The following is a 72,089-nucleotide window of genomic DNA, read 5'->3' on the forward strand; positions in this document are numbered from 1 at the left end:
CATACAGGGCATGAATTGTGAAAGCTAAATGAAGACATTGCAATTTGATTTTCTACTGAGCATTTTTAACAATCAAGCATGCATTATCAGTGGACACAAAACACATGTTAGGGCTTCATTGAGACCCTAGTAACTGAAATAAAACATGAACTGAAATTAAAACTGGAATTGAAATTGAACTGGACTCTTGAGCTTGGCTAACCCAAGTCTCAATTGGTGCTCTGGCTAGCCCAGGCATGAGTTCTACAACACCCATAACATCAATTTATAGTTTACAATTTATCTCAAAAAAAATCCCTAATTTCAGAATTAGGGTTTTGGAAATTTAGGTTAAACAATCTCACCACAGCTCTGAATGTTGTCTCCTCTGCCTTTTGTCGACAACCCATGCTCCCAATTGCTCTGCCACTCGTCTCCATCGTGTATGAAAGCCATCTGCTACTCGTACTCAAACCCTAGTTCTCTTAGATTTATCTCATAGGGTGAATGAGATAGAGGTGAGAGAAGTAGAGTGATGAGTGATGTTTATGGGGGAAGGGTAGAGGGGTTGTGTGGTTGGAGAGGCTCGAGATGGTGAAGTGGTACAGGAGTTCGAGAAGGAGAAATTGCAGGGGTCTGCAACTGTCGGGGGAAGAAGGGTTTTTGGGTGAAAACGAATGTTTGGCTCGACTGGTGTAGGTGATGGGATATTTGATGATACGGTGTTGAGCGGAATCATCTGAAGTTGATGCGCAGCGAGTGGATGATGATGGTTCGTCACGACTGGGCTGAATCGAACGACTACGATAGAACGTGCTCTGACTGACCGTTGGATTGTGTAGCACAACAAAACTGATGGATCCAGATGGAGTTAGGTGCTGTAGTATGTGTCGAGATCAGCAAGTTTGATGTCCAACGAATACGAAACCGTAGGATGCGTAGATGATGGATCAGATCGGACGGATGAGAGCTGAGGCGGGCTTTTGGGCTTGGTCTTGGACTTAGGTTTAGAATTTGAGCTTGGGCCTTAATTTTTCTTAGCCCACTTCTTCTCTTAAGAGTAATTTCTTCCTCTTCAAGCCCACCTCTAGTTGATCCGGCTCTTGCGAACATCATTCTTCGATGCCTTTCTGCGGGGAGCCTTTGCCGTTTCTTTGCTCTTTTTGCTCCGTGAGTTAACCAGGCTTTATTTGGTACCTAAAAATGCAAAATTAATTAATAAAAGTATTTATTCTTGAAAACAACGAAAACACAGAATATGGGATAAAATGTAGAATTAATGCGCAAAAGATGAGTTAAATGCCAACAAAAAGGGATAAATATATACAATATTTGGCACTCATCAACAGACAAGTCTATCAAAGGATCAATCTGTCTCCCACGGATAAACCCTAAAGGTTTTGTTCCGTCTTTTGATAATAATCAAGGTGAACATGAACCAATTGATAATCCGGTCTTATATTCTCGAAGAATAGCCTAGAGTTATCAATCACCTCACAACAATCTTAATCGTATGGTAGCGAAACAAGATGTTTTGGAATCACAAACAATGAGACGAAGATGTTTGTGATTACTTTTATATCTTGCCTATCGGAGATATCAATCTCAATCCAGTCAATCTGATTGTACTCGTACGATAGAAGATGCAAGATCAGATCATACAACTACTATAAAAGTAGTATCGGTCTGGCTTCACAATCCCAATGAAGTCTTTAAGTAGTTAACCTGGTTTTAGAAGAAGAATACCAAAGGTTAAAGGAGAATCGACTTTAGTATGAAAACTAGTATCACATGTAAGGTGTGGGGATTAGTTTTGCACAATACTAGATGCCTCCTTTATATAGTCTTTCAAATCAGGGTTTGCAATCAATTATAGCTTAGTAACAAAGCATTCAATATTCACCGTTAGATGAAAACCTTATTTAGATTCAAGCTAATATTTCTCAACCGTTAGATCGAAAACTTAGCTTGTTACACACACTTGACAATGCACGCTTCTAGGTTTGTTAACCGTACCCAAACGTATGCACTTGTTGGTTCAATAATAGTTAACCAAAAGGTTATCCATATGAGCATTTCATATCAACCATGTTCTTCTTCACCATAACTAGTTCAAATGACTTCAAATGAACTAGTTAGAGAGTTGTTCAATTGTAAGGAAATCTTATGTACTACACAAGACACAATTGAAGCAAATATGATTTGATTCACTTGAATCGGTTCATGAACTTTCATAGCCACGGTTTGCAAACTGCATTCCTTAGTATTTTTAAGTTTAAGTTCAGAAATCATCTTCAGATATATAACCTTCTCAAGTTCGCAGACTAGGTTCACGGACTTAAGTTACCGGGCAGAGTTTACAAACTCCAGCAAAAATTCTCGGGTATGAGAACTTCGCCGGTTCGCGGACTGGGTTCGCGGATTGAGTTCGCGAACTTAGCTTCACACAAGTAGTTTGTCAACTCCAGCAGAAATTCTCGGGTTTGAGAACTTCAGCAGTTCGCGGACTGGGTTCGCGGACTTGGCTCATGCCATTCTTCCGGTTCTCTTGATCAACAAAGTTCGAAAACTTTGGTTCAAGGAATAAGACGTATACATAAATGTGTTTCCACAACAATGCATATGTCCACCATTGGTTATGTAATCTAAATTCTCATTCCAATCATTGAAAGATTCTTAGAGGATATTATATAGTTTTTACACCATTTCTCGTCAAAGCAATTTTCAAAGTGATTGAAACATATCATGACTTTCGACACTAGGTAAAGATAAACTTGATGGAATCGAAAAGCTTGCCAACACATATTTCGAGATAAAGATAGGCGAGGTATACTCGGCTCGAAGTACCAAAATGTGTATAATCCAAGTCTATATATATATAGCATACGACTTCTTGTCTCAAAGAGTAGGAGATAGAGTAGATAGACTTTTGAGTGATAGATAAGTTCAAGTCTTCACATACCTTTTTTTCGAGAAGTTACACCGGTTCCTTGAGTAGTTCTTCTGCTTATATGATGAATCGCCATGAAGTCCTTGAGCTCAACTACACTTTCTATCCTAGTCCGATGCTTAGCTATAATAGACTAGAAATCAAGACTTATAGTTTTGATCACTAACATTGACAAACATGCTTGAGATACCAACGCATGCGAGTTCGACCGATCAATTCTCTAACATAGTGTGGTGTTCAAACTGGACTACGTCCTAGGGTTTTTATGCATTTGCGGTTTCCTCGTTAACAAAACTCTGGTGTCTTTGTTATTTCTTTTCCGCATTATATTTTGTTATATAACTGAAATATCACAGGTTGTGCGTTATCAATTAGAATATCCAACCTTGGGTACCGTTCAAGTAATTCCTCTTATATTGATCTTTGGTATCGTTCAAGTAATTCCTCTTATATTCAATCGGGCTCGCAGATTTCTATTTACTGATTACGGATTGAATTAAGAGTTAGAGATATTAAACTCTTTAATACACTTCATTCTAGATTGAGTCTGACTGTCTAGTTGATTCTCTAGGAAGTGTATTGGAATAAGTCCTCTCAGATTGTCAAACAAATTGTTGGGTGTGGTTGTTAGACCCCCGCATTTCAATATGGATTAAAACAAGCACCTCGTGCCTGGTTCGAAAAACTAACCACTTCTCTTCTTAGGAAAGGTTTTTCGAGAGGTGGAGCTGATAAAACATTGTTTACCAAATGGAGTGGGAAAGATGTGGTCATTGCTCAAGTTTATGTAAATTATATCATCTATGGATCAACATCTGAGAAACTTGCAAAAGATTTTCAAGTATCTCTTGGAAGGAAATTTGAAATGAGCAATGTTGGTGAATTAAAATTCTTTTTAGGATTACAAATTCAACAACACAAGGATGGAATTTACTTATCTCAATAAAAATATGCTAAGGATATTGTTACAAGGTTCGGTCTTGATAAGTCAGCTCCAAAGCTGACTCCTATGTCCAACACTGGTAAACAACATCGAGATGAGAAAGGAGTCAATGTAGATCAAAAACCTTATCGATCTATCATTAGAAGTATTTTATATCTCACGGCTACTAGACCTGATATTGATTTTAGTGTTGGTTGTTGTGCTAGATTTCAGGCTAATCCAAAGGAATCTCATCTTGCAGCTGCAAAAAGGATCATGAAATACATTCAACACACTATCGGGTATAGTCTATCTTATACTTTTGATACCAACACTGATCTTACTGCATATTCACATGCTGATCGGGCATGTGGCTTGGCATAGTAAGAAACAAAACTCAGAATCCCTCTCAACATATGAAGCAGAATATTTTGTTGCAGGTTCGTTCTGTACTCAACTTCTATGGATGAACAAATGCTTGCTGATTATGGAATTGACACTGCAATAATGAAGATCTTTTGTGATAACTCTAGTGCGATACACATCACTGAGAATCCTGTTGAGAACTCCAGAACTAAGCACATCGACATTGGGTATCATTTATTATGGAATTTGTGCCTTCCGAACAACAATTAGCTGATATTCTCACCAAACCTCTAGATACTGCTTTGTTTCAACACTTACGGCAGTCTATTGGTGTTGTTTTGGTTCATTATATTACTAGCTTTTTTCTTGCCCCTGGATCTATCAATATCTTTTCGGCAATAAAAGCTTGGAGTTTCAGTGAAGTTTTGTTTCAATTCTACATTTGTTTCTAATAGTAGTAGTTTGTTTCTGTTTAGTATCAATTTTTCCAAATAAATCCTTCTTTTCTCGTAAAAGTAAGGTCACTCTTATTGTTCTTTCGGGAATGATATTTTATGGGGGTGCTTAATTGTCGAATATTTATGGGGAGTGCCGCTTTGGAATATTATAGGAGTGTTTTTGTATCTTTATAAACTCCTTGATGAATACACTAAGTTTCGACTATGTGAAATCATCGAAACAAAGTTGATATGTTCTCTTTTAGTCATGAAGTATCTCTATGAGAATTAATTATGATCCCATTAGTTTTCGTACCTTTGTCAAATTATATTGAAAAAAATGGGGAGAATTATTTTGTAGTTTACACTACATACATATGGTATACGGATCATTATGTAATGGGGAGTGGTTTTTATTGTGATATGAAGTATTGTCTAATGGGGAGTGAAACATATCACCGTAGTATAATTGTCAAAGTTGTGATACAATTGAACTTTGATTTTGTGTAATAATACTATGACACTGTATAACAATGCGAAAACAATCTTGTTGAGTATTGTTATAGCTACGGATCTTCAACAACAATAATGTTGAGTTGAGCATGTTCATAATCACCGGAGTACTTGGAGTGACGAAGAATTCAAGGAATGTTGAAGAACCACGGAAATCAAACATGTTGCATGAGAAGCTACAAAGTTTATTTATTTTGTAATTCATATGTATTGATAGTTTTGTCACTAAAATTGACAAAGAGGGAGATTGTTAGAGCAATGCTCGGTCGAACTCGCAAGCGCTATTACTTCAAGCTTGTTTGTCAAGTTTAGGTGATCAAAACTATAAGTCTTAATTTCTGGTCTACTAATAGTTATGACTCGGACTAGGATAGAAGGTGTAGTTGAGCTTTAGACTTCATGCCATTCATCGATTGAAGACGAAGATCTACTGCGGAGAGCTTGGAGGAACTTCATCAACAAAAGGTATGTGAAAACTAAAACTTATCTATCACTCGGAAGTCTATTCTATTCTATATCCTATTGAGACTAAGTCGTATAGCTATATAGACTTTACATTATACACATATAATATTTCGAGTTGAGTTTAACTCGCTTATATATTTCTCGAAATATGTGTTGGAAGCTTTTTGCTTTAGCTACGCTCATCATTATACTTGACGAGTTTAGTTGGAAATAATTTATTTGTTGGAAACTAAATAATGAGTCAAAAGATGATCACGTGAAAATTGCCTTGAAACATCTTACATGATCTGTGTGAGACAGTCATTTATGTGGACTCAGAATGTTTCGTATTGATCATTCGATCATTTGAAAATTACTTATAACCTAATAGTTTGTGTGAGACACCTATTGTCGTCTTATAACGATGTTTCAATGATTGAAATGAGAGTTTAGAACAATTAACCATTGTATGGATATATCACAGTATGCATACCAATATGCAAACTGTTGTAGTATGATTCAGGTCCGGAAACAAAGTATGCATACCAGTATGCGAACGTTTTCAACTTTTAAAGTCCGCAAACCAAGTATGCATACCAGTATGCAAACGGTTTTACCTGGGTTAGGTTTGGGACGACAGTATGCATACCCATTTGCGAACTGTCCGACAAGACCAATGTCCGGAACTTAAGTTTGCGTACCCGTTTTCAAACTAAGTTGGTTTAAGTTCTAAAATCGGTTACATATGATTTCATACTCATGAACAAATACATATATAAATTAAGGAATGCAATCTTTGCAAACCGTGGCTTAATGTTCATGAATTGATTCTCTTGAATGAATCCGATTTAGTTCCAATTGTGTCTTGAATACTTCTATGAGAATATATACAATTGAACAACTCTATGAGTAACACAATTAGATTCATTTGATTATCATTTGATGTAGAAGTGCTAGATGAATGTGGTTAAAAGAAAAGTGTTCATATGGCTAACTTCGGTTAACTATTTTTGAGCCAACTCAATATACACGTTTAGGTACGGTTACCCATATCTGAACGAAAGTATATTCCATTTGTGTGTAACAAGTTAAGACCATCTAACGGTGGAGAGACATTGCTTTGGTTTTAAGAAAACTTAGTTTAAAGCTTAAATCGGGTTTTCATCTAACATTGAATATTGATTGCTTTGTTTCAAAGCTGTCAACCTTGATTTGAAGACTATATAAGAGATAACTCTAGCAACTGGGAAACATAATCCCCACACCTCCTGTGTGATACTAGTTGCGTACTAGAGTCGATTCTCCTTTAACCTAGTTTTTCCTAAAACCATTATAAGTTAACGACTTAAAGACTTCATTGGATTCTGAAGTCAGACCCAACTATTTTCTCTGTAGTTGCGTGTTCTGATCTTACTTGTTCTATCGTATTGAGTATTATCTTCTATAAGATTAATTGGATAGAGATTTATCTATGATAGGTAAGATATAAAAATTAATCACAAAGCTCTTCGTCTCATTCTTTGCGATTTCACAATAACTTGTGCTACTACCGTATAGTTAAGTTATTGTGAGGTGATTGATATTTTTAGGCTGTTCTTCGGGAATGTAGGACCGTATTACCAATTGGTTCCTGTTCACCTTGATTTATCAGAAGACGGAACAAAAACTACGTAGGTATTTCTGTGGGAGACAGATTTATCTATCAGAATAGACTTTTTTGTGGGAGATAGATTTGTTTATAAAGTCTTCGACTTTGGGTCGTAGCAACTCTTAGTTGTGGGTGAGATCAACTAAGGAAATCAAGTGCCTAGAGTCCTGTTGGGATTCAGAGGCGTAAGGAACGCGACTGTACCTTAATCGGTGTGAGACTTGGTTATGGCTCAATTATATTCCTATCCGAAGTTAACTTGTAGTGGGCTAGTGTCTGTAGCGGCTTAATACAGTGTGGTGTTCAAATCTGGACTAGGTCCCGGGGTTTTTATGCATTTGCGGTTTCCTCATTAACAAAACTTCTGGTGTCTGTGTTATTCCGCATTATATTTGTTTACTAGAACTTGGCCCGTGCCGTAACGGCACGACCACAAAAATAAGTGAAAAAACTTATATCAATTTTGACTGGTGAAATTCATTTTTTGTTACTATTTAAAGTAACGATTGTTCTTCATACGTTTTGATCATTATTTTTTCTTTTGTATTTAACCGAGGTTATTTTAACACTTAAAACATCAAGAACAACTTCCATCATATAATTTTATTTGTGGCATAACGACATCGAATGAACATTCCACATTACTTTATTGATCAGTTGCAGTACCACCACAAGAACCACTTATTACAACTACCTTTTCCACCAGCAGCACTACCAACACCGATTTCATGCACCACCACTCACAAACAGTACCATAACCATCCCTAACATCTATTGATGTAATTATTAACAAAGTTGGTATCTATTTAATGAGAGTATATATTTGTTAATATAGTTAATAAGACATTTATCATGAGAAATTAATAAAATATTTATTTTGAGAAATTAATGGGACAATAATGATGTACACAAATTAATACCGTAGCATATGAATTTATAAATTTCAATCATAGATGTCCTTTATAAACACTTACGTAACAACTATTGATTTATCTTCTCCCTAAACAAATCTTGAGGATGATACCAAAAAACTTTGACAAATTAAGGCACCAAAGATTTTGAGGATGGTACCAATTCATCAAGGAAATAAGATCGAGTGGAAGCATGCTTTTGGATTTAAATTCTTTTGTCTATTTAGTCTATCTCTAATTCCAAAATTCATTTATTTATTTACGTTTGCTCAAAAGTGGAGAACTAAACTTTTTTGGTCCACCCCACCTGGATGCGAGTGAGAGAATCAGTAGTTTAGTTCTACAGGAATGTAAGTTTGTTATTTTTAGTCTATAAAATTTCTCCACTTTGCTTTTGATTTTTGAGATGGGAAAAAGATAATACGTAGTGCATTATTTCCAATCAAAGCGTGTCTTCATGGGACCGACCACAACCGTGGATTTATCAATCTGGAGGGAAAATCAAGATCGCTCTTTATGTTGACTAACTTAGTTAAACTTTATTTTGAAAGAAACAGGGAAAAAATTACCTAGCTATGATATAACCCATGTCATAACAATGCGACTTAATAACAAGTTAATTTATTGTGTACTGATTTTGACTCGTATCGTTCGTTTACAGTTATTATTTTAATCGTCATGTATTTTAATCGAGTTTATGTTATCATTAAGACGATCAACAATATTTTATCTTCTTTATAATGTTAACCGATTTGTGGCTTAACATTATTAATAGAATATATTACTACTCACCAACACCCACCACCACCAAAAAATCACTTGATACTACTTCTTTCCCCCACCATCATCGCTGCCACCGCTAAACGCTGGACGTGATTTTAATTTTTAATCAACAACGTGATGAGTAAAGTTTATATTGAACAAGCTTAAGTCGTAAATTAATTTATTCTATTCTATTATTTTATTTTTATTATATTCTCTTTTATATTATAATCAATTTTATTTTAACACTAAAAATCATGATTTTTTCGATCGGGTACCATAGATAGCAGAGATACTATTTGGATAATCCAGCGATATGATCGTATTGTCTTAATTATATGATCTGACATCATCCACAAAATATTTGGTTTTTGTCCTTACCAATCATGCGAAAAATAGCCAACTGCGTCTTTCACAATATAATGTTGTGCGTTTTGTAAAGACACAAAACGATTGTTGTCCCCTGCTATTCACCAACACCCACCACCATAAAAATCAACCATTGCCACTATTTCTTCCACCACCAGTAATGTTACCGCCTCCACCGCTCACAATCACTCGCCGACATTTCTACCACCCACTACTTCATCCACTACCACCATTAATATTTATTAATATAATTTTTAGTAAAACTATTATTTACTAATAAAAATATGTATTTATTAGATCAATTAAGATGATATTTACAATGAAAAATTAATTAATCATTAATTATGAGCAGCTAATGGGACACTTAATTAATAAAACATTCATAATGGTTTAGTTGAACAAACCACGACCGTAGATTTATTTTTTTCCTAGATAAATCTTGGACACCACTTACATAGGTTAACTTAGCCTAACTTTGCAGTTATTATTTTAATTGTTATGTATTTTAACCGAGTTTATGTTAGCATTAAGATGATCAACCATATTTTATCTGTTTTATAATGTTAACCTATTTGTGGCGACACATTATTAATAGAGTACATACTCACCACCACCAAAAAATCACTTGATACCGCTTCTTTCCCCCACCATCATCGCTGCCACCCCCAAACGTTGGACGTGTTTTAAAATTTTAATCACAAACGTGACGAGTAAAGTTTATATTTAACAAACTTAAATTAATTTATTCTATTCTATTATTTTATTTTTATTATATTCTCTTTTATATTATAATCAATTTTATTTTAACACTAAAAATCATGTTTTTTTCGATCGGGTACCATAGATAGCAGAGATACTATTTAGATAATCCAGCAGTATGATCGTATTGTCTTAATTATATGATCCGACATCATCCACAAAATATTTGGTTTTTAGCCAATCGTGCGAAAAATATCTAATTGCGTCTTTCACAATATGGTGTTGTGCGTTTTGTAAAGACACAAAATTATTGTTGTCCCCTACCATTCACCAATACCCACCACCATAAAAATCAACCATTGACTCTATTTCTTCTACCACCAGTAATGTTACCGCCTCCACCACTCGCAATCACTCGCCGCCATTTCTATCACCCACTACTTCATCCACTACCACCATTAATATTTATTTACTAATTAAAATATGTGTTTATTAAATCAATTAATTATTAATTATGAGAAAATAATGAGACACTTAATTAATAAAACATTCATAATGGTTTAGTTGAACAAACCACAACCGTAGATTTATCTTTTTCCTAGATAAATCTAGGCCACCACTTACATAGGCTAACTTAGCCTAACTGTGTTATGTATTCTTGATATAATCGAAATATCCAGGTTGTGCGTAGTCCAATCAATTGGTAAATCCGACTTTTGGTTGTTGATTGAATTTCATTGACACTTGAACATTGATTTTTGATACCGTTCAAGTTATTTCTCATATCAATCTGGCTCACAGATTTCTATCTGTTCGATTGCAGATTGTATTGAGAAATTGAGATATAACACTTGGATGCTTTTCATTGATTGAGCCTGATTGTTTAGTCCATACAGATTGGCGAACGAAATATTGGGTGTGGTTGTTAGACCCCCGTTTTTTCATCACCAAATCCACATGTATTCCCAAATTTTGTGTCTGCATCTTCTCTAACTTGCCAAGAGCTATATTGTTGAATATTTTCAATCCCTCCTAATAGTCATTTCTCGATCCAAGAGTCCCCATCATGGGCCTTGGTATCCATGTTGAGGATATTCTTGTTTCTTATATACTTGGCTGACATAATGTGAGACAAAAGAGAGTTTCTGTCTTGAGTAAATCTCCAACCCATCTTTGTGATCACGGAACTGCTAAAAGCTTCCATGTTCATGAAGCCCAGACCTCCTAGTTCTTTTGATTCTCATATAGAATCTCCGGCATTTTGATAGTATCCTTTCGATTGTCAGGGTTCTTTTCCCGTCAGAAATCCCTCTAAAGCTTGTTGATGTCTTAGAAAGTTTTCTTGGGAAGTTTGAAGCAGTTCATTTGATATATACATTAGGTTAAAATAACAGATCTGATGAGGGTTGTTTTGTCAGCATGATTGAGATGAGTAGTTTTCCACCCAGCCAATCTGTTCTATATTTTATCCACAAAGGATCTAAATGAGGTGATTTTGTTTCTGGTTGTAAAGAGGGGAAATCCAAGATTTTTTTTCCTCTCCAGAATCAATCATCAGAACTCCCATAATAATGCTTATACTGGTACTCAATTGCTCATCGGTATTTTTTCTAAAGAAAATTATAGAGTTGTTAAAGTTAATGAGTCGACCAGAGGTAGTGATGAAGGCTTTTAAGATATCCACTAGATTATTGCAGTCATACATGTTGGCTTGACAAAAGACCATATTGTCATCAACAAAGAGAAGGTAGGATACTGAGGAAGCATCTTTGCAGATTGTAATACCAGTGATCTTACCCGGTTCTTCAGCATTAAAAAGAGTTCTATCAAGAGCTAACATGCATAACAGAAAAATGTATAAGGAGATAGAGGATCTCCTTGTTTGAGGCCTCTAAAGGGTTTGAAGAACTTTTCAGGTACCCCATTAACAAGAACAGACAGATTGGTTATGGCAATACATTTTTTTAATTTTTTGGCACCATTTATCATCAAATCCCATTTTACTCATAATGGCTAAGAGTAATTCTCAGTCCATTCTATCAAATATTTTTGCCATATCAATCTTTATACTCGCTGTGCTTTTTGCTCCCTTTTTTCCTCTCTTATTGTTCATGTTGTGAATAAGATCATGAGCAATAGCCAGATTAGTTATGGCATGGCAACGCTTGTTTAACGGAGGTTTCATTTATTGGGATAGAAGTTTAGAAATAATCTTATAGATGGTGCTACAAAGGCTGATAAGCCTGAAATGCGCTGGGGAGGTGCGTATGTCAATTATGTGGATAAGGGATATGAAGGTGAAGTTAATTTCTTTAAGCATGTAGTAAGACCTAAAAAAGTATTGGAACATGTAAATAATATCCTCAACAACAATATCCCAGTTATCTTGAATTTTTTTTGTGGGAAGTCATTAAGACCAGGTGCTTTACCACATTCCATACCGAAGAGAATATTCAAAATTTATATGAGCTTTAGGATGGAGTTAAGGTGTTCATATTCTTGTGGTGTGATGGAGGTTGGTATCATACTGAGAATATCAGGGTTGATAGTGTTGGTTTCATCAGTAGCCATCTGCAAAAAATAATTTGTGAAGCAATCACCAACCTCAGCGGATCAGTAAGCCATTTACCATTATTGTCTTGAATGGTAGCCATTTTATTTCTTCTTTTCCAATTCTTAGTAGCTCTGTGAAGAATCTGACATTTTTGTCACCTGATTTTATTGTCTAGTTCCAGCTCTTAGACTTCTAAAACCTTTCTATTAGCCTCCTAGTATCTGACCTAAATTTTAGCGTCGTTAATAACATTTCCTCTATCATCGCAAAAGTAATTCTTGTAGCATCTTTCAAATGTTTCTTGATATTTTCTACATTGGTCTTGATATTATCATACACCTTTTTTGTTTCAAATCTTAACTTTAATTTTGACATCAGGCGTTTTCTAGCAATAGAGAGCTGAGGAGCCTAGAGAGTTTGATTTTCAGCATTTATCAATGATTTTCTTGTAATCCTCATGATCCGATCAAGGACAAAAAAGTTCGAAAGCGATGAAATATTTTTCAAATAAATTGGACATACTTTTGTTAATCAAGATACTCAGTCCCCTGTTAGCAATTTGGTGAATATTCACAAACTAGTAATTCCGCTCAAATTCACCGTCCAAAGGTAACGCCGGTTAGAAAAAAAAATTTTTATCGAATTTCTGAATTCCAATAATTCGTGTACTTTAAGAATTACCGAAGTATTCGCATGTACCTATAATGTGGGCGTCTTCAAAAAATCATTTTGTATCTTATCATTTTACGAATTAGCAAATTATGTGCTTCTACCTATAATTGGCACGTCCTCAATAGCTTGGGAGAGAACCGAACCCTCAACCCGCAGCGCCTCAGACCAACTATAGTACGCACACTGATTGATGTATATGTACTTTATACATTATATATACTCAATCTAAATTGAAACGTGTGCTTCATATTCATTTTCAATCTTATATTGAACATAAAAATAACCAAGTTTTTTCTTTCTTGATGTTTAGAATATTTCATAATTTAATTATGAAAAACGCACTTAACGCGAACTAATGAATCCGCAGATTTTCCTCGTATTCCGTGCAGTTGACCGAGTTCACGTTAGTGAGCTTACTTTTGTGGCGTCCAGCTGTTAATCAGGATTTGGTATACTTGCATTTTCATAAGGATGAAGGTGGTCTTGCTAGATCCCTGCAAGATCTTAATATGGCGATGATAGCGATGCTTGTTTAGATATTCCTCACTGATCCCCACTGTCTATGGGTCCTGTTAGAGCACTGCTCGATCGAATTCGAAACCGTTGCTATCTCAAGCTTGTTTGTCAAGTTTAGGTGATCAAAACTATAAGCCTTGATTTATAGTCTACTTATAGCTATGTCTCGGACTAGGATAGAAGGTGTAGTTGAGCTTTAGACTTCATGGCATTCATAGATGGAAGACGAAGATCTACTGAGGAGATCTTGGAGGAACTTCATCAACAAAAGGTATGTGAAGACTAAAACTTATCTATCACTCAGAAGTCTATTCTATTCTATCTCCTATTGAGACTAAGTCATATAGCTGTATAGACTTTACATTATACACATTTGATATTTCGAGCTGAGTTTAACTCGCTTATATCTTTCTCGAAATATGTGTTGGAAGCTTTTCTCTTTAGCTAAGTTCATCATTTTTCTTGACGAGTTTAGTTAGAAACAATTTATTTGTTGGAAACTAAATAATGAGTCAAAAGATGATCATGTGAAAATTTCCTTGAAACATCTTACATGATTTGTGTGAGACAGTCATTTGATGTAGACTCGGAATGTTTCGTATTGATCATTCAATCACTTGAAAATTACTTATAATCTAATAGTTTGTGTGAGATAGCTATTGTCGTCTTCTAAGGATGGTTCGATGATTGAAATGGGAGTTTAGAACAATCAACCATTGTCTGGATATAACACAGTATGCATATCAGTATGCAAACTGTTGTGGTATGATTCAGGTCCGGAAACCAAGTTTGCGTACCAGTATGCGAATGGTTTTAACTGTTAAAGTCCAGGAACCAAGTACGCATACCATTATGCGAACGGTTTTACCTGAGTTAGGTCCAGGACGACAGTATGCATACCCGTTTGCCGACTGTCGGACAAGACCAATGTCCGGAACTTAAGTTTACGCACCCATTTGCAAGCTAATTTGGTTTAAGTTCTAACATAGGTTAAGTATGATTTCATACTCATGAACAAATAAACATATAAATTAAGGAATGCAATCTTTGCAAACCGTGGCAAGCTAAGACCATCTAAATTAAAGTATATTTCATTTGTGTGTAACAAGCTAAGACCATCTAATGGTGGAGAGATATTGCTTTGGTTTTAAGCAAACTTAGATTGAATCTTAAATCAGGTTTTCAACTAACGGTGAATATTGATTGCTTGTTTCAAAGCTATCATGAAACTTATATAAGGGGAAACTCTAGCAACTGGGAAACCTAATCCCCACACCTCCTGTATGATACTAGTTGCACACTAGAGTCAATTCTCCTTTAACCTAGGTTTTTCCTAAAACCATTATATGTTTAACGACTTAAAGACTTCATTGGGATTCTGAAGCCAAATCCAACTATTTTCTTTGTAGTTGTTGTTCTGATCTTACTTGTTCTATCGTATTGAGTTTTATCTTCTCTATGATTGGCTCGAGATTTATCTCCGATAGGTAAGATATAAAAAGTAATCACAAAGCTCTTCGTCTCATTCTTTGTGATTCCATAATAACTTGTTATACTACCATATAATTAAGTTATTGTGAGGTGAATGATATATTTAGGTTGTTCTTCGGGAATATAAGACTGGATTATCAATTGGTTCCTGTTCACCTTGATTTATCAAAAGACGGAACAAAAACTTCGTAGGTATATCTGTGGGAGATAGATTTATCTATCAGAATAGACTTTTCTGTGGGGGACGAATTTTTTTTATAAAGTCTTCGACTTTGGGTCGTAGCAACTCTTAGATGTGGGTAAGATCAGCTAAGGGAATCAAGTGCATAAGGAACGCGACTGTACCTTAGTCGGTGTGAGACTTGGTTTAGTCTCAACTACATTACAGTCCGAAGTTAACTTGTAATAGGCTAGTGTCTGTAGCGGCTTAATACAGTGTGGTGTTCAGATCTGTACTAGGTCCCGGGGTTTTTCTGCATTTGCGGTTTCCTCGTTAAAAAAACTTCTGGTGTCTGTGTTATTTCTTTTCCGTATTATATTTGTTTATATAATTGAAATATCACAGGTTGTGTGTAGTTCAATCAATTGGTAAATCCGACCTTTGGTTGTTGATTGAAATTGATTGACACTTGAACATTGGTTTTTGATAGCGTCCAAGTTATTTCTCATATCAATCAGGCTCACAGATTTCTACCTGTTCGATTGCATATTGTATTGAGAAATTGAGATATAAATCTTGGAAGTTTTTCCTTGATTGAGTCTGACTGTCTAGTTGATTATCTTGGAATTATATTGGAGTTAGTCCATACAGATTGCCAAACGAAATATTGGGTGTGGTTTTTAAACCCCCGTTTTTTCTGGTCCAACTGATGAAAGCAAAGTATCTCCAAGATAAGTCTTTTTGGAAGGATAAGAAGTACCACATGTGTTCTTCCACTTGGTCAGCTATGCTCAAATGCAAGGAGAAGATGATGAAAGGTTGTTGTTGGGCTGTTGGTAATGGTGAACAAGTTGACATATGGAATGACCCATGGATCCCCAACCTTCAAAGTAAGTCACCTGAATTCACAAGTAATTCTAATACTCTTTTTCGAAAGGTAATGCATGACAATCCTAGAAGATGGAATGGGGAGAAACTAGCTCAACTATTCAACCCAACTGAGATGACTAATATTAAGAGCATATATATCCAAAATAATGAAGAAAACAACATTGATACGCTCCTTTGGACTGATCACCCAAATGGAGTCTTTTCTTCGAAATCTTTTCTTAAATACCTTCAAGTTAGTAGGCCTTCCATGTCAACTGGTGCAGATAATAACCTCCCTTGGAAGAAGTTCTGGAGGATAAAAACCATTCCTCCAAGAGTTCAAATGTTCATTTGGAGACTTGTTAGGAATAGATTACTCGCGCTCATCAATATGGATAAAATTCTTCATAATATCAATGTTGACTGCAGATTTTGCAATCAAGATGTGGATTCAGTTGACCATCTCTTTATTCAATTTCCTTTCTCTCAAGTTGTCTTACTTACTTCCCCACTGTTATGGAGAGTAGAAGCTGGGGGAATTACTATTATCAAAGAGGTTATTGCTGAATGGGTTCTGGAAAAGGACCATGACAAGTTCAAAATGGGAGCTTGTATTTTTTGGGCTATTTGGAAGAGTAGAAATCAAGCAATTTTCAACAAGCTCAAACCTAACATTCATAGTATCATTAGTGAAACTTCTTATCGGTTTGTGCAAGATCAGAATCCTGGTGACATGCTGAACACCCCCATTGAATCTGATATGTTGAATTGTACTAGCTTCTGTTGGTTACCTCTTAATGGGAGTATAATTAAAATAAATTTTGATGGTGCTGCTGGACCTAGGCGGTTTGCTTGTGTTGCTGTGATAAGAGACTATAGCTCTAGCTTTCAGGGTGGTCAAGCGAAGGTTTTGGGGTTCATCTCCCCTCTTAAAGCTGAAACTAATGGTGCTCTCCTTGGTGTGGAGCTTGCTCTGCCTAGAAGGTTCAATCAGCTTGAGGGAGATGCTTTAGTTACCATAAATATGCTGAAGTTCAGTAGATTTGAATTCCAATGACATATCAGACACTTAATTTTGAAGAACAAAGAGCTACTTCTGAAGTTTACTTATGTGGATTTCAACTTTATCAAAAAAGATGCCAACTGTGTGGCTCATCCCCTTGCTGCTTATGTAGTTTCTAACCACATTTATGGGTTGTGGTTATCTTCTCCTCCTTGTATCACTCACCTGATTCAGACGGAGTCTTCTTGTTAGTTTTTTTTTTGTTTTCTTTTTTTCAAAATAAAATAAATAAATATTAGGTGTTAACCGCAAATAAAGGAGTCCCAGATTTTTCTCGTTTTATATATTCGACCGAATTTGCATTTCATTATTAAGTGTAATTTTACCGTTTGACGAATTATTAATTAGAGTTTAATCTACTTAAATTTTGCCTTTGCGGTATTTTTTAAATTTAGATTTCAATATGAGCTGTTTTTTTTTCTTTTTCTTCTTCCTTTTCTTCTTTTGGTTAATAGGGCTTTTAAGTGTTGCAAGCTTCTATTTATTGTGGATGCTTCATGCTTCATTTACCATGGTTCACTTTTGTCATTTTTCTATTCAGCTTCACTGTCCTTTTGTTGATATCAAAACAGAAAACAAGCATGCTTTCAAACCATACACACTTATCTGACCCCGTGAGTAAATTTCCTTAATTAGCATATTTCCCTTACAAAATTCACATTTTATTTTGAAATGAAAAAGCAAAACATAGGTGTTGAATAGACTTAGACCTAGCTAGCTTGCAACCACAGACCGTGCGTGGGTATGGCAGAGCGTAATTGACATATGCTTTGGGTTTATCATTGCAGAAATAGATGGATGATTACGACGCCAAATCAGTGTAAGGCCAAAGAATGAAAGAATGGAATTTTAGAGAGAGATAGAGAAAGAGAAATGGCAATGGCAGTCCCTATAAAGCATTCTTGTTCACTGTACACAGACTTTCTTTCTCTCGCTCAGTCTAGTGTCTGTCTGTCTACTCATGCATTAAATGCATCCACGTTCTTTATTACGGCCAGTGTCTGTCTAATTCATGCAGATTACATGCTCCCTCTCCTCTATCTCTCTGTCTAGGTCCGGAACAGGTACAGACTACGCAGCATCACGGAGTCCGATACACGGAGAAGAGACTGGAAGAGAAACAAATCAAATGTTAACAGTTGTGAATGGATTGTGTATGGACTTAAAAGGCAAACTTGTTCAAACCCACGTCAATCTGATATTACTTGTTCATGAGTAGATATAGTAGCTAGATTGCTTTGTGCTGGTCTTCCGGTACAAGATTGGTTTTGGTTGACAAACACATACTCCATCCATTAAGTTGTGCCATTCAAGAAGCTTAATAAAAGTGAAACAAGTTTAAAATAGCCGAAAACAAATGTACTAAAGAAATCGTCCGCCTGTAAAGTAACCCTGTCTCTTATATTCAGGGAAAGCGCCCCTCGAATTCATGTGCAAGTAGTATATTTTAGGCTTACAAGTCCCAAATAACTACAAGTGTATGCTAAACCAGCTAATACTCGCATATTCAGTATCTCGGCGTAGTTATATTTTCGGCCATACCGCCAAGTCTCACCAAATGATGCCGGAATCATAGAGACTTACCATTGAAGTAAATTTTTTGAGCACATTTTGTAAAAATTTCAAACCGCCTAGAAATTCAACACGTAGTTTTTGCTCTTTTAGACTTTGAAATTTGAATCCTACTTGGAATGGAAATTTCCATGGTTTTCCGAGTGGGAACCCCGGTGGACTTGAAAAGGACATTTTTGTTTATTGTACATTGGAAACACCATTGACAAAACCCTAGTTAAATTACCAGTTGATTGGGGGATTTTGTTTTGGAAAGTTGAACCTAATTAAGCTAAAGAACAGTGACATCATTAGTGGTATTGGACTTGAAAGTCAATCTGACGTCCATCATTCATCAATCAAACACTGGTGCATCAAACCATATATAGGGCAATTTTTTTGTATAGAAAGCCAACATCAGTCTTTCTACTTTTACTTCAACAGTATAAGTGACATGCTTGTAAACCTTTGATACCCAAAAAAACTCATTTCTTCATCAACATCTTTAATTACACAAAATTGCCAGAAGTAATGTTAATACAGAGTACTACTAGTAAATTCTTTGTAAATTTTTACGGGCTTTTTGCTCAAAATATATACTACTAACTATAGTAAAAAAAATATACAACTAGCAGTTGACTGAAGAAACAGTGAGAGGATATTGAAAAGTGTTGGCATACTGAAACGAAATGCTATCACCGTTGATCAAGGCTTCACCGTTGTTAAGGATGCAGTCATTATACCTAATGCGTTTAAAAACTCTAGGATTAATCAGACGAGCGGAACTAAACCACCCACAGCTGAGATGAATGTTTGAAATATCACAGCCTTTGGTGCACACGTTCATAATCTCAACTGTGTACGTAGGGATGCCGTTTGGTAATGGTGGTGTTGATCCTTGACTTACGACTATGTCTGACTTTGAACATCTCTCTCCCCACATCCTGTTGGGTTCAATCTTTAGCTCTTCCCCCTCTGCAGAAATCACAAAAAAAGAAGATTATTATTAATAATTTTTTAACTAATCTCATCTTTTTAATGAAGAATGATTGATGAAAAAGCAATTTAGGCTTAATTCCACTAATCCATCCACTAATCCAACCAAAAGATAAACATCTTTAGACAAACTGGGCTTTTTATGAACCCTGATTCTGTCATTTTGATGAGGTAATAGGTCCATCATGTCTCTTCATTTTCCATGTTTTAAGTGTGCTAACTTGAGCCATTCAACAGTTTTAACGTGCGCCACATTTCTATTAATGGCGGATCAAAAACAAAACGACCAGAGGAAAGAAATAGAAAAATGGAATTTTAGTTTCTTCTAACGTGCGCATCTGCGTGTAAGACAAAATGACAGACAAGTGTAACAGAGGAAAAAAACATCTGAGCAAGTCGAAAAAGAGATCAATGGCAGAAAATATTGAAACCATAAACACAGCGTCGGTTCTGAAAAGCAGACAGACAAAGGTAGTAGTACGAAGGTTTAGGATTGGGTGATGAAACCCTAACCTAACATCACACGCTTCTTATTTTTTGTTCTTTCTGCTCTGTTCTGTTCGACTCTGAAAATGGTGGTGGACTGGTGGAGGACCAAAAAGCTTTCAAATATTTTCCCCAAAAAATTATTGAAACAATGAAAAAGAAAAATTGATCAAATGAAAGATTATTAATGAAATTCCTGTTACTTACTCTGATTCAGAAGCTTTCTATGATGAGAAATCGTGAGAGTAGTAGTAGTAGTAGAAATAATTTTGTGTGGTTGCTGTAAATGATGATTCTGTTCTTGTGTATGTTGTTGATCTTGACGATGATGGATACCTGAAAAACAAAGAAGATAAATGTAATCAGAAAAATGCAATTGTTAGTTTGTTTATTGTTTAGTATGATTAGAGACAACTCGAAGACAAAATAACAGAAAACAGAGTAGGAATAAGAACAAAAAAATGGAATTGAAAATCAAAATTGATAAAACAGTGATATTAGATCAAGGAAGAAGAGTAAGAATGATTGACGCACTATTAGAAGTTGTGGAAGTGATTAATCCACCATGGTCAGTTCTGATGAGAAGAATAACTGCCAGGAGTAGTAGTAGTCCGACTGACGAAAATTCTGCCATTAATACACCGATTCTTCTGATCATTGACAACTTGTTGTTCTTCTTCAACATCAACATTTTGATCAAGAGGAAGAAGAAACCTCGAATACGTTCAAATGAATCTCTTTCTCTTCTTTGAATTTCTCTGTGTGTTTCGAGGAATAGAGAGAGAAGTAGAAACAGAGGAAAGTCTTTCTGATTTATATGTGCGCAAAAGAAAGTAATAAAAAAGAAAGAAACTGAACCGACCAGAGTGAGAAAGAGAGTGCTCTCAACTATTGGGCCATCGGACGTGGTTTTCCCCTTTCAGGCCCATGATAATATTGTACGTAACCATCATTATTTGGAGAGCCAGGTGAGCATGGGCAGACGGGCTTTCATCTCATCCGCATCCAATCAAATATATGATCATGATTTTGAAAATCGTACGATTCACGATTTAAATCAAATATATGAGTCATATGACAGCTTAAATGGATGCACTGACAGTTGGACTTAGGGGATGAGCGCTACTTGTTATTTTAAAAAAGACTTATAAAAAATGTCCGGTTGGATTTTTCCAACCAAAAAAAGATTGTTTATGTATAACTATTATTAAGCCAACACCCCTTAGGCACTATTCATCCACAGTAATTGAAGCTGCAAAATTTGGAAATCCAAATTTGCCCCCGTTTTCATGTTTCAGGAGTTATTTAGAGAAAAATTATTTAAGGGTAGCATGGTAATTTAAGCATAAATATATACTTTAATCTTAAAACTCTGACCTTTCTACGTGATGGGGAGAAAACAAATAGTGATTATTTTGTTGTTCTCTTTACACAGCAGTTTGATGTATAAATAGTTCTCAGTACGCTACGTGGGATGTACAACTCACTTATCAGTTTGTTTTCATTTATGCCATGCCTTCACCACTAACTTAAATTGGCACCACTACACTGAATCACACCCATTCGAGCATTAGGATCTTGTCTTAGATAGAAAGGACTTCAAACGAAACATATCATCAAATATGTCCCTCCATTTTTCATGGAAAATTGAATTCCTTCTCTCTATTGTGATAGTCTTTCCTAATGATTTTATTTTTACGAATATTACAATTAATCAATTTAATAACCATAAATTGATATTACAATGGAAATTATCATCAACAAAAATTATATCTCTCACTTTTAAGCCCTAAAAATTCAATGGAGATAAGGAAGAAATAAAATTAATATATAGTGAATGTCACATAATTGATATTCTACATCTAGATTCCATATATTTAATATATCGTGTTAGGGTGTCCAACGGATTTTTTAATAGGATGGCATCCACATTCGAACCTAAATCCGTTGGATCCTATAAATTATATCCGCGTACAATCCATTAATGTATGATCCAGATAAAACCTACGAGAATAGCATGGACTGGATCGAATTCATGGATTCGGTCTCAAATGCTCATTCCTAGGAGGGGGGTCGAGTGAAACTCACATATGGAAACTATTATCAGATCCATTTTTTCAGATTTGTTCTTTCTCAAACCTACGACTTCAGAATCTTAGAAACGTGCCCATATTACACAAAAAGTTCAGCAAGAAGACTTTTCTTAATTGTATTTCGTGGGTAATCTTTTTTCTTTAATGAACGAACTTTTCTTCAAAGAATGTAGATACAAGAATAGAAATTGATTTCCTTCAGTGTTCATTGATTTCAACTCATGATATTTTTTTTCCTTTCTCTCTTCATTTCTAAGAATTCAAGTGGTTTCTCTCTCAAGTAGTAGATTTGGATTCAATTCGGGGATTTCAGGTTCTACATATTATATGTTTTCCAGACAAACACAAGATTTATGTATAAAATGGCATGGTTTCATTCTTAATTTCGATTATTTTGGTTCGTTCAAGACGCATATACATTTTCTTTCATATTTTTCAATTTTTCGATGATTTTTTGTTTGACTCTGGTTAGTTTAATTAAGTTTTATTTTTTGGTATTCATCAACTTTGCACAGGTACTTTATTTTGGGTTATTTGGTTTTCGGTACTTAAGTTTTGACAAAAATCTAGGTTTAATCTAACATTTTTCCAGCTTTTACGTTTGGTCTAAAGATCAACGTTGACCCGTGTTGACTGTGTCAAATATAACTTCCGCTAGTTAATTATTAATAATTTCTAAATACATTCTAATTATCTAACACCGTTTAGATGGCCGTTATCATGATTTTTGCACTATTTTCTCCAATCTTAGCCCTTCATTTTGTTGGATGAGTGAAGATCGTCCACGTGGAAGATGTGTGAAGGACTTAGATGGTCATTGTTACTAAAGTTTAATTTCTTTTCGTAATTTCCGATTTAGTTAATAGAATAGGTGACACGTCATGGGGTAATTAAGTCAACGCGGATCAATGTTGGTCTTTAGACCAAACACAAAGACTGGACAAATGTTAGACCAAACCCAGGTTTTTGTCAAAACCTGAGTATCAAAAATAACCTTTTTAGTTTTTATTCGATTTTGTGTTTTTTTTTAATTGATTTCTTTGTTCTTCTGGTTTACGAACTTTTCGTTAATTTTTTTATTACATTATTTTAAATACTTATGGGTTCTCATTTTTAAAAACGCAAATGCAGTAGTCTATTTTTGGTTCTTAGGCGGATAAAAAAGGATATTTTTCTTTCTTTCTTCCCATATTTTTTTCTTTTTCTAAAATCAATCTAAAAATCACCATCCATTTTCATTCCTGTAGTGTGTTGTTTTCGATTATCTATCATTATTTGTGATAAATATGTCAACAACGTCATTTTATCTTAATATACATTCATTTAGTCCTTTATTTGTACATATTAATGATTTTATTTAACTTTTTAGAATTTGACAAATAAATCACACCAAAATGTGGAACTTTGCCCGTAAATTGGACAGAAACAGAAGATCTCAAGACATGGATGGGTTAAGCCCATTATGCAGGGGTGTTAATATGGGTCCAACTAATTCCTTTCCTTGCAGCTTATGATATAGAAGGAAGATAGAAGAAATGGGATGTTAACATCATGTATATAAATAAAATAAGGGTGATTACATTTTTTAAGGGAATATATATGCATCCAAATGTGGAAATTTAAGTTGCCTTATATGTAAAATATATAGGGGATCAACATAATATCTTTCACCTATGGAAAGTAAGAGGAGGAAATCTCATAAACAAGGAAGAAAATAAATTGACTATAGTCGGAAATCTGCATATCTTCCATATTTTTCATAATTTTTATTCCATTTATTTAGGAAGTTAATATCTAAAGAAACTTTTATTTATTTATTTAAAATTTACTTCAAAAAAAAATTAAACTACAGAGTTTTTTGTTGGCAGCCGAGTCACAAGCTGGGCACCAATCCCTTTTTGAATAACAACACCCAATCTAAAGAAATTTTATTATTATTGGAAAAAAGAGTATTATTACAAAAAACTAGTTGAAAGCCTAACAAGGTAGGCTCCAACAACGTACTACTGAAATGACGATGGTATCAAGTACACCATAATATTTTCGATATCAACTTATAAGTCTTATACCTTGCGTGATCTACTATATACAAAAACTATCCAGAAGACATCAACCACAAGGTATATACACTTTGTATATAGTTTTTAGTTCGAAACCGAACCTTAAACTATAGGTCACAACCCAAGTGTTTGAGATTAACGTACAAGTGCAGTTACTTTGATTATAACTTCAACAAATTATAATGCAGAAAGTAAAGTAAAAGCACTATAAGATTTTGTTAACGAGGAAACTGCAAATGCAACAAAAAAAACCGGGACGTAGTCCAGTTTTGAATACTCTCAGAATTAAGTCATTATACAAAGACACCACCAACTTCGTATAGTTGAGTCCAAGTGAAATACCCTTAATTCCCTATTTTTCTCAGTATCCTTGCGTCTACAACTAATCTGACCAACGCACGTGAATCCTAAGATATAGTTCACTTGTTTCAGCCTCTCTGGAGACTTTAAGCACTTAAACCTTTTAATCGTCTTCCAAACAGTAAATGACTAATATGTTTGGTAAACACTCTCCTATCTTAGGAAATCAATCGAGGTATGTGTGTTGAGTGTGACAAAGGTTTTTCTGTTTAAAATAAATTAAACTCCTTTGTCGAGTTTAGATCTTCCAAGATCTGGATTAAACAAGTTAACCAGATCGAGTCAAATAGAACTACCAAATTCGGATAGTGAAGAGTACCACCAAATGCTAGGTTGTCGATTTAAATACGACAAGTCAATACTAAGTGTATCAAAAAATAAACTAGTGTAGTTACCTAAAAATAGTGAGATGGTAGGAGTGGTATTTTAGGGTTTCTGAGTGTGAGTTTCGGGAGGTTGAGCACCAACCTTCTTCACCTAAACCACGCATAATGGTCGTTCAAAAGTTGTTTCACTCATAAGGGGAGGAAGGGATGGTCTAAGGGAGGGAAGCTGAAGAGAGAGAGAGAGAGTCAGAACATTCTAGGTTTTGCAGAATAATTGCCTTGAGGTATTGAGAGAACGTTGTGTTACCTTGGAGAAATAGAGGATCTATTTATAGCTGATTTCTCTGATCTCTAGTCGGTGAAAATAGGGTTTGCTTGCCGTGCGGAGCACTCTACCAGTACTTTCAGGAATAACTAAGGATAAGTAAAACCATCTTATCTTAAATTCCTTTGACCGACTTTAATCTCTTTCTTGTGATGAGAAAATATCCGGATATTTCTCGTACGTGTCGTAGATCGCTAGATCAAAACCCTAATTGATATCCAACCATTTGTTTATGACTTAAATATCTTTTGTGATGACGTGTTTGACAGGGTAGGATATTTTCTGTAGCTGATATGAGTCAAGGTAGAAAAATATTCCTTGTTTAATGAGTATGACTAGTATGAGTCATGTATTGGGAAAATTATTCCTAAAAATCATGTGTTGAACACGAAAAGAGATGAAGATGAGCTCTATATTTGTGTGGCTAGCCACATATGACTTGGGAAAGTCAAATACTTGTTTATGGGTCCCTCATATGGGTGTGCTGAGCTCCAAGGATATTATTCACGTTTTACTAGCCGTGAGCATGTTTGAGAAGTTGAAAAAAAATGCATGTTCCTTAGGTGAGGCTTATGCCTAAGTCTTGTGACCTTACGAGACCCTGAATTGAGCTTGTATTGCTCATAACTTGGGGGGACATCTGGGGATTTGCTCTTGTATAGTTTGAGCCTCTTTCAGTTTGATGGATTGATAACGAGGCTAATAATGTCTTTCGTCTTTACAGGACTGTCTCAAAGATACCTATGGAACATTTATCTCTAACCGGAGTATCTCGCTTGGACTTTCTAGGAGTCGATCGTGATTTTTTTCCATATCATGGGGCATACAAAACTACGGGCAGAATGGTCAATGTATCTCGCGTGTTCTAGAAATCATGCATGAGGCCCAGGTAAGATGACGCGTGGTCTAGAGTAGACATGATCAATTTTATCTCGTGGGGATGTACTTGGAATAAGTATTTGATATCATATAGGGGCAAATATTTTGCTTTACCGGAGACATTAAATCTCTAGTCATGCTTATGAGTCAGTTGTGGAGTTTGATGAGTTCTTAGAGCCTACACAACCAACGTGTCTCGCAAGGACGTATGTTAGGAATCGTGGCATCATGACCAGCGTGTCTCACGTGGACGTCGTATGCTAGGAATCATGGTTATAAGTGCCTTTTAGACTAAGGGCTGAGTCTTCTCTTAATTAGTATCAATGGCGGATACAAGTGTTGGTAGTTGGGCTAAGTGAATATGTGTAGTTCCAACAGAAAAAACTCACTGCACTTGGCCATGTTGGCCTTGCAGTTTGGTTACGCTGGTTTTCATGTTGTTTCTCATGCTACTCTTAACATGGGCATTAGCAAGCTCGTCTTCCCTGTCTACCATAACATCATCTCCTTGCTCCTTCTCGCTCCTTCGCTTTCTTTCTTAAAAAGTTAGTACACTCGCTTACGTTTTTTTGTGTATACATAATGCAGTTCATTAGCTAAGGATTCTTTGGTACTAACTGAATCCTCTGTTTTCATTTTGTAATTTTTGTACAGGAAGGAGAGGCCAGCTATGACTCTGTCATTTCTTGTTCAATTCTTTTTTCTCGCGCTTATCGGGTAATAATCATCACCATCCCAATCCATACAAACAAAAAATATGTTTGGAAATTTATTAAGCAATATACTTACATTTGTTTTTTTTTTTTGTCTTGGTTACAGTATCACAGCAAATCAAGGATTCTACTTATTGGGTCTAGACAACACCTCACCCACATTTGCTTCTGCCATTTCAGAACTCTGTTCCAGCTTTAACTTTCCTCATGGATGTTGCACTCAGGTAAAACTAATCTCTCATTTTAATCAATCTAATTAAACGATAAAAAAAAATCCATATAAGATTAACTAATTAGGATATACTACGTAGTTTGTTATTAAAAAACAACATCTACAATTCTGATGTTGTTCTATACAAAACTTCGGGGTAGACATTGGTTGTTGAAAGACCTGCAGTTTCTTCTTTTATCAACATAGTTATCCTTAGGTATACCTTGATAGTGTTATATAGAATTTCCCACGGATAAATATAAGAGTGTACATATTTATGCCAACATATTGTTGATGGCCATATCAAACACCGCAGTGACGGGGAACTGACGCCTTGGATAAATACATATTTTTCGGCTTTGTCACTGGTTAGAGATGGGGCTTCGGTTACATTTCATTCACATTTAATAACCAATAACCTTGTACCATTGCAGAGATCTTTTTTGGTTGCAAGACATCTCAATACTATGATTGAATAACCTACCCACTAACTCGGTAGGATCAACAACTTTCTTCGAATTATCACCAACCTATAATATCCAACATAGGAATACCGAAGTATATATGAAACAAAATGGTAAATATAACATTGCCCAGGTTCGTAGCTCAACCAAGAATTTTGCAAAAGAGACATTTTCCCGCTCGAACATAATTATATCCATACAATATTTTGATTAAGGTTTATCATAATGACGTCTTTCCAAAGAAATGATATTCATCCATGATCCAGTGATTTATTCCCGACACCCTCCAGGGATAACATGAATTTCCCAAAATCTCGGCACATAGTACCTGAAACTTCTCCGCATGGTCTTTTATGAACCCGACAATCACGATTTTTCGATCAACTCCTTCACTACAAAGTCTATGACGCATCGGAACATCGTCTATATAATTAATTAGCTTCACTTGTCTCAGGAGTTTAGCATATGTATCCTATTTATCGATTCCACAAAAATCGGTTTCAACTATTTCTTTGGGGATCTTAAACGTAGAATGCGCGATACACCTCCCATCAAAAGTGTTAGAGCATTGCTCGGTCGAACTCGCATGCGTTGCTATCTCAAGCATCTTTTTCAATATTAATGATCAAAACTATAGGTCTTGATTTCTAGTCTATTATAGCTAAGGTCTCGGACTAGGATAGAAAGTGTAGTTGAGCTCAAGAACTCCATGGAAATCATCATACAAGACGAAGGACTACTCAAATAACTGGTGGATCTTCATCGACTAAAAGGTATGTGGAGACTTGAACTTATCCATCACTCAAAAGTCTATTTGTCTCCTATCTTGAGACAGAAGTCGTTTTGCTATATAGACTTAGATTATACACATTTGGTATTTCGAGCCGAGTTTACCTCGCCTATCTATTTCTCGAAATATGTGTTGGTAAAGCTTTTGTTTTAGCTAAGTTCATCTTTACCTAGTGACGAAAGTCATGTTATGTTTCAATCACTTTGAAAATTTCTCTGACGAAAAATGGTTTGTGAATAACAACTATATAACGTCCTCTGAGAATGTTTCAATGATTGAAATGAGAGTTTAGGCTATATAACCATTTGGAGGATATAAGCATTGTTGTGGAAACACATATATGTATAAGTACTTATTGCTTGAACCGAAGTTTGCGAACTTTGTTGATCAAGTGAACCGGAGAAGTGCGTGAGCTAAGTCCGAAAACTGGCGAATTTCTCAAACCCGAGAATTTCTGCTGGAGTTTGTGAACTCCATCCGGGAACTTAAGTACGGGAACTTAAGTCCGCGAACTTAAGTAGGTTACGTATAAAAACGATATTTAGTGAACTTATCTTTATAAACTAAGGAATGCAATTGCAATCCGTGGCTATAGAGTTCATAAACCGATTCATGTGAATCAAATCGTTTTTGCTTCAATTGTGTCTTGTGTAGTACATAAGATTTCCTTGCAATTGAACTACTCTCTAACTAGTTCATTTGAGTCATTAGAACTAGTTATGGTGAAGAAGAATATGGTTGATATGAAACTGATCATATGGCTTACCATTTGGTTAACTATTGTTGAACCAACTAATGTACAAGTTTGGGTACGGTTACACAAGCCCAGGAATGTGCATTTCATTTGTGTATAACAAGCTATGTTTTCGATCTAACGGTTGATAAATATTAGCTTGAATCTAAATCAGGTTTTCATCTAACGGTGAATATTGAATGCTTTGTTACCAAGCTAAGATTGATTGCAAACCCTGATTTGAAAGACTATATAAGGGAGAACTCTAGCAACTAGGAAACCTAATACCCACACATTATGTGTGATACTAGTTGTGCTAAGCTAGAGTCGATTCTCCTTTAACCTTTGGTTTATTCTTCTAAACCAGGTTAAAGACTTAAATACTTCATTGGGATTGTGAAGCCAGACCAATACTACTTTTCTTGTAGTTGTGTGATCTGATCTTGCTGTTTCTATCATACGAGTACAATTGTAATAATTGGCTTGAGATTTCTACTCTAATAGGCAAGATAAAAAGTAATCACAAACATCTTCATCTCATCGTTTGTGATTCCACAATATCTTTTTTCGCTGCGTCGATTAAGACTAATGTGAGGTGATTGATAATACTAGGCTGTTCTTCGGGAATATAAGTCCGGATTATCAATTGGTTCCTGTTCACCTTGATTTATCAAAAGACGGAACAAAACTCATAGGTATATTCGTGGGAGACGGATTTATCTATTATCATAGACTTTTATGTGTGATACATATTTGTTTATTAAAGTCTTCGACTTTGGGTCGTAGCAACTCTTAGTTGTGGGTGAGATCAGCTAAGGGAATCAAGTACGTAGCATCCTGCTGGGATCAGAGACGTAGGAGCATAACTGTACCTTGGATCAGTATGAGATTGGTTAGGGTTCAACTACAGTGCAGACCGAAGTTAGTTTGGAGTAGACTAGTGTCTGTAGCGGCTTAATAAAGTGTGTGTTCAACCTGGACTAGGTCCCGAGGTTTTTCCGCATTTGCGATTTCCTCATTAACAAAATTCTGGTGTCTGTGTTATTTCTTTTCCGCATTATATTTTGTTATATAATTGAAATATCACAGGTTATCCGTTGTTCAATCAATTAGAATATCCGACCTTTTGGTTGTTGATTTAAATTGATTGACACTTGGATATTGGTATTTGGTACCATCCAAGTTTATATCTCTTGTATTTAAATTGAGACTCGCAGTTTGCTTGAGTAAGATTTAAATCGAGAGATAGAGATATAAACTCTTTGATATACTTTTTGTCTAGATTGAGTCTGACTGTCTAGTTGATTCTCTAGAAAGTATATTGGAGTTTGTCCATACATATTGCTAAGAGAAATATTGGGTGTGGTTGTTAGACCCCCACTTTTTCAATTGGTATCAGATTAGGCAAACACGTTTAAGACCTTACAAGTCTGGGTTTGTAGCAATCTGACTCTATGGACAGAGGTGTTATCTCAATAAACGTACCACCAGTCTTCGATGGCTCTAATTACTTATGGTGGAAAATTGTTATGCGATATTTTCTTCAAGCCCATGATTTTCAATCATGTGTGTATGTAGTTAATGGCTATAATGCTCCCGTTGTGGCAGTTGGAGATGTAAACGTTCCCAAGGACATTGGTGAATACACCCCTGCCGAGATAAATGCTGCAAAGAAAAACTCTAACGGTTTGAATGCCATTATACATGCGATTACCCCAAATCTTCAGCACCATGTGTCAAATTGCACTAAGTGTAAAAAAGCTTGGGATATCTTAGAAACCGTATTTGAAGGAAATACCGGTGAAAATGAAGCTAGGCTTCAAAACCTTAATTCCGATTGGGAAAACCTTCGTATGGCAGATGAAGAAACATTTGATGAGTTTAATCAGAAAGTGTCTGAAATTGTTAATGCATCTTTTGCATTGGGTAAGACTATTCCTGAAAAGGACATTGTGATGAAAATTCTCAGATCGCTGCCATCTAGATACGATTCTAAGAAGCATTCCATCATTGAGGGAAATAACCTGGATAATCTCTCCAGAAATGCGCTGGTTGGGAAGCTTAAGATCTTTAATCACGAACATTCATCCAAATCTAAGGATGTTGCGTTCAAAGCACTAAAGGACACTAAATTACTTGATAAAAGTAAAAAAAGTGTATATCTCTGAAGATGATCACTTTGAGACAGATTCATCAGATGAAGATCTTGAAAAATCAGTCTTGATGATCACAATACAGTTTAGGGATCTTCTGCTGAAGAGCAGTAAACGATTCTCCAGAGATAAACCTAAGGCATCAGTCAAACCTCATAATCGTGTTCCTCCTAAAAATAGGGATACTGATGAAACTGATGACGAGGATATGCCTCAGTGCTTTAAGTGTAAGGGATTTGGTCATTTTGAAAACGAGTGCCCAAATCGTAGAAAATACACTGGGAACAAAGGTCTTGCTGCAACTATTGATGAAATGTCTGACATCTATGATTCTAATGAAGACGATAAATCAAGTGTTGCACTTCGTGGTGAAAATATTGATTTTGATTATTGTAGTAATACATACATCAATCTTGATATTCTTTCAGAAGATAATCCAACTATTCTGGAAGACAAAGTTGACCCATCATTTGGAAACTCTGTATGTAATGTTTCAGGCTCCACCATGCGCCTAGCTGCTTGCACATCCCAAAAGCCTGATTTTTATCCTAACTTGACGTGTTCTTATTGTTCGTTAAAGGGTCATGACGTGTTACAAATACAAACACCAACGAAGGCACGTCAACAAACTTCAACGAAGAGCAAATCATTTAGCAAGAAAGCTTAAACTTGCTCAGAAGACCGCTGAGGTATGTAGGATTTTATCTTCGTCTAAGAAGTTAGATTCCAAGGATAAACCAAGACCATTGAAGAAAGTATGGTCGAGTCTTTTTGATAGACAGAGGTATGTAGATTCCTCTCAAGAGGAAAATGGTGGAAAAATTGTTGTTCACCACAATGCAACTTGATTGTGTTGTGTTTTGAAATCTTGTCTCATGTGCCTGATAAAAAAAGACAATGATTTTGTACCTCTCAGGCTTTAGGAAAAGTTTTTTTTTCTTTTCTTAGAATTTCCTTATTTTTGTCTATCAAACAAAATAAAGGGTACTATCGACAATTCTACTCTTCAGAGGGTTGAGAGTTGGTCGTGCAAGAACCTGTTTAAAGGTTTCAAAACCCTACATTCCTTTTTTCCTTCTCTGAAACCTCTTTTTATCTCAAGACTACTTGTTAAGCAAATTGCGATTTCCTCTCACAAACCCATACATTTATAGATACTCCAAGCATGATGTCTTCTGATGGAAAAGATGTTAATATGATTGTTAAGTCATCAATCACGAAGGAAAAAGAAAAATCTCCATTATCTCCAACATTGAAAAGTAAAAGAAAGAATGTGAGGAAGCCAAGAGCCGTTCCTTCAAATTCTCAGAAGTTTTATGATGTTCTTAATGGGTTGAAGGAGATGCAAAAGGAGATTCAACAAATAAGGGCTTTTGTTTATAAGACTCATGAGATTCAGAAGGCCCTGGTTCGACAATATCAGCCAAGAAGGTTTATTGATATAAACTCCTATCTTAATGAACCTTATGTTCCAATGGCGGTTGATGACAAAGAGTTCGGGGACGATAAAGAATTCTTTAAAGGCCTTATTGCCTAGTAAATCTTCTATTTTTCTTGTTTTACTTAGAAGAATAACTAGAGTTTGGAATAGCCATTATTGTGATTACACATAGCTATGTCCAATGTTTTCATCTTCATGTTTTTAGATTTATTGGTTTAAATTCTAAATTTGTTTGGAAGATGACTTTTGCAGTATTAATCTTTATGGTTTTATATATTGCAATACTATTATGGGATATGTGCGTTTACGTCCGTGAACTTGATTGTCCCATACTTTGTCAAAAGTAAAGTCATTCGTGAGTTGATATGTATGTATTGATGAAAGAATGAATTGACTTTTTAAAAATACAAAAGTTAATCCTATTATGTCAATTTTTGATGGAAGATAGGTTAAAATCTTTTGTGTTCAAGGATTATGTCTATTGGATGTCATTGTGCAAATGGTGACGGAAAATAGAATGAGTCCTTGATTATTCCACGGTATTAGGTCGATCTACGATCCACAATTTGTGTACATACTGTGTTGTTACACAAGGTGTCTTATATTGAGCTCTATCGACTGAGTCATTGTTTTGGCATGGTTGTTGTTCCATGAGATACTTCGTGTCGAGCATGACCAATTAAATTGATTACATTTGCGATTAGTTTAGTTGTGTATTTCGATTAGATTAATTATGGGTTTTCTTGTGATTAATCTAATTGAGTATTTTTAAGTCTCCATAAGTTTACTTGTGCTGAACATTTCCAATTAAGTGAATCATGGGTTCTCTTATAATTAATTTAATTGAGTTTTTTGGATTCAAATTCATATTTGTATGTAATTTGTTATGTCCAAAGAAATCCTTCTTTTGTTTTTGAAATTAAGGTCGCTCTTGTTTTTCTTTCGGGAATGACATATTATGGGGGAGAGTTCTTTTGAACTTGTGCTTAATTGCCAAATCTTTGTGGGGAGTGCGGCTGTGGAATATTTTAGGGGTTATCTTGTATCTTAATAAACTCCTTGATGAATGCATTTAGCTTCGGCTTTATGATTGCATCTAAATAAGATGATATATGCTTTCTTTTGGTCATGAAATGTCTCTTTCAGAAATTTCATTAGGATCCCGTTCTTGTACCTTTGCCAATTTTTATTGACAAAAAGGGGGAGAATTAATATGTAGTTCACACTACAAATACATATGGTTTTCGGATCAATATGTAAGAGGGAGTGGTTTCCATGTGAGATGGAATACTGACTAAGAGGGAGTGACATATCACCATAGCATTGTTGTTAAAGTTGTGATACAATTGAACTTTGACGGTGTGTAATGATACTATGACACTGTATAACAATGATTGAGAACTCTTGTTTTCTCGTTGTTATAGATACGGATTTTAAACAACGATGATGCTAAACTTACAACCTTTGGGATAATTGGAGTACTTGAGAGTGACGAAGATTTCAAGTAATGTTGAATATTAGGCATGTGGAATAGGAGCTACAAAAGTTTATTTATATATTTTTTTGTACTCCATATGTATTGATAGTTTTTCCACTAAAATTGACAAAGGAGGAGATTATTAGAGCATTGCTCGGTCGAACTCGCATGCGTTGCTATCTCAAGCATGTTTTTCAATGTTAGTGATCAAAACTATAAGTCTTGATTTCTAGTCTACTATAACTAAGGTCTCGGAGTAGGATAGAAAGTGTAGTTGAGCTCAAGAACTCCATGACAATCTTCATACAAGACGAAGGACTACTCAAGGAACTGGTGGATCTTCATCGACTAAAAGGTATGTGGATACATGAACTTATCTATCACTCAAAAGTCTATTTATCTCCTATCTTGAGAAAAAAGTCGTTATGCTATATAGACTTAGATTATACACATTTGGTATTTCGAGCCGAGTTTACCTCGCCTATCCATTTCTCGAAATATGTGTTGGTAAAGCTTTCGCTTTAGCCAAGTTCATCTTTACCTAGTGATGAAAGTCATGTTATGTTTCAATCACTTTGAAAATTGCTCTGATGAGAAATGGTTTGTGAATAACAACTATATAACGTCCTCTGAGAATTTTTCAATGATAGAAATGAGAGTTTAGACTATATAACCATTTGGAGGATATAAGCATTATTGTGGAAACACATATATGTATAAGTCCTTATTGCTTGAACCGAAGTTTGCGAACTTTGTTGATCAAGTAAACCGGAGTAGTGCGTGAGCTAAGTCCGCGAACTGGCGAAGTTCTCAAACCTGAGAATTTCTGCTGGAGTTTGTGAACTCCATCCGGGAACTAAAGTGCACGAACCCAGTCGGCAAACTTGAGTAGGTTATGTCTAAAAACGATGTTTAGTGAACTTATCTTTATAAACTAAGGAATGCAATTGCAAACCGTGGCTATAGAGTTCATGAACCGATTCATGTGAATCAAATCGTTTTTGCTTCAATTGTGTGTTATGTAGTACATAAGATTTCCTTGCAATTGAACAACTCTCTAACTAGTTCATTTGAGTCATTTGAACTAGTTATGGAGAAGAAGAATATGGTTGATATGAAAGTGATCATATGGCTAACCATTTCGTTAACTACTGTTGAACCAACTAATGTACAAGTTTGGGAACGGTTAAACAAGCCCAGGAACGTGCATTTCATTTGTGTATAACAAGCTATGTTTTCGATCTAAAGGTTGATAAATATTAGCTTGAATCTAATCAAGTTTTCATCGAACGGTGAATATTGAATGCTTTGTTACTAAGCTAACATTGGTTGCAAACCCTGATTTGAAAGACTATATAAGGGAGAACTCTAGCAACTGGGAAACCTAATACCCGCACATTCTGTGTGATACTAGGTTTGCTAAGCTAGAGTCGGTTCTCCTTTAACCTTTGGTTTCTTCTTCTAAACCAGGTTAACGACTTAAAGACTTCATTAGGATTGTGAAACCAGACCGATACTACTTTTCTTGTAGTTGTGTGATGTGATCTTGTTGTTTCTATCGTACGGGTACAATTGTAATAATTGGCTTGAGATTTCTATCTCTGATAGGCAAGATAAAAAGTAATCACAAACATCTTCGTCTCATCGTTTGTGATTCCACAATATCTTTTTTCGCTGCATCAATTAATACTATTATGAGGTGATTGATAATACTAGGCTGTTCTTCAGGAATATAAGTCTGGATTATCAATTGGTTCATGTTCACCTTGATTTATCAAAAGACGGAACAAAAATCATAGATATATTCGTGGGATACGGATTCATCTATTATCATAGACTTTTATAGTGTGATACAGATTTGTTTATTAAAGTCTTCGACTTTAGGTCGTAGCAACTCTTAGTTGTGGGTGAGATCAGCTAAGGGAATCAAGTATGTAGCATACTGCTGGGATCAGAGACGTAGGAGCATAACTGTACTTTGGATCAGTGTGAGTTTGGTTGGGGTTCAACTACAGTCCAGACCGAAGTTAGTTTGGAGTAGGCTAGTGTCTGTAACGGCTTAATACAGTGTGTTTTCAATATGGACTATGTCCCAGGGTTTTTCTGCATTTGCGGTTTCCTTGTTGACAAAATTCTGGTGTCTGTGTTATTTCTTTTCCGCATTATATTTTGTTATATAATTGAAATATCAGAGGTGGTGCGTTGTTCAATCAATTAGAATATCCGACCCTTTGGTTGTTGATTTAAATTGATTGACACTTGGATATTGGTATTTGCTACCATCCAAGTTTATCTCTCTTGTATTTATATTGAGACTCGCAGTTTGCTTGAGTAAGATTTAAATCGAGAGATAAAGATATAAACTCTTTGATATACTTTTTGTCTAGATTAAGTCTAAATGTCTAGTTGATTCTCTAGAAAGTATATTGGAGTTTGTCCATACAGATTGCTAAGTGAAATATTGGGTGTGGTTGTTAGACCCCCGCTTTTTCAAGTTTTATAAGATTCAAACATTGGTAAATATTTAAAATTATATTCTTAATGATGTATCACCTATAAAAACCGATATAATCTTTTGTGTAAGTGTATCGTACCCAGCCGATACGATACCGATACAAGATATTAACTACTTTTGGTCCAATGTATCTTGCATCAATATATTACTAAGCATCGTCATAGTCACTGAAATCTAAAGTAATGCACCATCATGACATTTGTAGATATCTACTTATGTATTTATGTATGTATGTATGTATGTATGTATGTATGTATGTATGTATGTGTGTGTGTATGTGTGTATGTATTTGATGACCCTTACTCCCCCACCAGTTTTAATATTGTCGTTAAATTTCTAGATAAATATGGGTTATATGGAATAATATTTGTCCTTATACATTATGGAAAATTGCATGCCTTCCATCATTACATTGACGATAGATAAATATCCACTTTCATCCATGCTTATACTATCAACATGTTTCCTTGGATAATCTCCGTTATATTTTCCATTTTCCATGCACATAAAGTCCTTAATACATGGACCATGTACTGTGCATTTCCTAATAGTTAGAAAAAAATTGGGTCAGTTTTTTCATATGAAAATTCGTTACAAACAAAATGTTTAACCTGTTCCATTGTTCAAGTTTTTTCAGGATTTTCCAAAAACAAAAGAGTGTCCTTATGAGGCCACCCGTGATTAAATTGTAAACACATGTACTACCACTTCAAAACACTTTTTGTTTTTATTTCTGTTATTAAATGGTCTCTTTGTAAATCAAAGACACGGGTTATTACATTAGAACGATCATAAGCATATTGATGTAGCAGGAGCTCGTCTTTAATCTCCACCCAACTGGGATTCATTTTCATTGTCCAAAAAATATCTGGATGGTAATCAAAACGTGTTATACGCCATTAATCTTGATACATGTCAATCATATGTTTGGTACCACCAATGAACAATGATGGCATGATAAGACTTACCTCTTTTGTTGGGTTTCATCCCATCGCCTGCCTTTTTTGTTGCACTAAATATGTTGGCACCTTATTCATGAGTATAGATAATTCTGCTCAATTCATGCCCAAACGTTTACTAATAACTCTTGAAATAGTTTTTTTCTCTTATAATGGTAGAATACTCGCCTATCCGTTGGAAAAAAACGAAAACTGCAAAACTATTTGAGAGACAATCGAGATTTAGTATGTTTTCCTAAATTAGTATCATGTTATTTCATACTGGATTTCCAACTCAGTGCACCTTATGAAATTAGCAGGACGGTGCAAGGGAAGGTATGCACCCCTTGAGAAGCATAATTAACTTTCATTGCTCATTCTTCCAATGCATTCCCAAATTGATTTCACGTATAAAGCTCTTCCTGTCTTGCCAATACATGACAGTTTATCATAATTGCAGTAAAAACAACAATGTTATTCTAATTATGATGGTGTAAATGTAACATTCTTTAACATTAAGCTTCAGTGATTAGAAAGTCTATTATACAACTCATGCATGTTTCAGAATATATAATGCAGCATTATGTTTAACACTGATAAAAAAAGACACGCTGTTATGCATGTGTATAACAATGGGGATGCATAGAGTAAACTTTATTAGTTAAGGGATGAGAGATATACATTTGTGTTTTAGAACAACCGCATATCTCATCAACTGAATAACCCCAAATCCCTATTCTCCACAGAGAAGCCATTAGAATTCATCAAGTACAACCATATCCTTTTATCGCCGATTTTCTCACACCTTTCAACATCATCTGAGCATGGGTCAGTTCAGCTATTAGTTCTCATATCATGTCTAATTACTCACAGATTTTCGATTTTTGTGCAATAACAAAAAAGATACTCCATCCGATTCAGGAGAAGGGGTACCATCATTTTCTTCATTTTCATTTAAAAATACTCTGAATCGAAAAAGTGATAGTATTTTTTTTCCAAAACGGATATAAAGCATATAAGAAAGTGAAGCGCTTGATGGATATAGCAGTTAAAAGTAACAGTAGACCCACTATCAATCCTCCTCAGCATTCATGGTCCCATTAATGTCACAAACCATTTTACACTTTAAGCGTCTTATCTAACAAATTCAGAAATGTGATTAAATAACCCCAAGAATAAGTATGTCATTGCATTAGATTGATGTACAACAGAGAAAATGAGTAAAAAGCAATCAACTTGGAATATTTTATCAATTAATGATGTCTGAATTTACGCGTATAAGGACAACTTCAGGTGTGATGCAAGGGAAATCAACTTTCGTTATATTCTCCTACGGAGAAAAAAATATTGGTATATGTTTGATAGAAAACAATGGATAGAGATAAAAGGTTTTTTACATGTACACCTGGTATCCACTATATACTGGTATCGGAAGCATATAAGGTTCTGATTTACTCGAATAACTATGCCATCTGCGGGAGTCGAACCCACAACTACATGGTTGAAACCATGCGCTCTGCCATTTGAGCTAAGACGGCAATAACTTCTTTATATACACACACACATTTAACCATAACATTAAGATCTTAAGTATATATTTTAATTACCCTTTCTGAACCTTCATCATCCTCTCCATCCATCCTGTAGCTCCTTAGTGAAACCCTTGTCATGCACCAAGTGGAAATATGAAGGGATTATTTATCGTACCTTAACTGCATCAACCTTTGTAGTATCGTACAAATGCAACTCGGCTACTAGTTATATTATTTTTCTAGGATAACCACCCCTCACCATCTGTCTACAATGTGACATCAGGTGGTGTGTCTACGATGTGGTCGGACCACATACTTTATTAGAAAGTGGAAAAAAAGTTTAAAACAATTTTATTACACAATTATTTAACTAATTTTTTTTGGACATCAGGTTAGTATATCAACGCAAAATTAAGCAGTCAGTACACCCTTATACATTTTATATGATGACATTATGTATTGAAAAATTGCTTTGGTAATAAACCATCATCAATAACTTAGTAGATTTATGTTTTAGGAAATAAGGGTCAATGTTGGCCGTCGCTATTTTGACTTAGTAAAGGTGCGATTTTTTCTTCATCGTTTTTGATTATTTTTTCTCTCCTTCGTGGGTGTTTGTTATCTATCACAGATCTGTGAGTTTGTTTCCTTCTTCTGAAGGGATTTTTCTGGTTTTTCTCTTTCGTCAATGGTTGTTAGTTTGGTTCTCCGATCAAGGGTTTTGTTTTCTAGGGTATTGGTAGGTTCCTTATTTGAACTTAGTGTTTGTGAAAGATGGAAGCTGGATCAGGTAGTAATAGTGAAGAGGTAGAAGTAACTGGTGAGGGAAGAAAGTATATTGAGGAAACTCAAACCTATGTTTATGAAGAATTAGAGGAGGTAAATGAAGTTGGTAATGAACATAATAAAGATATTGTTTTCAAATTTATCTCAGTCTGGGAGTATAACATAAATATACTTAATGAAGTCTTGTCGAAAGCTTGGAAACCGTCTGGTATGATATCATTAACAGAACTAGGTAATGGTCACTACAACGCAAGATTTTCTCTTCTATGTGATCAAGCTGCTGTTATGCAAGGAACTCCGTGGTCCGTAAAAGAAGACTTGATGTTAATGGAGAAGGGAGTTGATGGGTTCCTACTAGAAGAGTATGACTTCAAGTTTGTTATGTTTGGTATTCACATATACGGGCTACCATTTAGTATGATGAGTGTCAGGAAGATTTTTGAAATTGCAAAGATCATTGGAGATCCAGAACCAATGGGGGAGATTTGTTAAAATAAGGGTTAGGTTGAACATAACACGGTCATTACCAAAAGACATGGAGATCACACTTAAATCAAAAAAGAAGATCAAGATTACATTCAGGTATGGAAGACTACCTATATTGTGCTTTTATTGTTGTTTCTTTGGTCACCAAATGAAAAACTGTCCAAATCTATCGAAGAAACTAGAGGAAGATTTATCTCTCAGTGCGGAAGAGATAGTTGAAAGAATGAACGACAAATCACTGGCTAGATACAATAAAGAAATCAGAGCATATTAAAAGTCAAGTAATCCTAGGATCATCATTATCAGTCACTGTATACATTCTGTCAGGTGCAGGAAAAGTAAATGGCAGCAAGACGGCAACAGATGCAAGAAATCCACCTGGTATTAATAACAACAATTTGGCAGAGGAGCAGAAGGTGGAGCAGAGTTTGTCGACAAGGAAATCAAATAAAGAAAATTATGCACCAACTAGGACAGGAGGAGGGTATGGTACACACGTTCTGAAAATGGGTAAACAACACCTTAAAGCTAATTATGAAACGAGTAAATCAGTCGGATCCAGGCTAGAAAACAATGTCGAAGACCCGTTGTTTTTACCCAACCAAATAGAGAAATAAAATCTATACCCAAATGTTATCCTATCTCAACCTAAGTCTATCAGCACCAAGAAAATTTCATAAGACAACACTTCATCTTCTTCAACGGCGACGGCAGAAAATAGTACAAGAAAGAAGAAATCAGGGTGGAAGAGAGCAGCGAGAACCACAAGACATCAGAAAGGTGAAGATAGTAATGAAGGTTGTTCAAGTGGTACGAAGAGAGCGGCAAGTCCTATGGAAATCGATATCCCATCGAAGAAGATTATACATAACCCAGTTGCTCAAATAGGTGTGGTGGCTGCCCAAAATCAGCCACAAGAAAAATGTTGATCTTCTCCTGGAACTGTCGAGGATTGAGAAATATCTCGACAGTCCGCAATCTGATGACATTTCTCAGGGCCTGCAACCCTCAAATTGCTTTCTTAACGGAAAATATGATTGGTGAGTCTATTCTGGTAATTTATTCAATACTCTTGGTTTTGATCATTATAAATATATGCCTGCTATTGGAAGAAGTGGTGGATGTGTGGTGCTGTGGAGGAATGAGGTTAACCTAAAAGTTTTAAGAGTTGATAAAAATGTAATTCATTGTCGAATTAGTCCTGTGTTTGGAAATGATTAGGATCTTCTAGTCATATATGGTCCACCTCAGAGTCATTTGAGAAATAAGTTTCAGAAGGATTTTTCAAATTATGCTGCTCAGTTGAATAATCCGTGGTGCTTAGTAGGTGACCTAAATGTTGTAAATTCTATAAGTGAAAAGCAAGGAGGAAGACAGGGTATGAGCAATGTGAATACTGAATTTAGAAATTTCATTCAAGACAGAGCTTTGATAGATATGGGTTACACAGGACCTGCTTTTACTTGGACAAATGGTGTTACTATGGAAAAGCCTATCTTTGAGAAACTTGACAGAGCAGTGTGCAACATTGATTGGTTTTTAATGTTTCTAGATAATAGGGTTTTTCACCTACCAAGAATCAGCAGTGATCATGCGCAAATTTTAGTAAATACTCATAAAACCAATAAGAGGAGGAGAAAACATGCAAATAAGTTTGAGTATTATTGGACAGAACACCCATGTTTTAAAGATGTGGTTCACAATACTTGGATTGGAAGCCAACAAGACTCTGTGAACAAGATTTTGGATGTTGAGAAAAGCTAAATGAGTGGAGTAGGAAGACCTTTGGAAATATATTCAGAGTTGTTGAAGAATGTAAAGAAAAACTTCTAAAGGTGCAAATGGAGGCCCATTTAAGAGATACCAGAATGGAAGAGAAGGTGTTATGTGAGGAGATAGAGCAACTTAATGTAATGCAACAAAAGTTGTAATACCTCGATATTCGGCAGTGGCTGGCCAAATAGAATATAAGTAATGATTTTCCATTTCCTAACACCGAGGTCTTTTCAGCACAATTGGCTCCAGAATTGGTAGAAAATTTTGCAGTTAAGTGTGCTCGGTCGGGAGTAATCTAGGGATGGGTGACCATCCGGGAAATTTGTGCTGGATGTCCGTTGAAAACCCCACACTGCCGGATAACCGCAGTGGCTAAGTGGGGACAGTATCGGTGGAGGGACGGGTCATTACAAATGGTATCAGAGCCGACGACGGGTCACTTTCCGAGGATGGGAAGGTACGCTGGACGGGGTTGGTCCAGGTGCTTCTCATGAGGGGGAGGGAACGTCGGAGATATGGGCTAGGATATATTCCGGAGTCGAGGATGACTCCAATTTAAGGTGGTGGTATTGTAATACCCCGATATTCGGCAGTGGTTGGCTGAATAGAATATAAGTAATGATTTGTCCTTTCCTAACACCGAGGCCTTTTCAGCACAATTGGCTCCAGAATTGGTAGAAAATTATGTAGTTAAGCGTGCTCGGGCAGGAGTAATCCATGGATGGGTGACCATCTTGGAAGTTTCTGCAGGATTACCGCACCGATGTACGTTGAAAACCCCACACTGCCGGATAACCACAGTGGCTAAGCGGGGACAATATCGGTGGAGGGACGGGTCATTACAAAAGTACTATGAACAAAGAAGTAAGGTGAAATGGATACCTAATATGGATAAAAACACTAGAGCATTCCACTTGTATGTGACGCAGAGGAAAAAGAAAAACCAGACTGATACACTCAAATTACCTAATGGCAGCTGGGTGTCAGAAGCTACTGACATTATCCATTACTTGGTGAATCACTTTAATGACTTGTTCAAGAAGGATGCTGATGAAGACAGGTACCAAATCCAACTTCAAGCTGAGACTAAAATTGATAGTAGGAGCAATACCAATATCTCAATGCTACCAGCCAAAGAGGAGGTTTGCAATACTCTCAAGAGGATGAAAAGCTTAAAAGCTCCAGGACCTGATGGGATGCCATCTATCTTCTACAAAAGTTGTTGGGAAACTTTAGGGGATGAGATCACAAAGACTATTCAGCACTGCTTTGCATCAGCAACTCTCCCACAGGGGTTAAACCATACAAACATTGTGTTGGTGCCAAAGGTAAAAAAAACCCTACTCTCCCTTTTGATTTTAGACCCCTAGCCCTGAGTAATATAACATATCAAGTCATTAATTAAGGGATGAGAGATATACATTTGTGTTTTAGAACAACCGCATATCTCATCAACAGAATAACTCCAAATCCCTATTCTCCACAGAGAAGCCATTAGAATTCATCAAGTACAACCATATCCTTTTACCGCCGATTTCTCACACCTTTCAACATCATCTGAGCATGGGTTATTTCAGCTATTAGTTCTCATCTCATTTCTAATTACTTACAGATTTCCGATTTTTGTGCAATAATAAAAAAAATGCTCCCTCGGATTCAGGAGAAGAGGTACCATCATTTTTTTCATTTTAATTTAAAAATACTCTGAATCGAAAAAGTGATGGTATCTTTTTTTTTCCAAAACAGATATAAAGTATATAATAAAGTGAAGTGCTTGATGGATATAGCAGTTAATAGTAACAGTAGACCCATTATCAAGCCTCCTCAACATTCATGGTCCCATTAATGTCACAAAACATTTTACACTTCCAGCGTCTAATCTAACAAATTCATAAATGTGATTAAATAACCCCAAGAATATGGTTGTCATTGCATTAGATTGATGTACAACAGAGAAAATGAGTAAAAAGCAATCAACTCGGAATATTGTATCGATTAATGATGTATGAATTTACGCGTATAAGGACAACTTCAGGTGTGATGCAAGGGCAATCAACTTTCAGTTTGATAGAAAACAATGTATTGAGATAAAAGGTTTTTTACATGTATACCTAGTGTCCACTATATAATGGTATCCGAAGCATCTAAGGTTCTAATTTACTCGAATAACTATGCCATCCGCGGGAGTCGAACCCACAACTACATGTTTGAAACCATGCGCTCTGCCATTTGAGCTAAGACGGAAATAACTACTTTATATACACACAAATTTAACCATAACATTATGATCTTAAGTATATATTTTAATTACTCTTTCTGAACCTTCATCATCCTCTCCAGCCATCCTGTAGCTCCTTAGTGAAACCCTTGTTAAGCACCAAGTGGAAATATCTAGGGATTATTTATCGTACTTTAACTGCATCAACCTTTGTAGTATCGTACAAATGCAACTCGGCTATTAGTTATATCATTTTTCTAGGATGACCACCCCTCAGCATCTGTCTGCAATGTGACATCAGGCGGTGCGGCTACGATGTGGTCGGACCATATACTTTAAATATGTGGTCCCTTTTATTTTTTTGACACGTATTAGAAAGTGGAAAATAAAGTTAAAAATAATTTTATAACACAATTATTTAACTAATTTTTTTTTGACATAGGTTAGTATATCTATGCAAAATTAAGCAGTCAATACACCCTGTTACGTTTTATATGATGACATTATGCGTTGAAAACTTTCCTTGGTAATGAAGTATCATCAATAACTTAGTAGATTTATGTTTTAGGAAATAAGGGTCAATGTTGGCCGTCGCTATTTTGACTTAGTCAAGGTGCAATTTTTTCTTCATCGTTTTTGATGATTTTTTTCTATCCTTCATGGGTGTTTGTTATACAGATCTGTGAGTTTATTTCCTTCTTCTGAAGGGATTGTTCTGGGTTTTCTCTTTCGTCAGTGGTTCTTAGTTTAGTTCTCCGATCTAGGTTTTCTTTTAGGGTGTTGGTAGGTTCTTTGTTTGAACTTAGTGTTTCTGAAAGATGTAAGCTGGATCACGTAGTAATGGTGAAGAGGTAGAAGTAACTGGTGAGGGAAGAAAGTATGTTGAAGAACCTCAAACCTATGTTTATGAAGAATGAACATAATAAAGATATTGTTTTCAAATTTATCTCAGGCAGGGAGTATAACATAAATATACTTAATGAAGTCTTGTCGAAGGCTTGGAAACTGTCTGTTATCATATCAATAACAGATCTAGGTAATGGTCACTACAACGTAAGATTTGCTCTGCTATGTGATCAAGCTGCTGTTATGCAAGGAACTCCATGGTCTATAAAAGAAGACTTGATGTTAATGGAGAAGGGAGTTGATGGGTTCCTACTAGAAGAGGTTTGTTGTGTTTGGGATTCAGATATACGGACTGCCATTTAGTATGATGAATGCCTGGAAGGTTTTCGAAATTTCAAAGATCATTGGAGATCCTAAACCAATTGATCAACAAATGTCAAAGAAATGGGGGATATTTGCTAAGGTAAGGGTTGGTTGAACATAACAAGGCCATTACCAAAAGACATGGAGATCACACTTAAATTAGAAAAGAAGATCAAGATTACATTCAGGTATGGAAAACTACCTAGATTATGCTTTTATTGTAGTTTCTTTGGTCACCAAATTAAAAAATGTCCAAATCTATCGAAGAAACTAGAGGAAGATTTATCTCTCAGTGCGGAAGAGATAGTTCAAAGAATGAACGAAAAATCACTGGCTAGATTCAATGAAGAAATCAGAGCATATTACAAGTCAAGTGATCCTGGGATCATCAGTATCAATCACTGTATACATGCTTTCAAAAGATTGAATGTGAATGCTCAAGAAACGTTGACGAATAAAGATAGAATGGAAGGCGAGATGGATGACACACAGTACTTACATCTGGATTTGAAGGCATTAAGGATGGATGGATCCAACAGTGCTAGAAGAGAGGTACATGGAAAGGCTGAGTCAGTGGGTCTACACAATGGAAGGGCACAGCTAAATGATAAGATAACTGAAAGAAACAAAACAAACAATGATGCTGGTAAGATGGACGTAACTGAGACTGGTACATGAAAAGTAAATGGCAGCAAGACGGCAGCAGATCCAAAAAATCTACCTGGTATTAATAACAACAATTTAGCAGAGGAGCAGAAGGTGGAACAGAGTTTTTCGACAGGGAAAGCAAATAAAGCAAATTATGCACCAACTAGGACAGGAGGAGGGTATGGTACACACGCTCTGAAAGTGGGTAAACAACACCTTAAAGCTAATTATGAAACGAGTAAATCAGTCGGATCCAGGCTAGAAAACAATATCGAAGAACCGTTGTTTTTACCCAACCAAATAGAGAAATAAAATCTAAACCAAAATGTTATCCTACACCAAGCAAATTTCAGAAGACAACACATCATCTTCTTCAACAGCGACGGCAGAAAACAGTACAAGAAAGAAGAAATCAGGGTGGAAGCGAGAAGCGAGAACCACAAGACATCAAAAAGGTGAAGATAGTAATGAAGGTTGTTCAAGTGGTACGAAGAGAGCGGTAAGTCCTATGGAAATCGATATCCCATCGAAGAAGATTATACATAACCCAATTGCTCAAATAGGTGTGGTGGCTACTCAAAATCAGCCACAAGGAAAATGCTGATCTTCTCCTGGAACTGTCGAGGATTGAGAAACATCTCGACAGTCCACAATCTGATGGCGTTTCTCAGGGCCTGCAACCCTCAAGTTGCTTTCTTAACGTAAAATATGATTGGTGAGTCTAATTCTGGTAATTTATTCAATACTCTTGGTTTTGATCATTATAAAGATATACCTGCTATTGGAAGAAGTGGTGGATGTGTGGTGCTGTGGAGGAATGAGGTTAACCTAGAAGTTTTAAGAGCTGATAAAAATGTAATTCATTGTCGAATTAGTCCTGTGTTTGAAAATGATTAGGATCTTTTATGCATATATGGTCCACCTCAGAGTCATTTGAGAAATAAGTTTCGGAAGGATTTATCAAATTATGCTGCTCAGTTGAATAATCTGTGGTGCTTAGTAGGTGACCTAAATGTTGTAAATTTCATAAGTTAAAAGCAAGGAGGAAGACAGGGTATGAGCAATGGGAATACTTAATTTAGAAATTTCATTCAAGATAGAGCTTTGATAGATATGGGTACACAAGACCTGCTTTTACTTGGAAAAATGGTGTTATTATGGAAAAGCCTATCTTTGAGAGACTTGACAGAGCAGTGTGCAACATTGATTGGTTTTTCATGTTTCCAGATAATGGGGTTCTCCATCTACCAAGAATCAGTAGTGATCATGCGCCAATTTTAGTAAATACTCATAAAACCAACAAGAGGAGGAGAAAACATGAAAATTTGAGTATTACTGGACAGAACACCGTGGTTTTAAAGATGTGGTTCACAATACTTGGATTGGAAGCCAACAAGACACTGTGAACAAGATTTTGGATGTTGGACAAAAGCTAAATGAGTGGAGTAGGAAGACCTTTGGAAATATATTCAGAGATGCTGAAGAATGTAAAGAAAAACTCCTAAAGGTGCAAATGGAGGCCCATTCAAGAGATACCAGAATGGAAGAGAAGGTGTTATGTGAGGAGATAGAGCAACTTAATGTAATGCAACATAAGTACTATGAACAGATAAGTAAGATGAAATGGATACCTAATATGGATAAAAACACTAGAGAATTCCACTTGTCTGTGATGCAGAGGAAAAAGAAAAACCAGATTGATGCACTCAAATTACCTAATGGCAGTTGGGTGTCAGAAGCTACTGACATTATTCATTACTTGGTGAATCATTTTAATGACCTGTTCAAGAAGGATGCTGATGAAGACATGTACCAAATCCAACTTTAAGCTGAGACTAAAATTGATAGTAGGAGCAATACCAGCATCTCAATGGTACCCGCCAAGGAGGAGGGTTGGAATACTCTCAAGAGGATGAAAAGATTAAAAGCTCCAGTACCTTATGGGGTGCCATCTATCTTCTACAAAAGCTGTTGGGAAACTGTAGGGGATGAGATCACAAAGACTATTCAGCACTGCTTTGCCTTAACAACTCTCCCACAGGGGTTAAATCATAAAAACATTATGCTGGTGCCAAAGGTAAAAAAACCCTACTTTCCCTTCTGATTTTAGATCCCTAGCCCTGACTAATATAACATATAAAGTCATAACAAAAATTCTGGCTCAGAGAATAAGAGGTCACCTAGATAAACTAGTTGACAAATCTCAATCTGCATTTATTCTTGGTAGGCAAATCATCTATAACATAGTGACAGCTAAAGAGATATTCCACTCTATGTCAAACTCCAAATCTGTCCTAGGAGCTTTTGCTTTAAAGATAGACATAAGTAAGGCATACGATAGAATAAGCTGGATATTTTTAAGTCACTGCCTTAGAATTTTTGGAATTGTAGGTCATACTCGTGATCTGATTGTGCACTGTATTAGTACGGCTAGTTTCTCCATAGTAGTGAATGGCCAAGCAGAAGGACACTTTGGAAGCGAAAGGGGACTTAGGCAAGGATGCCCCTTATCGCCATATCTATTTATTCTTTGTTCACAAGGTCTATCTTGGTTGATGAGGAAAATGGAGGAAAATGCACTGTATAATGGGTATATAGCAGGTAGAAATGCTCCAGTTGTATCCCACCTCATGTTTGCAGATGATCTGCTACTATTTGGTACACTAGACAACATGACTCTACAGACTCTACTTCACATCTTATACATCTATGCTGCTTGGTCGGGACAGAGTGTAAGCATGCAGAAATCAGTTGTCTTCTTCAGTAAAGGAGTCGAAAATCACAGAAGATTAGAAGTAGCAGGCATTCTGGGAGTGAAGCAGATGGAGAACACTGACAAATATCTGGGACATCAGTTACTCAAATAAGCTCATCTAATAGAATCGCAAAAATTTCTAGAAGAAAAATTTGCATCAAAGACTGCAGGGTGGAAGAGAATTTTCCTAGCACATGTTGGGAGGATAATTTTCATCAAAACTGAATTAGGTCTGATACCACCATTTTACATGACTACCTCTTTGCTACCTAAGAAGACACTTAATCAACTAACTAGAATCATCCGAAATTTCTGGTGGGGCCATGAAAAGGAGGTAAAGAAGATGCATTTTATAAATTGGGATCAATTTGAGCTTGAAAAGGAAAAGGGTGGACTGGGAATTAGGTCGCTGCAGCAGTTAAATAAGGCCATGATAGCTAAGATGGTGTGGAAGTTCTTGGAGGATGAAGATTGTCTATGGGGTAAAATTATGAGAGCCAAGTATGTCAAACGAGGAAATTTTTGGGAAGTCGAAAAACCCACTAACTGCCCAGCCACATGGAGTGCAATGTTGACTGTCAGGGAGGACATGACAGACAAATGTTGTTGGGCTGTAGTGAATGGAGAGAAAATTAAAGTTTGGGAGGACCCTTGGATACCAGGTATTCCAAACAAGAAACCTGATAGAGGAACAACAAGAGATCAAAGAAGCATGAAAGTGGAGGATCTTATGATACAAGAGGTACACATATGGGATGAAAACAAGCTGCAGCAGCTGTTCAACCCTTCTGAGGTGGCGAAGATAATGGAGATTCATCTACCTGATCTGACAGAAGACAACAAAACTGATAAATTGATCTGGACTCCTCATCCAAAAGGTGAGTTTTTTCAAAATCCTTTCTCAAATCGATGAATGATAGCTCTCCATCTTCTTCAAATATATATGAGTTTCCTTGGAAGAAATTCTGGAGTATTAAACACATACCTCCAAAAATTCATATATTCATGTCGATATTACTTAAAAAGGGTCTGTCAGTGGGTCATAGTATCAAGAAACATATAAAGGAGATAAATGACGATTACAGATTATGTGATAGCAACACCGAAACAAATTAGCACCTATTTCTATACTGCCAAGATACACAAGCAATTTTATTTACCTCCCTACTTGGTTTAAGAACAGGTGAACAGCCTGAGATGACTATCCATGATTATGTAAAGCAATGGCTTACTGAAGGTGAAGACTATGTGAGACTGAGAATGGGTGCTTGCTTATGATGGGCAATATGGAAAGGTAGAAATGTTGTAGTTTTCAGCAGAGATAAGCTGAAGATAAAGCCAGTCATTCAAGAAGCCATGTACTGGTTCAATATGGAGAACTGTGTTGGAGATTTGGAGTCTATGCCTGATGAGACAGACATGCTGGAGAGCCAAGATGATAGTTGGAAGCCACTAGATGGACAGAAAATGAAGATAAATTTCGATGGTGCAGCAGGTCCAAGGGGCTTCGCATGTGGGGTGGTGGCTAGAGACTGTGGATAAAGTTTCCAGGGTTGTCAGAACAAGATCTTAACCCACTGCAATGCAGTGGAGCCTGAGGGAAATGGGGCTTTGTTAGCTGTGGAGTTGGCTCGCAGGAAAGGATTTAGAGAAATCATATTGGAATGAGACTCTCTAATTGTTATAAATGCTCTCAAGTATACTCAGTATAAACCCTGCTGGAGGTTGCAAAACACTATCAACAACATCAGAGATGAATTGCGGCATTTCAGTTCTGTGGAATTAAGATACGTAAAGAAAACCTGCCAATAATGTGGCACATAATGTTGCATCTTTAGTTGTCACCAACCACTGCTCTAATGAGTGGATTTCCTCCCCTCCTACTTCTCTTTAGGTTTTTTCAGTTTTTTGTAGTTTCTGTTGTTTTTCCTTAAAAAAAACATCAATAACTTAAAGCATAACAAACAGTAAAAGAATAGATACCTTCTGCAATACTATCAGCATCCTAATATATACCCCTTGTACAATCTGAGGAATGAATGCATTTAATCTTTTCTTTTTCAACTGTTCAAATAGGTCTGCTTGTGCCAGTTTCTAAAACGGGCACTGAGTATTTACTTGCTTTTTCAAAAAAAGCAACGACAAAAAGACCTGAAAATTAGTGTTGAACTACTGCTACAACAACAGCACTTTCAAAATCTTCAAAGGGACAGTATCCCACCTCTATTTAATACCTAGAAACATACCTCATTCAAGTATACAGACAACTTGGCCACAATAAGATGTGTATTTTTTGATATTTCCGAATACACAGAATGACCTGCACATTTATGAAGCACCTTTAAGTTACTCACATTAGTATACAACTATCTAAATCAACCAAATTTACTATTAAAAACGCGGTACAAACAATCTTACCAAGTCCGAAACGAACGACGGAATTGGATTGCTTCTATCTGCAGCCCACTCGGCACCATTGTCTATAACAGAAATCAGCGATACAAAGACTGAACGATAAAAACGCTCATAATGGGCGGTACCAATCTATATATCAGGTTCACAGATACACTAATAATATCGATAAGGGTAATTTGGTAGAGTAAATAATTAAGATCTGAAAATTTGTAAACATAAACCTTATTCCTAATCATCTTATTTGTTTTTTACCCTTTAATTTGTATTGTAAAGATTTTGATCTTGATAATTAATGCATCATATGATACCAGTTTTATAAGATTGAAACATTGGTAAATATTCAAAATTATATTCTTAATGATGTATCACCTATAAAAACCGATATAATCTTTTGTATAGGTGTATCGTACCCAGCCGATACGATACCGATACACGATATTAACTACTTTTGATCCAATGTATCTTGCATCAGTATATTACTAAGTATCGTCGTAGTCACTGAAATCTAAAGTAATGTGCCATCATGACATTTGTAGATATCTACTTATATATGTATGTATGCATGTGTGTGTATGTATTTGGCGACCTTTACTCCCCCACCGGTTTTAATATTGTCATTAAATTTCTAGATAAATATGGGTTATATGGAATAATATTTGTCCTTATACATTATGGACAATTACGTCCCTTCCATCATGACACTGATGATAGATAAATATCCACTTTCATCCATGCTTATACTATCAACATGTTTCCTTGGATAATATCTGTTATATCCTCCATTTTTCATGCACATAAAGCCCTTACTACATGGACCATGTAGTGTGCATTTCCTAATGGTTTGAAAAAAAATTGGGTCAGTTTTTTCATACGAAAATTCGTTACAAACAAAATGTTTAATCTGCTCCATTGTTCAAGTTTTTTCAGGATTTTCCAAAAACAAAAGAGTGTCCTTATGAAGCCACACGTGATTAAATCGTAAAACACGTGTACTACCATTTTAAAACACTTTTTGTTTTGATTTCTGTCGTTAAATGGTCTCTCTGTAAATCAAAGACACGGGTTATTGAATTAGAACGATCATAAACATATTTATGTAGCATGAGCTCGTCTTTAATCTCCACCCAACTGGGATTCATTGTCATTGTCCGGAAAATATCAATCTCCACCCAACTGGGATTCATTGTCATTGTCCGGAAAATATCTGGATGGTAATCAAAACGTGTTGAAATTTATATATTGAAAAACCTTCTGTTAATTTAATTGCACAGATTCAAGTTCAGGTTTTTTTTGCAGGGGCAAAGTAGAATCATGTGTGCAGGGTTGTTGTATCCATTTCAGAAAACATTTTCAGGTTTTAGCTAAGATAACAGGCATATCGTTCTGTTTTTTTTTTTACAGTTCTAATAAAAAAAACCTAATTAAACCCATTTTCTTCTACATCATCAATCAAACAAAAACCCTGGATCAACCACGAAAAATAAACGAAAACCCTAATCCAAACTTACCCAAAAAAAGCAAACACAATATTCAGATACAAACCACTTTAGGACATGACATTACTGAGGATTGAGATTGATGCAATCAATTACTCGAAATAATCACAATTCAGGGCTTACTGGAATAATCAAACACGGCTTGCACTGATAGCTTCCAAGAGTCAAATCCAATCATCACAGCATACATACAGCAAGGTGAATCGAGACGGAGAAAACACAGGACCCAGCAGTCAACTACCATCGATGTTTACTAGTTCACAATTAAATATGAGAAATCCAAATTTCAGGTGACAATAAGCGTTTGAATCACATGAGAATCAACTAATTGAATGTCATTGAAATGTACACCAGATATTTCAGACCAAATTAGGGAACACAGCACAGGTTACATTATTAACACCAAATACCCCTAAACAATATTTGCTACATAGGTTACATAGTGAGAGTGTAAACTAGATTAGAAATGCAAATACAGGGGAATAAATAATAACATTGTGGAAGGCATCTGATGTCGGGTTTGATCAGTTCTTGTGGAAGTTCGAATACCCGAATGTAATATAAAGTCCTTCAGAACCTTCATCACTGATCATTACCACTTGTGAAGAAAAACATTATTTTTCATGCCCGTACCACCAATGGTTTTAAGTTCTGCCGTCAGGAGAGTTTATCACTTCTCAAGCTGCCGAACTTTATCGAGCAGCTCTTGTATGGTGTTAGAAGCATCCTTTAAACAGAAAAAGACGGGTGTTACCAATAAGCAACTATAGTCTCACATGTGTATAAATGAACAATCACAACATGGATAAAAGCTTCTCACCTTTAATTTGCTTCTCAAGTTTTCCTCCTCTTTCTCTCGCCGGCATCTCTCTTCCGCAAATATATCAATGAAAGCTTCCTGTTCTTTATTCATTTCTACAATCTTTTCCTCCGACTCCTTTAACTAGTGATTCAGAAACAGCAAAATTATAAGATTCTTAACAACTCAAGTACAGAAATCATATGGCAACCAAAAGTCTAAAACCACAACAGATACGGTTAGGCCAAAAATTTCACGAACACAGCCTAAGGAGATTGAAACACGGCAATTAAAGATAACGGACTGGTTAACTGAAGAAAAATATCAATAGACAAGCACACTTACTTTAGCCTGTAGTAAATTACATCTCTCTTTTTCAGACTGCAAGTCACGAGAGAACAGTGCTTCCATTTTCTTCATTCTACAACACAAACAAAGATGGTAAAGACGCCCATCTTTACTGTTTAATCAAGCAAACTACAAAGTACTGAACACGGAGTCATGGAGCATATATAATCTCACCTGTCCTGCAGTTCATGATTCTCCGTCCGCAGCCGGCTTAGAGTCGCTGGATCAGTGTTGGTAGGGCCATTCCCGTTTAATAGTGTAGTTAGTTGTTTAACTCTGTCCCTTTCATAGTCAATATCACGCAAGAAGGATTCTTTCATTTTGCTTAAACTACAACACACATGTAGAAGACAAGGGACATTGGAGATACGCTAACCGAAAGTACGGCACATGAAACTCAAATAACTTCAACTAAAGAGACTAAATTTACCTGTTCTTCAATTCACTATTCTCCGCTTCCAACTGTTGTATAATCACATCAGATTCACTACTGTTTATGTCTGACCTATCCTTCGACTTTTGCCACTGGTATTTTGTTTTCTTTCGAATGCCAGGCGGCCTTTCAGAGTCACTGTCATCCTCTTCTGAAGAACTTGATCTAGGTCGAAATCTGCTGGTTGGCTTTCCATTCTCACCTTTACCGTACATGTTCCCATTTCCGTTAACAGGTTCCCAACATGATGTAGATCCCATCGTACTTTTGGATGATTGCCGAAGAAGAAAATCAGGCGAACTATCTGCACATGTAGACCACCCAGAGCGTAAGAAATATATCTGGTCTTCCAAATCCAAATTAAGAGTTGAATAATGAAACAAATTGTGACATGCCTCCAGCTGCTACAAGCTTCTTGTTACGTCGACACGAGTATCCAACTTTATGACAGAGTGTGGTCCTGGATGTAACCAGATAGATAATTAAGAATCGCTAAGAAGGCAAAAACATCCTTCAATAATGAGAAAAGAAAGTAACTGACCAGTATGTCTTCTGCATCTGGACAAGTCGTGCTTCAAGCCTAGCAAGCACAGTTGTACGCTCAAACCCTTGTTTATCATGAGCTGGCTCAACAAAGTTAGCCTCCAGTACACCTGTATTTGGAACGTACCACATTAGATGTTCCTCTGGCCTCAACTGATCAATGTAAGATATATTATTACAAACTATGAATACCTATGACTCCACGACCATCACTTCCTGAGGGATTCCAAACCCTCCAAAATGGCTAGCAGGATGAGAAAAATATCAAGTCAGTTTCGTTCATCAGGGAAAGAAGTCTGTTTTAATCAAATAAAACAATAAACAACAAGAATCAGTTGTACAGCAAGCAAAGATGAATAAAAACCTTGATAAGGCGGTTCTTGTGATAAACACTGAATCCTTGGACATCAATATGGTCTTTAGCGTCCTTTACAAATCCCATCGTCACAGTTGCAACCACCTGATATCCAATCAGGAAAGACCAAGTTCAAAGTTTAGGCTAGATAGCTTTTAGGGATATCAGCTAAGTATTCATTGTGTAGTAAGAAGAAAGAACTCCTACATTAGGATCCTTCAGCATCCCGTCAGCACCAGGTTGTGGCCTATAAGTAATCTCTTGAGCTAACATCATATCATTAATGAGATTGTGATGAACAATATCTTTACCACGGAGAACCATTCGGAAGCGAAGTGGAATTCTGAGATAGAGAATAGATGCATAGCTCTGCAACATTGAGATAATGGTGCTAAGTAAAAAGATCAACGAAAAGAATCCAAACATGATGGAGAAAAAAAAAGAAGGCAAGATTAGAAACAAGTAAATTTTCAGTGAATACAAGGACCAAAGGTGAATTAACTTGGTCTGGAAACTGGTAAAGATATGAATGTTTTATGGGAGGTGAAACCAAAGAAACACCTATCTCTGTCATGTCAAATTAAGGGAAACTTAGCCTAGCAGCTATGACTACCAAAGATGAACGATGCAGCACGGGAACCCCAAATTCACTAAAGGAGTAAGAAAACACTTAATGATCATAGAATGTGATACACATCAAAATTAACACAACATAATAACATACCCTTAATGAGTGCCGATAGGTCAGGTAATGTCTAGAGTTAGGGAATTTTTTCGCCATCTCTATCTTCTTCTCGTCTCGGTTGACCCCTCTTATTTGGATGTCCTGTCACATTTCAGACAATTTTATAGCCCGAACCACATGGATAAAACTAATATTAATCCATAGTACAAACATATTAACAGTAAAGTCATTTTCTATTTCTGAATTAAGTATTTACAGCATTACATTCTGAACATTATCAAATAAGCACCTGGCAATATGGTATTCATAGAGAGCAAAGGATAAAGAGAACATACATGTGGATCGGATTGAAAATCAAGCTCCAGTTCACCTTGATCATCCTCCCACAGATTGTAAATGATTAACCGTGTACCATGCTCACCGATCCCATTGAACTGAAGTTAGAACAAAAACTAATTAAATTCAAAAAGAACAATACTGAAGTTCTTATTCCTTAAGAGAAGTAATACTTAAAGAACCCAATCCAAAGTACAGTAGTCCCCCACTAACAAAGTAACTCTTACAAAATACACGTTAATTTTTGCAGTTCCCAGGGTCCCATCAGATGATTATTTTCAAAAGAGATACCTCAAACTGACAGCATAATATTACAAACTAGACACAGTTATTCTTAGATACTAAGGAATCAAATAACCTCACACGTTCACAGAATGACAGTATTCCAAAATGCCCATGTAGGACAAGTTCTCCAATTATATGCTAGCAACAATTAATAGAAGAGAAGCATCCATATCTCTCATGATTTACTCCTTCAAATATGTTAATAATAACACATACTTGAACTGTTGCTAATATAAAGCATAGTGGAAATGGACAAGGAAAAGAATCACCTGTTTCAAAAGATCTGCTTCACTTGCAAATGGTGACCATTGCACAATGGTGTCTACATTTCTACTCCAATCACTTGAAGACGATCGAATCAATTCCTTCCATTCTCGGCCCTCTTTTTCATAGTCAAGCTAATATTACCAACACAAGACTAATTAAAAAAAGAAGAATAGTGATAGTTGATACAAAAGGTACTAAAATATCTTATCACCAGTACCAATAACCGGAAACTGAAACATGCTGCTTACCATCGGAACCACAATATCTTCCTTGCCTGTGCCCCTTAAGAATGTGTAGGATAACAATCCAATGCTTTGAGTAGAGCTAAAGGTAATAGAATGAATAATCAATTATTTGTCTATACAAAATGTAATCCATAAGTTTAAATTGACATCTTGAAAACGCATTGAGTTCCAAGAAATAAAAAGAATATGCATATAACAAGGAGTAATGAGGTAGAGGTGAGAAACAGTATCAAACTTATACTCTCTTCTGTACTAATTCCCTACATATCTTTGTCCCACTAACAAAATTAATACTATCTAGCCTGCTAAGCTTGCTACTGGGCGTAGCATTTTAAGGGAATGGATTGCGGAATAATCAAGCCTGGATTTATCAAATCAACTTAAAAGCATCGTGGTAATCAACTATATACATATATAAGTGAAAGAATACAGTTATTGAGATACAAAGTGACGTGTAACAACATGAGCGAAACCAATACCTATTCCCATTTTTTCCACGACAGCGTGAGAAGACAATAACATCTGCCCCCAGTCTCATGGTACTCGTCTTAAAACCATTCCCATCTGAATAAAACAAGAATTAACACAAAGGTTTTATTAGGTTGTCATCATGAACAACTGACATAAAGAATGAAGGATGTCCTTTCTTTCTTGTTAAAAGAAGAGGTGACATACACTGTCCTATAGTATTTGCTAGTTTGCTTTTCGCCGAGTATCCAAGAGACATGCATTGCCGCATTTTATCCGGATCCATTCCTCCGCCGTCATCTAAATCAGGGTAGCAAAAAGTGTTTATTTTAACATTAACTTTTTTGGCATACAGGAATATACCATCATAATAATTTTAGTGTTTATTTTAACATTAACTTTTCTGGCATACAGGAATATACCATCATAATAATTTGATGAAATAAATGTCGAATCATGGATAATGTATCGAATAGCAAACAGAATTCATACATAGCGGGTGTAATACTGAACATACATATATGAAAACAAAACGAAGGCAAAACTGTGTACCTTCCACCAGCAGCATCTCACTGCCATCTTTTATGTTGTGTAACATATCAATGTTCACAAATGTAGCACCATTACAGACCTGATATGAAAGTGCATAATTTTAATAAATTGAAATGTAGAAAGTCTAAAAGCATAATAGCAATAAGCTTTTAGGCAAATAGATGTAAATACCTCGTCCAAAGAATTATCCAACAATTCTGCAAAGGCTGTGAAAAGAAAAGAAAACAAAATTCAACAAAAGTGCATCAGTGACCGAATCTCGGAGCACTTAATTCAAATTTAAGTTCTACATAGTTGACACCCCGAACATCACGAGTAAGAAATGATGGAGCATTACCTCCAAGAGCCCACTTATGACTGGTTGCATTTGAATGCAGAAACTTTGGATGTACCCTCACATGATCCATGCCACCTTCAAACAGGAATGAAACTACATTATAGTTCTCCCAGCTATAGAAAGATCTTGGTTATGAATGCAAAATAAAAATTGCAACTGTCTCATAATTAATAAAATAGCTGACTTAGTTTATTATAGGCATCTCAAACACCGAAAGTGTATAATGGTGTTTAGATTTACCACGAGAGTACGTAGTTATTCTGGTCATTTCTACCCACTCTGTGGAATTACTAATACAGCTTTAATGTTATACATAAAAGAACCTCCAACTGCTGCAGGGTAAGCCCCATAGCCAAAGTGAACACATATCTCAATCCACTTTCCAAAATTCAAAATTCAAGTTTCGAAGATTATGTTAACATCTCATCAAGGGAAACATACACTGACCAAATTATTGCATCTCAACAGTTGCACTAGTTTTAAACTTTCAAGGAATCCTAGAGACATTTGGCCATGAAAGATCTGCTTCATTGAAGACAAATACTCTCTTACAACACTCAGAAAACATTCAACCACAACTACTCAACAGCAATGGTTTCCTAAACTACATCAAAACTCTAATTTCAGGGGATATTGTTCCATCAGATGCACATTCTTGTCAACCTAATAACAGAGAAAAGTAGGAAAATAAACTAACATCATTGCAGATTAAGAGGATTTTTAGGTTTTGATACAACATTATGTGTGATAATATAAAAATCAGGCTGATTACCAAATTAAAGAGAGTAGTGACTCACAATTTAAAGAGAGTAAAAGAATACCAGTAGAAAAAGCAAAAGGATCCTCCACCACACCACCACCTCCATCATAATCTCCAGCTTTCCAAAACTGTTTACATGTCTGTACCATCACTACATCTTTCGGTTTCGGCACAACAACCTCTTTCGGAGTATTCGGAGGTTTTGAAGCAACAAAATCTTTAGGCGTAGCAGGAGGTTTCGGAACCACCACATCTTTAGGCGTAGCAGGAGGTTTCGGAACAGCACCATCTTTATCTTTACTAGGTAATGGATCAAGGAATCCAAGTGGTAATACTACCCCTCTATTATCAATCCTTCTTTTCTTCTTCTTCCTCTTATTATTACCACCACCGCCAACCCTAGAAGAAGACCTCTGAGCATCTCCATCACTATCTTCATCATCGTCGTCGTCATCTGAATCAGAACCACCACTACTGCTATCAAGATCAATTACTTGAACATCAGATTTTTTTGAATCTCCTCCGTTACTAAGATTCTGTTTCTCCTCGTTTCTTTCTTTAATCGAATCAATCGGTGTCGTTTCTTGTTTGATATTCACTGTAAATTCCGATTCAGCCATGGCTGAAGAAATTTCTGCTGTGATTTTAGGGGAATTTTTTTTTTTTTGTGGAAACCTAGTAAATTAAATTTGAATTTCGTTTTGTGTGTACGATAAAGTGTTTAAGAAATCGTATCGGCGGAAAATTAAGCGGCGACGAAAACGGATTTAATGAAACTGTTACGTGTTTTTTCCTGTTATCTACTTCTGTTTGCGTCCGTGGGGGGAGTTGAAGTGTTTAAGTGGGAAAGTGATTTTAGGCTTGCCTGACAGATCGGTGAAAGTTACGAGAAAGGCCCTCGTGTTTTGGAGATATTACTGGAGGTATGGGTGTTGTGTTGTTTTTTTTAGGGCAGAAAAAATGTCTCGTCAAAGACAGAGTGTCAGAGAAAGTACTGTTCCAGTAACAACTGCAGTTTGAACTGTACAAGTAAAAGTAAAAAGAACCCAAGAAAAGCAAGCAGTGAGATTGGTTATTTTTACGGAGGTGAGATGAGTAGGGGACATTGATGTACCCGCCAACCTCGCCGGGAGGTTAATTTGGCGGAGTTGAACTGTGGTGGGGACTTAGTTGGTCGTCGTTGGACCAGTTCTGAGCATACCATGTTTCTATTTATTTTTTGCCTGCCGGATATGTTTCTATCGATTGTTCTCGTAACAACACCTTAATAGGAGCACCTATCTAGTAGTGAAGGACGTTTTCATCTTATATATGGATTTCGGATGCACCCTTGAGAAAACTGACAGCCTTGTTAATATGGTTGCATAAACTTATGTGAAATATTTGTAGGTATACATTTCATCTTCCGTCACGTGTCCACAAAGACACACGTGGAGGATATGCGGCTAAGAGCATCAAGATATGATATCACACGTGGACAGTCAAGAGACGCGCCTTGTCAAGATAGCGTCGCCACCCACCAGATCCAACGGTAGAGGATCGAGGAGACAGAAACACTAGAACACTGCGAAGCACTGGAGGATAACCCAAGAGTCACTTTATCCTATCCCCAGAAAGATCTAAGATCTACGGCTGGGGATAGTCAGACTGACGCAAACAAGACAGGGGCAGAGGACAGCTATCTACCGCGGACAGACATCTCAACTACCCGCATTAAATACCCTCAAACAGCATACGTGTCAGTCAGCCTGTGGAGGAAGCGCAGATAGCACTGAATATTCAAACAGAACACGCAGAGAGAACCGAGAACACGAAGACCTCTGCGTAAGCGGCACAAGACACAAGAGGATAAGGTTATAACGGGCTTCAGAAGTGGACCCCACGTAACCACCCTATAAATACCCCTCTCTCCCAAGTGAAGAGGGGGCGAAAAAGATTGAGAAGAGAATAGGAGAGAGATAGAGAAAGTGTAAGTGAAGTTCCTCCTGCTACGCAGACTTATATTGGCCTCAAAGTCATTCGACTATTTCTGTAACACTCACACATATAATGAAAAACCCAATCCCGGAGACAGAGATCTGAGTGAGAATCATATAAGTTAATCGTTTCGTCTATGTTCATACATTTATACTTTATATGTTCAATTCGATACTTATGGTATATCATGTTCGTACATGTTATACTTCATCCACTATTTATCTTATTGTATGAGCTAAGAACAATGATTGTAGTTGATGAGACGAGGAAGAGTATTAAAACTCTGAGTCAAGGATTCGACATAACCAATCCATTCCCCTGAGGCGCAGCTTATTTACTGTATTGTCATGAGTCTGCGCGCATTATTTGTGAATACTCAGATGACATTGATCTCTGTGTTCAAAATCTGGCGCTAGAAACATGGACGAAGATGATTGACCTCATTGTTCACAATCCGCTTGAAGGGTTGAAAGGGCGTACTGACTCGCATCTAATTCTACCTGTTTCATTGAATCTAGGTGACGAAGATGATTGACCTCATTGTTTAAACCCTCCAGACCCTTGTTGAGCCGATACATATTTACTTCAATATTTCTCTCAGCCTCAGCTTGGCGTACCACATCAGCCCTAGACGCAGCTAAAGCTTTGCTAAGAGCACCAGCCTCAGCCCTAGCGTCATCTCTCTCCCTAGAAAGACGCTGAAGGTAATCTTTAACATCTCTGAGAAGAACGAGCTTGACGCAATTCTTCTTCCAAGAGATTGATTTTAGCTTCCAATGATGAGACCTGTTCTCGGGATTCACGAAGATTATCACGCGTCCACAACAACGTTCCATCAAACAAACGACGATCATTGTTATATTGGTTCTGCATATCAATCATTTGGACTCGTCTGACCCGCCACTCCTCTGCCAGAACATTATGTTCATCGGCACGAGCATTCCACTTATCAGCCTCGCTCTTTATCTTCTCTGCCAACTCTGCGATGCGAGATTTCTGACGCTGCCGCTCTTTCCGAAGCCATACTAACTCAGGAACTCCACCCACTGAAGATAGGGTGGGGGAGGGATACTCAGACAGAACACTAATTACAGTAAAGGACAACAACAAGGAAGAGAACAGATAATCAAACATGTAACAACCGAAGAATTCTTCTTGGCCTCCTCCAACTCACTACGAGCCATAGCAAGATCCAAGCGAAGCTTCTCCTCCTCCTTTCCTTGTTGCTCCTTAGCCTTGAGGAGACTCTTCAACTCACATATCTCCCTATCCCTATCAGCAATGACAGTCTCAGCCGCAGTAAGCTCCTCTTCCCGAAGACGAAGCTTAGCCTCCAACTTAAGGGATTTGGCCTTAAAAAACTGGTACAACATGTGATTGCAATGCTCATTCCTCATCATCTGCGAATCAGAAGATTAGAATACCCTGACTCTAAAAATTGCTAAAAATTGATACAAGGCAAAATGATGAGAGAACTCACCTCTAACATCCGTTGTTGGGGAAATCCATATTGATACCCATCAGCCAACGCCATCATATCAGCAACATTCGAGGGAGCGTCGACTACTAGAGCAGCCTCCAAGGCCCGAAGATCCTTATCCCATGCTTCTGCAACCTGGTCCTCGGGAGACAATTGCATCATCTTACGGGTATAGGCATCAGATTTTCTCTCACCCTCCACCACAGGAGCTGGATTGGGTACGAACATCAAGTTCTTCTTTTTAAACCAAGCTAAGATGGCATCATCACCCTCAAGGATCAGTGACTGAGGAAAATCATCTCCAGAAGACCCAACTGAGGCCTTACCCATGTCCATGAATTTAACACCCGAAGAGTTCGAGGCTACTCCCGCATCCAAATCTGGAAGGTCTCTAGCACCGCTCCCCTCTGGAACATCACTAGCATCCACGACTCCCTTTCCCTTTCCATCCGCCTTGTTAGAGTTACCAAGCACATCCCAATCATCGTTTGGGGAAAGCAGGTTGAACTCAGAAGCCAGGCCCAGGGCAGCGTTTATGTCAAAACTATCCTCCGCGGAATAAATCCGAGCAAAGGAAAACTCTTGAGACATAGCAGGAATTTCACCACCAACACCCTCATCACCAAGGCCAGTGCTATCATCACCAGCATCACTGCAACCCGCAGGATTAGCTTCGACACCAGCATCATGACAACCTGCGGGATTAATTTCACCACCAATACCGCTGCCACCAGCGGTAGTATTCCCTTCAAAAAATTCTTCATCATCATGACCTGGAGGGGATGTATCAGTACGCTCTTCTATATCAGACACATCTTCATCCTCTCCAAGCTCAGTCACAGGACTGTTAACTTCTTCAAAAACCTCCGCCTCCTCGATTGTTGCGGTGGTGGACTGCTTGGGATTTATCCTCCTCTTCTTCGTCGCCTAAAAATACAAGGCACAAGAATAAAAATCCCTGACTTTGAAAAGAATTAAAACTGCCTCAACTAAAGGACAAGGCATATGGAAATCTTACCTTGAAAACCGCAGCATTCTTCGCCTGAAGATCATCATCGGAACTCTCTTCGTCATCTCCATCAACAACATCGAGGGCATATTGGAAATTCATGCCCTCAAAATTCAAATGCCAAGGACGGAAATTACCATAACGAGCAGGAGGAGCCGCACGTATCTGGATATCTGCGGTAGGACGCCATCCTTGCGGACCTGGAACCCACCCCCAAGCCCAGGGACCAACAACCTCAATAACAGTTGTGTGTCATTCATAGTCATGATCACGCTTGATCCGCTCACGAGTAGGAAACACCAGTTTGTTAGTAGAATTCTCTGTATCCGAGACGTACTTCACCTTAGCACCACTTACTTCACTCAGAAGGCGGATCTCACGACGAGGAGCGGAAATATTCCGAAGACTCACACTCCACGGTTTACGATTCCTACTGTTAACATAGTCACCGAAAGACTTGTTAAAATTCTCAGGCGTATACCACTCCCTTTCCTCGGGATTGGGAACATAAAGAGTCATCATTGTATCTCCTTTGCTCCGAAGATAACACTCCCTCAGTGCACGAAGATAATTCCCATGAAGTTGGAAAATAGAGCGACAGTGTGTGTTCTTCGAAGAACCCTCTCGACCAGCCAGCACATCATAATAAAAAGAATCCCCAGACTTGTACAAAGGCAACATAAGACCCGCTTCAAAGGCCCCCACCGTGGTCAGCATATGAAATTCATCAAACTTATACGTCGATATCATCTCATAAGTAATATCATCATCAGCAGCGTAAAAACGAACATCGAATAGCTGAAGACCATGTTTTTCCTTGAAAACCTCCAGATCAATATGTTTGAAGGTCACTTTCTTCTCCCCAACAGCGACGTTGCGTACCTCCTGAGAAATATCCTCCTCCTCCACGGGATCAGGCGCAGAATCCTTCGAAGGGTTTCTATCGGAAGTTTTTCTCTTAGGATGAACCTTAGATGCATCAGTCTTCGAAACCACTTCTTTCGAAGACCTCCCCTTGGGTTGAGACACTGGAGGGGGAGGTAGAGGATGTTGATGAGACGCGGAAGGAGGCGCCACTGACCGAAGAGGTAGGACATCCCGCGTTCTCTTAGGATCATCACGCGGATTAACTAAGGGACGAGAAACAGCATACCGGGAGCCAGGAGCCTCTTTTGGCCGGTCCCCCTTCTGCGTATTCCCTCTATGCGACTCACCCCTCTTAGAAGTTAAGCGCCTCTGACCAGAAGAAGACGAAACCCTATGAACGCGGGCATCACCTTGGGAATATTTAGACGAACCTCCACTAGGCGGAGAAACATCAGGATCCCTACGCGGACTAGGCGGTGGAGTTTGATAAGAAACCCGCGGATGGTCAGCCATGTCTGCGTAGTACACAAACAAGTTTCAGATTTCCGCGGAGACAAAACGAAAATCAAAAAACCCAATTTCATCCAGTTCTTCATAATCATGAACCAGATGGAAAATAAGAACAAAACCTAAATAAAAAGGGGAAATAACAAACAGGGGCAAGCATGCACGAAAGAAGATATCATTACTGTTTGTAATGACGAACAGGGGCAATCATACACACATCTATATATATGTTCTTCATCACAAACACATATAGCAACAACAAAAAACGAATATATTTTTCAAAAGATAATCAAACACAGTAGAACCACTTACCTATAAAGAAAAAATCAGGGTCGTGAAAAAAGCCTCGACGAACAACAGCAGCAGCAGCAGAAAGCTTCGAGGAACAACAACAACAACAGCAGAAAGCTTCGAGGAACAACAACAGCAGCAGCAGAAAGCTTCGAGGAACAACAACAGCAACATCAGAAAAGCTTCGAGGAACAACAACAGCAGCAGCAACAAAAACAAAAACAACAGTAGCAGCATCAACAATTAATAACAAGGAAACAAAAGCAGAGAACAAAAAATAAAAGTTCTGAGGAAAGAGAAGGAATGAAATTTATGACTAGAGAATTTTCATACTCCTTCTCATATATATATATATACAAAGAGAAATAAAACCGCCCCACTACCCAAGAAAAAGTTATTGTAAATAGTGGGGAACGTGCCCTAAAATCTAGGAAAATAATAAAGAGAAGATGAAGAGAGTAACACGTTTTTTCTTCCCACTTCGACTAACCGCCCAGTATGATGAAAAGGGGCAAATTGTAGGTACACATTTCATCTTCCGCCACGTTTCCACAAAGACACACGTGGAGGACATGCGGCTGAGAGCATCAAGATATGATATCACACGTGGACAGCCAAGAGACGCGCCTTGTCAAGATAGCGTCGCCACCCACCAGATCCAACGGTAGAGGATCGAGGAGACAGAAACACTAGAACACTGCGAAGCACTGGAAGATAACCCAAGAGTCACTTTATCCTATCCCCAGAAAGATCTAAGATCTACGGCTGGGGATAGTCAGACTGACGCAAACAAGACAGGGGCAGAGGACAGCTATCTACCGCGGACAGACATCTCAACTACCCGCATTAAATACCCTCAAACAGCATACGTGTCAGTCAGCCTGTGGAGGAAGCGCAGATAGCACTGAATATTCAAACAGAACACGCAGAGAGAACCGAGAACACGAAGACCTCTGCGTAAGCGGCACAAGACACAAGAGGATAAGGTTATAACGGGCTTCAGAAGTGGACCCCACGTAACCACCCTATAAATACCCCTCTCTCCCAAGTGAAGAGGGGGCGAAAAAGATTGAGAAGAGAATAGGAGAGAGATAGAGAAAGTGTAAGTGAAGTTCCTCCTGCTACGCAGGCTTATATTGGCCTCAAAGTCATTCGACTATTTCTGTAACACTCACACATATAATGAAAAACCCAATCCCGGAGACAGAGATCTGAGTGAGAATCATATAAGTTAATCGTTTCATCTATGTTCATACATTTATACTTTATATGTTCAATTCGATACTTATGGTATATCATGTTCGTACATTTTATACTTCATCCACTATTTATCTTATTGTATGAGCTAAGAACAATGATTGTAGTTGATGAGACGAGGAAGAGTATTAGAACTCTGAGTCAAGGATTCGACATAACCAATCCATTCCCCTCAGGCGCAGCTTATTTACTGTATTGTCATGAGTCTGCGCGCATTATTTGTGAATACTCAGATGACATTGATCTCTGTGTTCACAATATTATTTGTTTTTAGTTATTTTTGGATTGTGAGATAATTTATCTTGAATTTCTTTTTGTATATACTCATTTCAAGTCTAAATTTTTTATTATAAGTAATTCTTTCAACTAGGTTCTGTGAACTTGCTAAGAAATAATTATTAACATGAGAAATTGTAAACAACAAAATGAAAGATAATGTATATTTGCATTGGAGAAGACATAATTTGTAATTCTATAAAATTTTGCCTTCTCTAATGCAAATTTACATAACCTTTCATATTTTATTGTTTACAATTTTCCATGCCAATGACTGGTTCATATTTTGTGCATGGAAACAAAACACAATGATGAAACATCGTGAGTTTGGTTGTTAGAATATGTCACATGCTCCAAGTATGTGTTTATATTCCATATCCAAATATAGAAAATACATGTCACATATTTTAAGTATGTGTCCTCTTTTTGTATCCAATTACAAAAGAAAAAAAAATGTAGAAAATATTTTTGAAATTCAGATTTCAAATAATTTTAGTTGTATCATACAATTTCTGAAAGCAATAATTGATTTTGAAAGTCGATTAGTTTTTAATTACTAAAACCATCTTATTTACATGAGATAAATAGTGTTTTACTTATTACTTAACTCGTGATAATTCATTCTTCTGGTTATAGATCGGGCGAGTTGAGCTCTGCGAATCGGGCGACGAACTCGGTTTTTGTTTTCTCGTTTTTTCATCGGATTTCGATTTCTTCTGCAATAAATTCAGGTGATATTCGTTGTTGAATCCAATGATAGGTTTGGTTTTGCTTTTAAGACTTAGTAACGGATAATTAGTTGGTCGGAAGGGTTTGTTTTGTTTCATTTCGGGGGATTTGTTTGATCTCTTTTGGTTAAAATAGGATCTGTTTTGAATAACCCTAACTTCAGTTTCTTTTCTGAGAAGATAATCAATAATGGAGCTACAAGTTCAGTACCATCTCTATATATTCCTGATGAGGAAATAGATGAGAGTATTGGTGAATGGAATTTTAGTCTAATTGGTAGATTAGATTTTGTTAAATTGAAATTTGTTGCTGCTGAAGAATCTTTGAGGAAACAATGGAAATTAACAGGTGAGTATCAATTGATTCCTCTTGGAAAAGGTTTTTTCATCATCAAATTATCAAATGAAAAAGATATGAAGTATATATGGAATGGGTGGTGTAAAATTGATTCACAGATCCTTAGACTAAGACTTTGGGAACCAAATTTTAATCCCGCTGCTCAGAAAACTACTACAGCTTTTGTATGGGTGAACTTTCCAGGATTGGCAATTGAATATTGGAAAGAAAAGATTCTAATGTCCTTGGGTGATGCTATTGGAAGAGCTATAAAAGTAGATGAAACAAGTTTAAAAAAGGAAGTTGGGTACTATGCCAGTGTTTTAGTGGAAGTGGATTTGGCTAACAAGGTTCCTAATCAAGTTTTAGTAAAAAACAAATATGGAAGTTTTGAGCAAGAAGTACAGATTCCTAAAATTCCTAGTTTTTGCAGTCATTGCAAAGTGGTAGGGCATTTAATTACTGAATGCAGAGTGCATCAAAAAGAACAAAAGCAGCTTGATAATGTTGATGAAGTTCCTAAAGTGCAGAGGAGAATATGGAAACTTAAAGAGAAATCTATAACTCCTATAGGTTTTGATATTTGCAATACCCCAAAATCAACAACTGAGGATGGAGTGGAGAAAGAATTTTTAATTGAAGATGAAATTGTAGATGCTATAATCACTCCAATGGAGAAGCCAAGTGCAGTCGATTCTCAAAAACATGAAATTATTACAAAGTTTAGAGAATGATGAGTTTCCTCCCTTGAGTGTAAACAAATTATTAGATGTGGCCACTAGTAGTACTTCAGTGATAAACAAGATTAAGGTTGGTAAAGACAAGGAACAAGGAACTCAAGAAGTTGTGAAGAAAGTGGTTAAACCAAAGAACATCAGTTTTATAACAACAAGAAAAAACAATGGAACAAATTTAGTAAAAAAGAAAAAAGGTGTGAGGAGTCCTGCTACTTCTCAATCTCAACCTTCTATATGAAGACAATTTTCTTTAATATCAGAGGCTTAAGGAGACCTATAGCCAAAGATAAATTAAGAAGTTTAGTTAAAAAATTTAGTCCTACACTAGTTTGGGTGGTGGAGCCAAAAGTGAAATGGAATTCTAATGACTGCAAAAGTCTTAAACTAGCAGGTATGAATCAAAAAGTAATACATAATTCAATAGATGGTATTAAAGGAAATATTTGGCTTTTCTGGAGTGCTTCTATAACTGAACCAAAGGTGATTTCAATAACTAGACAGGTGATTACTGTGAATGTTGGTGGTGTTCTAATTTCTGGAATTCATGCAGCTTCACTTTCAGTTGATAGAAGAGAATTATGGAATGAATTAATGGTAATAAATTCCATGGATTTACCTTGGATGTTAATTGGGGATTTTAACAAAATTTTAAGTGCAGATGGAAAAATAGGGGGAAGATCTCCTTTAAGAGCAGTTATGCAAGATTTCCATGAAGTGATCAATTTTTGTAGTTTAGCTCAAGCTCCAAGTTCGGGTCTACAATTTACATGGAGTAATAATAGAGCAGGTGTAAAAAGAATTGTTGTACTTTGGATAGGGCTCTGTATAATGTCAAGTGGATTGAGAAATATCCTACTTGGTGTTACAAAGTTGGAATAAGAAATATATCTGATCATAGCCCACTTTTGGGGTCTTGTGTAATGATGCCTAAACCTAAAAATATCCCTTTTAGAGTTCTAAAGATTTGACTGGAGCATGAAGATTTCAAAAGACTAATCAATGAAGTTTGGAATGAAGATTTGCAAGGTAATCATATTTTTGTTTTTATGAAAAAAATGAAGAATATGAAAGTAAGAATTAAGGAATGGAATTGGAGTGTCTTTGGGGATGTTAGAATCAAATTGGCAGATGCTGAAAAAGAAGTTTTGAATGCTACAATTCTTTCAGACCAAGACCCAAGTAATATTTCACTTTTAAACAATCTGGTGGTGGCCAGAGGAAAACAAGAGATATTAACTAGGCAACATCATTCAATATTACAACAGAAGGCAAGAGTGAGTTGGTTAAAAGAAGGTGCATCTAATACTAGATTCTTTCATACTTCAATCAAGATTAGAATGCTGCAAATACTATAAATGAACTTGAAGATGAAGATGGATCCATCATAAATGATCAGTTTTTTATTGAAAAATCTCTTGAGAATCATTTTAAGGAGAAATTCAAATTCAAGGAAGTTAACTTCATGGAAGGAATTTTTGATACAATCCCAGAGGTTATAAATGCAGAAGACAACATGATGTTAGAGAGCATTCCTTCAGGCTAGGAAATCAAAGATGCAATTTTTTCTCTAAATGCTGATAGTGCTCCTGGGCCTGATGGCTTTCCAGGTTTTTTCTACAAGTTTGCTTGGGAAATAATTGGAGAAGGTGTTATAAAAATTGTACAATACTGTTGGAGAAAAGGTATTATTCCAAGAGGACTCAACTCTAATTTTCTATTCCTATTACCTAAAGTAAAATGTGCTAGGAGACCAACTCAATTTAGGCCTACAGGATTGAGTAATTTCAACTTCAAGATATTTACAAAGATAATGACATCAAGAATGAATGGGTTGATGGAGAAATTAGTGTCTGAACAACAAGGAGCCTTCATAAAAAACAGATGCATTCAAGAACAAATTGTTTTAGCATCTGAAATGATAAATGAATTAGATACCAAGAGGAGAGGTGGAAATGTAGGATTAAAACTGGACATAACACAAGCATATGATTCATTAAGCTGGGAATTCTTATTTGAAGTTATGGCAAAATTTGTATTTTCTCAAAAGTACATAAAATGGTTACATTAATTGTTCACTTCAGCTAGAGTTTCTGTCTTAGTGAATGAAGGTCCAGTTGGTTTTGAAGTGAGTAGAGGGTTGAGACAAGGTGATCCATTATCACCAATTTTGTTTGTATTAGCTGAGGATGTTTTGAGCAGGAGTTTAAGCAAAATGGTTGAGGAAAATAGGATTGCTCCAATGGTTAATTACAAAGGAGTACAACCTACCCATATTCTATTTGCAGATGATGTCTTTCTTTTCTTCAATGGGCATAAAAGGAATATACAAAAGGTGATGAAATTATTATGTGATTATCAATCATCCTCAGGCCAAGTCGTAAATCAAATGAAGAGCAAGATTTTTGTAGGAGGAGTAACTGAAGCCAGGAAGTACCAAATTGCTAATGATCTTCAAATCAATCTTTCTTCATTCCCAGACAAGTATTTGGGAGTAAACTTGAAACCAGGAGCTATGAGGTCAAGTACAGTTTGGTGTGTGGTGGAAATGATACAAAACAAACTAATTGGTTGGATTGGGAAGATATTATCTTTCAAGGACAGACTAACCCTTATCAAATCAATTTTGTGCAGCATTCCCATTTATAACATGTCAGTCTATAAGTGGCCTACAAGTGTGGTGAAAACTTGTGAGAAACTTATAAGAAACTTTATATGGACAGGGGATCCATATGAGAGAAAATGCATAACTTTAAAGTGGAGTGAAACATGTTCACCAATGGAGGAGGGTGGTTTGGGCATAAGGAGAATGGAAGTAATTAACAAGGCTTTACTGATGAAATTAGTATGGAAGATACAAAATTCTGAATTTGAATGGGAAAGATTTATGAGAGCAAAGTATATAAAGGAAGATGGTGAATGGATTTCAGGTTATAAAAAGTCTTCAGTATGGCCAGGTTTGAAATGGGTACTAGATGAAGTAAAGTTCCATACTAGATGGATCACTGGTTCAGGTGAGCAAATATCAGTATGGAGTGATGCTTGGATAAAAGAT

The 72,089-nt window shown here is 36.6% G+C and overlaps 4 protein-coding genes across 4 annotated transcripts; 2 read left to right on the forward strand and 2 right to left on the reverse strand.

Moving 5' to 3' along the window:
- Positions 1–16,156: 16,156 nt before the first annotated feature.
- Positions 16,157–17,320, forward strand: LOC113273307. The gene has a single exon (XM_026523049.1). It carries the CDS (start codon positions 16,157–16,159, stop codon positions 17,318–17,320), a length of 1,164 nt encoding a protein of 387 aa, XP_026378834.1.
- A 2,083-nt stretch (positions 17,321–19,403) lies between these two features.
- LOC113274372 (protein TAPETUM DETERMINANT 1-like) lies at positions 19,404–21,140 on the reverse strand. The gene is made up of 3 exons (XM_026523783.1): positions 20,894–21,140; positions 20,567–20,695; positions 19,404–19,852 (listed from the first exon to the last, which is right to left on the reverse strand). The coding sequence occupies exons 1-3, from the start codon at positions 21,048–21,050 to the stop codon at positions 19,506–19,508; spliced, it is 633 nt and encodes a 210-aa protein (XP_026379568.1). The 5' UTR covers positions 21,051–21,140; the 3' UTR covers positions 19,404–19,505.
- Positions 21,141–41,736: 20,596 nt separating this feature from the next.
- LOC113273308 lies at positions 41,737–42,405 on the forward strand. The gene is made up of 2 exons (XM_026523050.1): positions 41,737–41,820; positions 41,863–42,405. Exons 1-2 carry the CDS (start codon positions 41,737–41,739, stop codon positions 42,403–42,405), a joined length of 627 nt encoding a protein of 208 aa, XP_026378835.1.
- Positions 42,406–53,429: 11,024 nt separating this feature from the next.
- Positions 53,430–60,370, reverse strand: LOC113271611 (protein MICRORCHIDIA 7-like). Its single transcript, XM_026521504.1, has 20 exons — positions 59,609–60,370; positions 58,812–58,886; positions 58,646–58,680; positions 58,475–58,553; positions 58,130–58,222; positions 57,934–58,018; positions 57,458–57,533; positions 57,212–57,340; positions 56,657–56,755; positions 56,361–56,462; positions 55,844–56,005; positions 55,646–55,741; positions 55,474–55,525; positions 55,280–55,391; positions 55,134–55,198; positions 54,736–55,042; positions 54,480–54,635; positions 54,303–54,378; positions 53,979–54,101; positions 53,430–53,885 (listed from the first exon to the last, which is right to left on the reverse strand). Exons 1-20 carry the CDS (start codon positions 60,189–60,191, stop codon positions 53,829–53,831), a joined length of 2,562 nt encoding a protein of 853 aa, XP_026377289.1. The 5' UTR covers positions 60,192–60,370; the 3' UTR covers positions 53,430–53,828.
- Between the last annotated feature and the right edge of the window lie 11,719 nt (positions 60,371–72,089).

The sequence above is a fragment of the Papaver somniferum genome, chromosome 4 (assembly GCF_003573695.1).
Source record: "Papaver somniferum cultivar HN1 chromosome 4, ASM357369v1, whole genome shotgun sequence".
NCBI classification, from domain to species: domain Eukaryota; kingdom Viridiplantae; phylum Streptophyta; class Magnoliopsida; order Ranunculales; family Papaveraceae; genus Papaver; species Papaver somniferum.

Excerpts from the sequence above, each read along its gene's own strand:
- LOC113273307 (XM_026523049.1), top strand. The coding sequence starts at position 16,157 with ATGTGTTCTTCCACTTGGTCAGCTATGCTCAAATGCAAGGAGAAGATG.
- LOC113274372 (XM_026523783.1), bottom strand. The coding sequence starts at position 21,050 with ATGTTGATGTTGAAGAAGAACAACAAGTTGTCAATGATCAGAAGAATC. Across the intron at positions 20,696-20,893 it reads CACTTCCACAACTTCTAATA|GTATCCATCATCGTCAAGAT; the intron begins GTGCGTCAATCA and ends TTTGTTTTTCAG. Across the intron at positions 19,853-20,566 it reads TAGAAAGCTTCTGAATCAGA|AGGGGGAAGAGCTAAAGATT; the intron begins GTAAGTAACAGG and ends TGATTTCTGCAG.
- LOC113273308 (XM_026523050.1), top strand. The coding sequence starts at position 41,737 with ATGCCTGCTATTGGAAGAAGTGGTGGATGTGTGGTGCTGTGGAGGAAT. Across the intron at positions 41,821-41,862 it reads TTTTAAGAGTTGATAAAAAT|GATCTTCTAGTCATATATGG; the intron begins GTAATTCATTGT and ends GGAAATGATTAG.
- LOC113271611 (XM_026521504.1), bottom strand. The coding sequence starts at position 60,191 with ATGGCTGAATCGGAATTTACAGTGAATATCAAACAAGAAACGACACCG. Across the intron at positions 56,006-56,360 it reads CCTATCGGCACTCATTAAGG|AGCTATGCATCTATTCTCTA; the intron begins GTATGTTATTAT and ends TCAATGTTGCAG. Across the intron at positions 54,102-54,302 it reads GTAATTTACTACAGGCTAAA|TTAAAGGAGTCGGAGGAAAA; the intron begins GTAAGTGTGCTT and ends CTGAATCACTAG.